Below are 64,580 nucleotides of genomic sequence, written 5' to 3' on the forward strand. Positions count from 1 at the left end.
GCTTTAACCATAAATATTTCAAAAATTTTCTTTGGATATTTTCAACTAAGCTTTTATAATATTTATAGTGGGGGTACCAAATAATTGCGGCGTATTCCAGTCGAGGACGAACTAAGCTAAAATACAAAAGCTTTATAACATCTATATTATGGAAGTCTCTTGTGCTTCTTATTACAAAGCCTAACATTTTGTACGCAGAAGCAACAGATTCTGTAACATGATCATTAAATGACAAATCTTTATCAAATAACACTCCCAGAACGCGCGTACGTATACATTGGGATAAAGTAATACAATTCCCTGTATACTTGTAATCAATTTTATGTACTTTTGTCGTTACCGACATAGATTTGCATTTGTCTATATTTAATTGTAATTTATTCGACACCAATTGTAGATTGCAAACAAATCATTTTGAAGAGTAATACAATCAGAAATTGTATAAATTGATGAGTAGATTTTTACATCCTCGGCAAACAGTAGTACAGTCGAGGATATTACTTCACATAAATCATTAATAAATATGGGAAATAATAGAGGACCCAAGTTAGAACCTTGGGGAACTCCAGAGGTAGCTATATACTTGTTGGACTGGTAGCCATTGTAAGTAACATACAAAGTTCTATTTGTTAAATATGACTTAATAAGGGCGACAAAGTGATCAGTGTACTGCACAGAAAAAATGAAACAAAAAAATTAGTTACATACGCCAAACTCGTTTTTAGTTTTCGACCTAAAATAAATTAATCAAGTTGGGTAGTAAGCGCATGCGCGGCTCATGTTTTTTAGATGGACGCACAATTTGCTTTTATAAATAATAGTAACAGCTTCTGTTAAAATTTCAGAAAAATTCGGCCACAAACATGAAAGTTGGATTACAATTTTTTTACATGTGTACATAAATAGTGGCCTGAGTAGTGTCCATGATTACCAACAAACGCAATTTTCTGTTTATCTATCAATGCATTTAATCGCTTCCTAAATCAAACTGTGGTGTAGATCAAGGCTCAAGGCCGGTTCTTCCTAGTCCAAAATGACCGCTAAAATTGAGCAAACGTTGTGTGAGCTTTGGCTAGTCAAGGATCAAAGTGTAAAACTAAGAAAAGCGAAAAAAAGGAACACAAATTTTAAAAATTTTGTGTGCTGTTGGGAGGTGTGTTCCCTGGTGATACACTTTATACCCTTGGTACAGTACTGACACCTTGTTCAGTGCAACTGTAATAAAAAAAAGAAAAAAAGATTTTCACATTTTCCATGAATTCAGACTATTTATGTGTACAAAGAAAAATATGTTAAGGTATACCTAAATATTCTTATAAATTAAAAAACGTAGCATTTCGCAGTCTGCGCATTCGCACACACTTGATATTTAAAATATGCAATATGTTTGCTTTTACTAAAGTTGACATCTCGCAGTCTGCACATGCGCACATTAATCGTCAAGATTTTTTTTGGTTGGGTTGCCAAAGCTATAAGCTACCGAATGCAAAAAGAACGAATTAAATCTCTTGAAAACTGTAGTAGTTAAGGTTGAGGTTAAGGTCTCCGACGGGCAGACAGTGGGAGAAAGTGGTCATAATAGCGTCTTCCCACATGAGTTGGAAGATGCGCTAAAAAGTTACAATTTTCTGCAATCCTACGTCATTAATTCCAACGGTCGCCAAATTGACTAATGTATCTTCCGGGTCAGTTCACAAAATTCTAAAAAAAAACAAATTATTTCCATACAAGGTACACGTTTTACAGCAATTTGGCAGAAGACAATAATTAGAATAGGAGAGTTGCCTTCTGCGAGTTAATGTCCCAAAGAATTAATAAATATCCTAATTTTGCAAAAATTCTTTGAAGAGTCAAGTACATGACAAAGGGGACATGCTGGTAAGACGAAGAAAATGTACACTTTCAACAAGATGGAGTTCCGTAACATTAGAATTTGGCTGGCTCATTAGACGTTATCTTGGTAAATGGATTGGCAGAGGAGATGCCATAGAATGGCTACCATGGTTTCCCAACTTGACTCCCCTTGATTTCTTTGTTCGGAGATATTTGAAAATGGTAATGTATAAATGTTTTGGAATAAATCTTTCTTTTTGTGAATAATAATTATAATTTTATACCTCTATATAAATAATAATTATTACTATAAAAAAATTTACAAAAAATATAGTAAGTAAAGTAAACGCTTTTTACATTTTTGAAAGTTTATAATAATGTACATACCAAAAATAAATAAATGAACTGTAATAACAGTTTAAAATAACATAAAAAGTAAGTTTATTTTCATTTACTAAGAGGCCCTTTGGATACATTCAACACTTATGGAGTAGACTGTTAGCACTGATTCTTCATAAGAGTGTTGTCAGAAGGTAACAAGAGCATGAGAACGGTGGAGGTCTAAATATGTAGTCACTGTAGGGTTAAATTTTGAAATGTATGAGGCGACCTTTTCAACAACCTATTGATAGTAATGATAGTCTTGAGTCTTCTATATTTGTATGGTCAAACTTGTATTAATAAAATACCTGGCAGTCCGTTAAATCTACTTAACCAGCACTAGTCATGGAAGCGCATATATATAAGCATAGGAAGTAAAGTTACTAGTCCAGTAAATTTAACGGAGGATAAAAATATCACACCTTCGTTTATTGTAATTAACAACATTTTGCGAATTAAATGCCTGTCTAAATAACATGCATTGATACGATACATGTCATGATATTTATGTAGTTACTACCAATAAATGAGTCCAAATTAAAATTAGAAAGTTAGGTTTGATTGAATGTAAACACTTTGGTTGCACGCCTCCCGGTTAATATTGACATATGTGACGTCAAAATTCCCCTTTAACGTAAAAATGGTGTAGGTAAATCTAAATACACCTAAAATCGATAACTGCTCATTGCTTTAAATTAAACATAATCGTATTAGAAACCACGTGTTTAAAATATTCTCAAATATGTAAATATATATGAATAAATATTCACGAGGGCAAGATTTCCTACTAACGATTTGCCCTGTGAAATCACCGAATCATGAATGAATCGAGATAACAACACTGTTACAAGTGTGGTTAGCTTATGGAGATTATAAAAAATGTACTCACTGTGGCCCACTTGAGCTTTTAAAGCCATTTTTGCAGTTTTTACTATTTATTTCACCAGCCCAATCAAATTAAATCGACGGAACCTTCTTATTAATGAAGGCCGTCAGTTTACAACCGCATGCGTAATCAGAAATTTGGCGTTAACGAAAACGTTAGAGCAAGAGAGACGAAAAGAAAGTCTGGCAAGGAACTGGGAAACTCGAAACAGAGCACGCACAGGTTGGCTTTTATGCACTGCGCATACCGGCACATAGTGACTCATTTCGCATTTGTTGAATGTGTCCGGTGTCGTTGTATCGTACGGAAGCTGGTATTTCCCATATTTAGATCATATTAAAGTAACGTGGGAATGTGCAATTTAAGGAAAATACGACCTAATTTTGGTGGTATTTATTTAAATTGCACTTATACACACTACACAAGTTGTGTAGCGGAAGCTAATTGCAATGGGTCAGAATAGCATCGCAGTCCTTTTCGAGGTATCCAATATAAATGGGTTATTTCCAAAAGACCCACAAATGTTTGTCCTTCATAGCCTTTAACTCAATTCATAATTCCCTACAATTGTCATAGAGTTTTCTGATAGCCCAATTCGTTACTCCGTGAAAGCATCTAATGATGTTTTTCTGTAGAGTTTGGCCTACTAATTAACCCCAAAAATTCGTCTGTTGATACCGATGCCCAAACGGCCCAAGAAACAAACAAGTATAAATTGTGCACATATCATATACAGGGTGAGTTTTTATTCATTTTATGTCATACTTGATTATTATTCAGTTATAATAATCCTAAATCAAGATACATTAAATGACAAATAATGCACTCCACCATGACAACCTCAATTATGCGTAGCAACGGGCGTTATTTCTGTAAATCCCATAAATATGGAAAAATGAATCTGTACGAACTTTTTATTTTCAACAACTAAATAAAACGAACTGTGTTGATGTCGCATTATCCTACTGTTATTCTTTGAAGTAAAAAGAACAATTCTGGGACTGTCCAGAGAACACCGCACCATACCCATACATTTTTCTTTCTCCTTTGCACATCAGATACTGCGGATCAGGTGCTTCTGTAAGAAAAGACTATCTGTACGCGAGTAAGGATTTTTGATTTTTTTGTACGATTTTTCTGAACTTGATTTAATTACCCTTGTACCTGCACAAATTTTTCGAAACTCTTAATCTTCTTCTTTACCATTACCTAACCCTTTACGTAGCATTGAAAATTTCGTCCAAAGCGAATTGGGAGAAAATGACTCTCAGTGTAAATCACCTTTCCGTTTAATGACTAATAAAATTACTTAAACATACCGACTCTCGGAAGTAACCCAACATAACGGTTTCGTTTATTGTTTCCACAGCATTACTCACCATCCATTTTGCAAAAGTAGCGTACTCTTTTTCATAAGAGGATTTCGATTTTTGTGACACTATGGCTTCATTCGCTTTTGCGGCTCGCGCAAGAACGTGTGCCGGTAAATGAGACGCTTCGTCTGCCATTTTTCAGACAGTTTTAGGAATGTTTGACTTTGACAAAACTATCTCCATAGTTACGACCTCGGTTACGACCATGGATAACTTAATTTTGATGATTCTCATTATCTTCTCTTTTAATCATCTGGCACCGCTAATTCTTGGAAAATCATCAAGTATGACATAAAACGTTGAAGGCACCACGGGCGTTATGAACACATTACACAATGCCCACGGTCAACGTATACCTCGGGCCAGAGGCCCTCGGGTTCTACACTGTTGACCTGGGGCGTTATTTAGTTCATAACGCCCTTGATACCTTAATAACTATTAAGCACTGGGATCTCGGAAACCATAAGACATACATATTCGGTTAAATGAGGAAAGAGTTGTCGTTTTAACAGCTTGTTTAAGATATTCTTTTGTTTTTTGAAAAAAATCAACAGTTCACTAGATATGAGCGAAAAACACATTTAGTGATTTTTCATTTAACTGTTGTAGAATCGTTATTATTAGAAATACAACAAAATGACCGAAATAAAAGTTTTAGACATTTTATTACTTAACATGATGAATATGCTAATTTATTTTTAGATCTTGCAATTTTTGAGTTATACTGCAAACTTTAATTTTTTTAAATGGTAGTTATAGTTGACTTTGCCATTTTTAAAAAGGACTAATTGTTCTCTTTATAGCAATGTAAGGCTGCTAAACGTACTTTAATAAATAAACGCCCTGCAGTACATTTTGTATTATTGAGATGTAATTTAACATATTCAAAGGCCATCTTCAAAAATTCACTATGAAAGTTAAATTAATAATCATATTTAATACCTATTAAAAGTAGATCATATCATGCCATGGAAAACAATAAATAAACAAAACACTGCTGTTGTTGAACTTGAATGAATAGGCCTCAAAGAAAACTTGGATTTAATGTTTGGAACGTAATTATTGGTTAGATTTGGAAACACGACGTAATTTAAGCTGGTTTCAATACATCGGTGCTCCGCCGCACAAAGTACTCTCTTCCGACAATCCGTTCTTGAGGTATAAGGGAATATACCCGACCACGATAAGAGGTCGAGGAGGAGGGCTATGGTTATTAGAAATTAATTCCTTTCGTTGAGTTGAGACCTTTCATTAGAGTACCATGAAGGATAAAACTAGTTCCATTTCCCCCCTCCCTCCATCCCATACTTTGAGAAGAGGACTTAAAGAAACGCAGTAGTTGGTAGAAAACAGTTCCTTTCTTTGAGACCTTTAATTAGATTACAATGAAAGTAAAATTAATTTTTAACCCCCCCCCCCCCACTCCTCAGGCCCCCGTCGCTCACTGATCTCGAAAAAGAGTCGCACGGGAAAGTTATAGTTTGCACAAACCAATTTATTTCGATGAGACCTTTCATTAGAATACCATGAAGGGTAAAACATGTGTGTACCCCCCCCCCCCCCAGTTACGCATGTTTTACTTTCAAAAACAGCATCTCAGAAAATAATTCGTGGGAGGGACCCCCTTTTAGACAATGAAATTTGATGGCCGTCTGGCACATCTTCAAGGTATAGGCTACCTACTGCAAAAAATCCAGGACTCTAGGATCATTCCCCTAGAAGTAGTTCAAAACGGTTAAGAAGTAGGTTCCGACGGACGAACGGACGGATGGGCGGGCCAAACGCAAATAGCACATTTTTTTTAATTCTTAAAAAATTCCCTAAAAATTGAATTTTTCAAAAAGTTCTTATTTTTAATTAACAGTATTTTGCAAAATGTAACAATTTAAAATATCGTTTATATGGCCATTGCTCTTAGACGAATCAGAATATTAAATCATAGCTGGTAACTTAACGAATCCAACAAGAGGTATAGTGATCTATATGCCACAAGTACCTAATAAGCCTATTGAAAATGGGTCAAATCCAATGACCTCTTGGGGTCACGTCTCTCTGTCTCTGCCAAACGCTTGAACCTGTTCGGTTGAAACTTTGCACAGCAGACTTATATGCCATATGTAGCAAGTTATTATTATTATTATTATGGTTGGTGTATCTTGTGAGAACTCAGGTCTAGCCTGGTTAACTAATCGCACGGATTAAAATCAAGTAACGATTAGTGTCTGTGTCTGGTGAAGTTATGTAGGGTCCTAAAAAAAATAAAAGAAATAAATAAATAAAATAAAAATTCACACCCTCACATTGAAAATCTAGAGATAGTATGTATTTCATACTTACCAACATAGCTATTGATGGGCACAATAGCCAACGCTATCAGGAAAGAGGAAAACAAAACAAACAAACAAAATCATTATAATAATTCCTGTAATTTTATTAAATGGAGTTTATTGTGTAAGTGTTTCTTTGGCTTTGCGTTTGGGTTGAATACGAGTGGGTTGTGATAACGTGGTGTGTTTAGGTGAAGAAGGACTTTTGTGTTTTTTAACTGTGCTAGGACGTGTAACTTTATTCGGTGGACCTGTCTTTGTGGTACATGTTGCCTTACTTGTATTTATGGTGTTTCTTTGTTCTTGAGGTTGTATTTGTGTTGTTGCTTGGGTTTTTGGTGGAGATATTACAGTATGTTGTGAGCATGTAGTTCTGTTAAGGTTTTCGCGTTTCGGTTGAATACGAGTGGGTTGTGATAATGTGGTGTGTTTCTGTGAAGAAGGAGTTTTGTGTTTTTTAACTGTGCTAGGACGTGTAACTTTATTGGGTGGACCTGTCTTTGTAGTGCATGTTGCGTTACTTGTATTTATGGTATTTCTTTGTTCTTGAGGTTGTATTTGTGTGGTTGCTTGGGTTTTTGGTGGAGATATTGCAGTATTTTGTGAGCCTGTGGCGCTGTTAAGGTTTTTGCGCTTCGGTTGTATACGAGTGGGTTGTTTCTGAGAAGAAGGACTATTGCGTTTTTTAACTGTGCCAGGACGTGTAACTTTATTGGGTGGACCTGTCTTTGTAGTGCAAGTTGCGTTACTTGTATTTATGGTGTTTCTTTGTTCTTGAGGTCAGGGCCGGCTCGTCGAAAAAATATGGGTGAGGCAAGCGCAAACTTTGCCGCCCGAATGAAAAGGGCAAACAGTTTTTTGTTTGTTAATTGGTTCTTTAATACAAGTACCACCAAACAACGAAAAAATTAAATAAAATCGTAGAAAAAAGGGCGTTTTTTGATCGCTTGTAAAAATTTTTCTATGGGACTGATTTTGTCTGTTTTTTTTATCGACGCAGAATTTTGTTTTCTTTAATTTACTCAAAAGTGTTATTCATAAAATATGGACCGTTTTCGAGTTTTAAGCGAAAAACTGAAAAAAGTCCGAATATTTTGAGGTTTTTTGGCTGCCAAAAGTTGTGCCGGGAAAAAATTTGTGTGTACTCTTCCAATACAAGTGTATCACCGCCGGCGCTAGCTTATTCGTTGTGTATCAAGTACGATAAACTAATTAAAAAAACCATGCTATCCTATTACATATTATATCGCAAATTAGTGGCCTGGCTATATTTTATAATCGCTTTCAGTCAATGGGCATTACAAAGATTTATTATTATACTACATTATTATAATAAAACATTTTTTTTTATTTTTAAATTTCAAAAATGCCGCCCCTAAGGTTATGCCGCCTGAGGCGGCCGCCTCGCCGCCTCACCCCACGAGCCGGCCCTGCTTGAGGTTGTATTTGTGTTGTTGCTTGGATTATTGGTGGAGACATTACGGTATTTTGTGAGCCTCTAGTGCTGTTAAGGTTGCTGCGTTCGGGTTGTGATAACGTGGTGTGTTTCTGAGAAGAAAGAGTATTGTGTTTTTTAGCTGTGCTAGGCCGTGTAACTTTATTGGGTGAGGGCGTCTTTGTAGTGCGTGTTGCGTTACTTGTATTTATTGCGTTTGTATGTTCAGGAAGTTGTGTTTGTGTGGTTGGTTGAGTTAAGGGTGGAGATATTACAGTATGTTGTGTGTCATGTTGTGAGTCTAAAGTGCTGTTTAGGCTTTTGCGTTTGGGTTGAATACTAATGGCTAATGGGTTGTGATAATGTGGTTTGCTTCAGAGGTGAATCTCTGATTGTAGTATATATGTTGTATCATTTGTTGTACTTGTTTGTTCGGTAAGTTGTATTTGTGTGTTTGTTTGGGTTAGAGGTGGAGATATTACAGTATGTTGTGTACCGTGTTGTGAGGGAGTGTGATTATTATTATTATTATTATTATTATTATAAACGCTTTTGGTTCAAAGTTTGTACAGTTAACATATACCGGGTGGTGCCTAGCGCGACGCAGCATAGGGATTTCAATGGTAATTTCTTATTCTTTATAGACAATTACTAGCTCCCCTTATTATTTTAGAGCAAAAGTCTAAATACGTTTTTTAGAGAATAAATACTTACTGCATCTATTCATAGGTACTATTACTTATAATTTTCCGTTTTTCAAAACCGTGGAAATCGACAAAATAAAGAGGTTCATTTTACAATAAATCATATGTGCCTTGGAATTACCTAAAAAAACAGCGATAACTTTTCATTACCTATTTGCCTTTGACATATTAAATTTATACTTGTTTATAAATTAGTTAAAGAACGGCAAATGCAATAACGTTCAAAATGTCCGTCAAAACCATCAGGAAAACGACAATACATTCAACGTTTTGGCTGCAGTAGCAGAAAATCCGAATATAAGTTTAGTACTCTGATTCCGGAAAATGATAAACAAATAGTACTTATCTGATGCAGATGCAGCATACATTCTCTAAAAAAAACATTACCCTATGCCTTTTATTGAGTCGGTTAGTTGAAACAGAACTAAATATGAAAATCGTTCGACGTCAAACAGCGATAACTTTAGATGCGATGCGCTTGTAGTTTGTTAAAAGATTCCAAAGCACCACTAATTTATAAAAATGTAATTTTTTATTTTGTCAATTTCTACGGTTTTGAAAAATGGAAAATTATAACTAAAAGTATGAACAGATGCAGTATTTTTTTCTCTAAAAAAAACGTATTTAGACTTTTGCTCTAAAATAATTAGGGGAGCTAGTAATTGACTATAAAGAAATTACCATTGAAATCCCTATGCTGCGTTGTGCTAGGCACCACGCTGTATACCACATGTAACACGTCAATTGAAAATGGGCATAGAGGAAATGAAATGGGTCAAATCCAATGACTCTGTGGGGTAACACCGAGGTGCCGCTTTTTTAAACGCTCTTTATGAGTTTATTCCATATGACTCTTAATTCAATATACCTATTCTCTGTGGTCTAGGTCAATAGTTTTTAGAGCAAAATGTATCCAAAATTATTCTTTACACATGAATTTGGGGTTGTAAAAAGTTGCATTATCTTGATGCTGAAAAAGACAAAGAGTACATCACGTGCACATTTGATAACCGCATGTGTGTGATTCAAAGATGTTAAATTATTTTCTGGGGCCACATGGATTTTGATCAAAATATGTCAAAATCGTTATTTATGCACCAAGATCGCTGGAAAAAAGACTAGGGGCATTATCTCAATGCCATACATGAATTGATGCATTTTTGGCGATCACGTGGATTTTGATCAAACATATCAAAATCGTTATTCATGCACCAAGATCGTTGGGAAAGAACTAAGAGCATAATCTCAATGCTCAAGACATAAACTTTGAGCATTATCTCGATCAATGACCAAAACATGAATTTGATCTAATTTTTGGCAACTACATGGATTTTGATCAAAACATATAAAAGCAAAATCTCAATGGTAGGCCAAATATTGTTATGTTGACGCGGTCGCGGTCGGACGTGATTATTTGAGCTCCATAAAGTTTTATTTCAAGAAAGGCAAATTAATTGAATTGAGCCGTAGTGAAAACTGTGGGTGCGAATCTCTAGATAAAGGATTGGTGTCGATTGGAATGTAATGTCAATCGAGGTGAGCTTCTAAGATAAGACTGTTTACGTTATAATAAACATTTAAAGATAGTTTTCTATTGCGAACTATTTGCGATTACCTTAAAACATTATCAATCAATGCTAATAATACGTCTTATAACATGGAAGATATCAATGATGCTGACAGTAAGCTTTATCAACTTATCCTAAAAGCTAATAAGCAGCAAACCGAAGAAATAAAAACTGAAATTAATCACATAAAAAACTCGTTAACTAAACAACTACACGAAGCTCGCGAAGAAATTGATTTTCTCAAGCTTAAATGTGAAAATTTGGAAAGAAAGGTTAGAAAAAATAATTTAGTAATATTTGGAGTTCAGTCGCAGGAGCAAGATAACGTTTTGCAAAAAACTGTTCAACTATTAAACACGAATCTTGGGTGCAACGTTACGGATGGTGATATAAACGATATATATAAACTGGGAAAATCTCAAAAGGCCCCGATACTAGTTGAGTTCACATCCCAATTGAAAAAACGGAGCATCTTCTACGATAAACAGAAGCTGGCACAGTTAAAAGAAACCGGAATATCGTTATCCGATGATCTTACCAAGGAAGATAGGGAACGAAAGAAAATACTTAGAAAACATCAAAAATCCGCGCAATTAAAGCACTTTGATGCAAAAATAAAAGGTCTGAAGCTAATAGTCAATGGTAAGGCCTATACGGCATCCGAGCTGGAAAAGAAACTTGAGCCAGTCGAGAGGGAGGACGAGAGCAAAATTGAGGACAACGAGGAAGCCATCATAACCGTACCATCTACCACCAACTTGCAGACCAATATCCAACAAGAAGGAAGAAATCCACCAACGTCCACCTCAAAGCAAACGACAGTTTGCACAAGAAGCAGCAGCAAAAAATAAATCCCTACCATTCATCACACGATAAGATACTGTTAATTACTTAAAATAAAAATTGTAAACCTATATAGTTCTTTAGAGTCTCTTTTTAGATTGTTTTGCACCATACTCAGCGTCTAAGCAAAGACTTCATTAAATGCTAATTTTATAATAGTTTAATAATAACATATTCACTTATGATAATGGATAACTTTATTAAAGAATATAATTATGAATTTATAAACGCAAAAAATATAGTTAATATGAACGATTTTAAAAACTTTGTCTCAATTAATGATTTTAAAATATTTCATATGAACATACGAAGTGTTGTAAAAAACATTGACCAACTATTTACGCTATTGGGTTGTTTAGCGGTCGAATTTGAAATAATAATCCTAACTGAAACACATCAATTACATAATCCAAATATTTTCCATATCCCAAATTATGACACTGACACTTTATATACTGCAGGTCAAGTTAATAAAAATGATGGAGTACTGGCGTTTATCAAATCCAGCTTAAATTACTCTTCAAGAAATATAGAGATAGGTCTACTCAAGTGTCTGAATTTAAAAATTAATTTGCCTAAAACGAACGTAGAGGTACTGGCTATATATAGATCACCTAGTGGATGTCCAAAGCAGTTCAATCAAGATCTACATAGCTATCTAAACCAACTAATTAAATCTCATATCAATATAATAACAGGCGATATAAATATCAATATACTAAACGACGACACGTACACAGAGCAATACAAAAATATTCTCAATTATCATGGATTTACATCATACATAAACGAATACACAAGAATTCCAAACGAGACCTGTTTAGATCATTATTGGGTATATCAAAAATTAAGCAACCAAAAATTAATGACACAATCTTTCATTTTTAGGCATTACATTACCGACCATAGTCCCATAGTATTAACTCTTGCAATCAAAAATAATAACGAACAAGCCCAGCCGGTAACGTTAAAGAAATATATTAACTATTTACGTTTAAGACAGGATCTACTTAAGGAGAGCTGGTTAGAATTTTACGACAATAAAAACGTAGACAATATGTGTGAGTACTTTGTCAACAAGCTTGTATACTATGTAAAAAAAAATACAAACATAAAATATAAACAAAAGGATGTAAAATACAAAAAACCATGGATAACACAAGGATTGTTTAAATCCATTAAAAGAAAGGAAGAGCTGTATAGACAAGTTAAAAGTAATCCCGAAGACATTAATCTGATGAGTAAATACAGGCAATATAACAACAAGCTAGCTAACTTAATAAAAAAAACCAAACAAACGTATACTACTGTAATTACATTTCCAATAGCAGTAATTCCAATTCTGGTCTTTGGCAATCCGTTAATGAGATTTGTGGCAAACGACGATCTAAATCTACTATAGAAGAAATCACACTAAATAATGGAATAAAAACTGCATGTAAGAATAAAATCGCAAACCACTTAAATCATCATTTCAGTACAGTGGGTGCAAATCTGCACAATAATATGCTTCACATTGGCGACTATAAAGATAACATTGATATAATACCTAACACAATGTACATGTACCCATCTGATGAGGTAGAAATATTGGGAATTATAAATAAATTAAACAATAACAAATCTCCAGGACCAGACCAAATTAAAAATGAAACTTTAAAACAGATCGCGGTAGAAATTGTGACCCCTTTGACGTACCTAATAAACATGTGCTTAAATATCGGACATTTTCCGAAAGTGTTTAAAAAAGCCATTGTTAAACCGCTCTATAAAAGTGGTGACAGATCTGATGTCAATAACTACCGTCCCATCTCCTTAATATCTAACCTAGCTAAGGTTTTTGAAAAAGTGATAAACAAAAGACTATGTGCATTTCTTAATAAATATAAAATATTGTCGGACCACCAATACGGATTTAGAACAGGCAGATCAACTGAAGATGCTATTTATGAAGTTACTTCAAGAATATACGAAGCTTTAGATAATAAAATTCCTATGATTGGAATTTTTTTAGACATTTCTAAAGCGTTTGACTCAGTAAGCCATAAGGAACTTCTCTTCAAGCTGGAAAAATACGGAATTAGGGGAACAGCTTACAATCTATTTAATAGCTATCTTTCGGATAGAGAACAACAAGTATTAATACAGTCTCACTACAGCGACCCTCGCACGTTATCTTCTGGTGTTCCGCAAGGCACAGTACTAGGCCCTGTCTTGTTCACTGTTTATGTAAATAGTATGCTGAAAATGGACACTTCTGGGCAAATATTCAGCTTTGCAGATGACACCGTAGTTATGTACACTTCCACATCGTGGAGAAACCTAAAACAAGAAATTGAATCTGATTTTGGTGGAATACTGCAATGGCTTCGACATAACAAATTAACGTTAAATCAACAAAAAACCACATACTTACCATTTGCATCATACGAAACTGGACTTCCTAACTTGGGACCTCTCAATGTGGGATGTGGCGTAACAATTATGGAAGCGACATCGGTTAAATATCTGGGAATCACCGTAGATCGGCACCTGAGATGGGACCACCATACCAGACACCTTGCACATAAAGTTAGAAATCTTCTACCTACCTTTCGTTATCTACGATCATCTTTACATAAACAACAACTAATCACAATCTATTATGCTCTTGTACAATCATTATTATCATATGGAATCATCGGATGGGGAGGATCATACGACTGCTATTTGAATAGAATTCACGTAATCCAAAAATGGATACTACGTATTATTTACAAAAAGAATATCCGTTTCTCTAGTGACGAATTATATAGGGAAACCCAAATCTATGATCTAAGGCAGCTATATTGCTTAAAAATACTATTACGTTCAAAACGATATAGAATTCCCATAATGACTCACGAATATACCTACAATACCAGGCGAGAAGATTACATCTTGTACCCTAGAGCCCACAAAACGATTGGTCAACGCAGTGCGAAGTATTTGGCCCCGAGGATATTCGCCACGTTACCTTTGGAATTAAAAAACCTACAGTCTTACCACATATTCAATAAGATGGTTAAAACATGGCTACATACCAAAAATAGAAAACTCTTCTCTTCAATAGTAAACAACGATTAAGGATTGCACCGGCATACAAAATATACTAACTAATAATAATAAATAAAAGTAAAGTGTCATGATTACTTAAGTCCGATTACCCGATTACGTCCAATTACCTTAAATTACATCATTTACCCTGCTTATACTTACCACCGACCGGAGTCATTATATCACATACAAGTAGATAAACTACTTCTGTGATTATTTAAATGTTTATTCATACAGTTTTTTTTTTTTAATATGGTTTATTATACATTCGATATATTTAATTTTATTGTTACATTTTATTTTATTTTGTTGTTGAATAAACATTATTATTATCGTTATTCTTGCACTGAGATCGCTGGGAACAAAATTAATAGCATTATTTTAATGCACAAGACATGAATTTGATGCATTTTTGTTAACTATATAAAATGTATTTTGTAATATTAAAATAAATTGTCATTAAAAGTGATTGTAATACTAAGGATTCTTCGATATTTCGTTGTATCGGTTTATTTGAGTCCGTCTGACCGAATTCATATATAGTATACAAAAGAGCTGCAGTTGGAACACCCGAACACGACTATCTATAGCTAGGATTGGATTGTCATATGCCCACGAAGTAATTACGGACATTTAATACTTTTTTTTCCCTTTAGTAATTAATACAATATTTTTTAACACTTAATGCATAAATCGAGGCATAAATTGAGAATTTATTCTGGTGCGTTTGCAGTTCTGCAGCACTATACTAGAGGAGCCGCCCCTGATACCTTCTAAAATACTAGAAAAGTTGCACTGCATAATATAAGTTCCTAGAGGTAAATTTGGATTTATTTTATCTACTTACTTTAATGCTGTTAATAAATTTAGGTACACTATGAAACTATGATGAAAGTAAGTATAGATGTGCTGTTCAATTTATTCTACCGAAAACTTTTGCTTTACCCCTCGTAGATTAAACGGAATGCTTCGTCAGGTTTGTCCACCGGATAATTGTTTCTTCCGAAGGTGGTGGTGGGTTTGTGAAGGTTGTGAAATTAGATAACTGTAGAAATGTTAACTTTTCGCGAATAAAAGTAATGTAAATTGATTATTTAGCTGATACAAATTTTGTTTCCTAGTTGTTGGGGTTTATCGCATTAATTATGTATTCGATTTGCAGTTCTTTGATAGACACCCATTCAATTTAATGTTTACTATATTCAAATATGAGCGACAATTAAGCATATATTATAAAAGAATGTAAATAATAATTATCAAAGTAAATACCATACAATATGGAATTAGATGAGGCAGAAATAGACTCAAGCAATAAAGAGAAGACATTTATAGACCGAATTCTGGGTGAAATGAAAAATCAATTTAATAAAACAGAAAAGAAGGCTGCACCTGAACTAATGAACCTACCTGGAAATAATGAAGTATTTACCAATGGAGATGGTAATTAACGCACATTTTTTTGGCCTACTTTTATACTTATTTTCTGCAGTTAACTCTCGCTGTATTATAATTTCTACGGATCTAACTCCCGAAGGAGAGCCATTCGAAATAATCTCGGAACAGGTATTATCGCCTTCCAAAGATGAGCTGGAGGAGAACGACAAACAAATTGAACCCAACAACGAAGACGAAACTGAATCCACCAAAGGCGATAAAGATGAACAGGAAGATAATGATAGCGAAAAGCCTCGTATAGTATTAACATTTCGTAAACCAGCCGTGGAAGATAATCTTAAACCAAAACCAAAAAATGTTGAAGGTATGTACTATTACGATCTGAGCTCACTTGACTAAATATCAACAAATGTAATTCTGCAAGTTAAAACAATTGTGTACTTAGGTACCAAGAGATTTGCCCTTGCAATTCATTTAATTCAAAGAATTTTGTTCGTCATTATCATTAATAATAAGTTTCATCCATCCCTCTCTGGGCTAATGGGATGCTAACTTGATTTATTATAAAAACTATTTTCATGTGCAACTTAGAATCGTAATTTAGTTCCTGTGCCTCGGTCTTAACGCCTATTGTATTCTCAAGCTTTGTCCTCACTCCTTTAAGGTGTTTGAACATTCCTGGGTGCACCTTCCTTCTCTCCAGGAACCTGTGTCTGGCGATGATAGGTACAGGGTGTTGCATTTAAAAAATACCAACTTCGGGTCAAATCTCAGAAAATGTGGTCCAAACATTTTTTTTACTACGCCACTGGATTCTACGTAAAAAATGTAAAGTAGACAGTTTTTACCTTGTTTCCATCTTACATGACGTGTAGTAAGATATGATAACATCCCAACAAGCCAAAGTTTGCGTTTTCACCCTGTATCTTAGAAGCAAACGTCTTCTGTCACAAAAAAGTGCCACAGGGCCGCGAAGACAGCTGAGATACACTGCAGTCCCAATCTAAATAGGATATGCGGTACACGAGGCTGTACATACTTAATTGGACGATGGTAATTGTGCACAATTTTCCTCCTATGCATGAGAGGGATAATCTCCGCTATACCTTACCGTGTATAAAAAACAGAGTGACTTTGGTTGCGGTTTTTCCACTTCAGAACTTTCAATCGGCGAATAGATTGAATTTGGTGGGAAAGCGGCATTCGTACTCAAACTTTTGAAGAGAACCTATGCAGGTTGAGCGCTGGATTTTTGTATTACAAACCTAGGTAGATTAATTTTTATACGTTAATTTCTTATCAGACATTAACAGACTTAAATTGCAGGAAAAAATAAAATTTCATCTCTTTTAATTACACAGAAAAGGCGAAAATCACATCCGCCTGTCAATTAAATTAAGCATTTACAATTGATAACAGATCAAGACCAAACAAAATTCCCAGAAATTTCTACGTTAAATAAAATAAAAATGTAAACACTATTGATGGTGGGGGCAACATACTCGCTGTAAGTCGTTATTTAAAAGATTAAGAATAGTGACCCTTCCCAAATGTTACATCCTCAAAAGCCTAGTGTTTGTCAAGAGAGAATATCAACAAAGTTTTATAACTCAAAATTCTGGTTTGCATTATTATAGCATAAAGCACAAAGAAAGTTCAAGGCTACCTCGTCACAGATTATCCAAGATTCAAAGTACCTACAAATATAAAAGCCTAAAGATGTATAACACCCTACTGAAGGAATTCAGTTGATAGCATGACAATGCCAACATTTAAATCAAAGATAAAGAAGCTGCTTCTCAAGCTGCTTATTGAGTACTGTTTTATCTCTGTTAATGATGTTTTTACTGCTTTTTAATGTTTGTGTGTCTTGCACTGTTTCTAGCGCAAAAAATACGCTATTATATTCGTTATGACTGGCTGGCTGGCTGTCCAGCTGAGATCTCAGCAATTACAATAGCTAGAGACTTCAAATTTGCACTAAAATGTAGATGTGCAGGCACTAATCTATTTTGAGTTAAATTACTCGTGGGATGGATAATTTTAAACTTTGCTAATGAAATACTGATCTGTATTACCTACCAAAATGCACTTTCATCATGCATATGCTGATTTACAACTTGTTTGTTCTACTTGTCACATACCTGTAAAATTGTTACTGGACCGCAATTACAATTACAATTTTTGTTGACAATGTAATTCTCTTCCTAAGGAGGATATCGTATACGGGGTACTTCATCAGAAGAAAGTGTGTTTTTGTCAACATTTTGATAATGCGACTGTCAATTGTTTTTCTGTTTTTAATAGACTGTATGGGACCCCCATAATTAACTGATATTCAATATAAGATTACGAAACTGGTACTCATCAAGTTTACCACAACTCACAAAAGAAATGGTCGCTACACCCCAATTAGTTTTGCTTATGCATTTATTATATAACCATTCCGCAGCATAAAAAAGGAATATTTCAGAGGTCATATTCGTACGCGATTGCTCATGTACCTATATAATACTTTGCCAGCAGATGTAAAATGTTATGTACCAGATAAATTCAAAGTTAGTGTTCGTCGACTCCTCCTAAAAACATAATAAATATGTAAAATATTTCCGTGTTAAAAACAATTAACAGCTTACTTTGTAAACCACATCTTAATTGTCAAATTCTTGTTTCTTGAGTTTTAAATGTACTGCTCCATTTTTTGTTTCACTTTTTGTGTGTATCATGACCTGTCTAGTTAAATACACTAACATAAAATAAATTAAAGGTTGAGTGGAAGAGCAGACATGGATGATATCCCTGTCTGAACCGCCATTTAGACAGGCTCTGTATAGAAATTGTCTATTAAAGTCATTTATTATTATGGTCGGTGTTTCTTGTGAGAACTCAGGTCTAGCCTGGTTAACTAATCGCACGGATTAAAATCAAGTAACGATTAGTGTCTGTGTCTGGTGAAGTTATGTAGGGTTCTAAAGAAAAATAAAAATAAAAATAAAATAAATATTCACACACTCACATTGGAAATCTAGGGATAGTATGTAATTCATACTTACCAACATAGCTATTAATGGCCACAATAGTCAACGCTATCAGGAAAGAAGAAAACATAACAAAAATATCATTATAATAATTCCTGTACTTTTATTAAATAGAGTTTATTGTGAAAGTGTTTCTTTGGCTTTGCGTTTGGGTTGTGATAACGTGGTGTGTTTCTGTGAAGAAGGAGTATTGCGTTTTTTAACTGTGCTAGGACGTGTAACTTTATTGGGTGGACCTGTCTTTGTAGTGCAAGTTGCGTTACTTGTATTTATGGTGTTTCTTTGTTCTAGAGGTTGTATTTGTGTTGTTGCTTGGGTTATTGATGGAGATATTACAGTATTTTGTGAGCTAGTGGTGCTGTTTAGGTTTTTGCGTTTGGGTTGAATACGAGTGGGTTGTGATAATGTGGTGTGTTTCTGTGAAGAATGAGTTTTGTGTTTTTTAGCTGTGCAAGGCCGTGTAACTTTATTGGGTGAGGGCGTCTTTGTAGTGCATGTTGCGTTACTTGTATTATTGCGTTTGTTTGTTCAGGAAGTTGTGTTTGTGTGGTTGGTTGAGTTAAGGGTGGAGATATTACAGTATGTTGTGTGTCATGTTGTGAGTCTAAAGTGCTGTTTAGGCTTTTGCGTTTGGGTTGAATACTAATGGGTTGTGATAATGTGGTTTGCTTCAGAGGTGAATCTCTGATTGTAGTATATGTTGTATCATTTGTTGTACTTGTTTGTTCGGTAAGTTGTATTTGTGTGTTTGTTTGGGTTAGAGGTGGAGATATTACAGTATGTTGTGTACCGTGTTGTGAGCGAGTACTGTTGTTTACATGTATACGTTGTGGATCATTTCTGTATGTAGTATCTTGTGTTATGTTTAGAAATTTACGAACAATATGGCATGTGTTGATAATTACTGCTTTTTGTAAATGTTTGTATGTGTTTTTGTCTAAACCTAGTAGTTGTAAATTGTGGTGTGTTGTCTTTGGTATAACTCCGGTAGCACTAAGAATGATGGGAACTATAACAGTAGATTTCATTCTACATTGCGTCTTAAGCTCGATAGCTATATCGGTGTATTTGCGGTGTTTTTCTGCATGTGTTTTAGTTAAGTTGTTAGTGTTGGGTATGGCAATGTCTATAATACAAATGGATTTTTGCGTTTTATCTATAAGTGTAATATCTGGTCTATTATTGTGGATAGTTTTGTCTGTGAGTAGTGTCCTGTCCCAATATAATTTGTGTGTGTTGTTTTCAAGTATGATCTGTGGCGTGTATTTGTAGTATGGTGTCTTATCTGCTATGAGATTGTGTTTAAGTGCTAATTTTTGATGTATGATTTTAGCTACCTGATCGTGTCGATGTTTGTATTCAGTTTGTGCAAGTCGTGTGCATGCCGATATTATATGTTGGATTGTTTCTGATGTTTGTGAACAGAGTCGACAAGAATCGTTTGTCACTGTTTTGTCTTTATGTATGTGTTTTTTATAGTTGCGTGTATTAATGACCTGGTCTTGTATTGCTAACATGAAACCCTCAGTCTCCGGGAAGATATCACATTCAGACAACCAAGTGTGCGTTGCTATAGAATCAACACAATCCTGACTAACCTCTTGTGGAAATCGTCCATGCAACGGCTTTTGGTTCCATGTCTGTATGTTATTTGTGATGTATGTAAGTTTGGATGGAGGTGGGAGTATATTAGTTTCGTGTAGGTTAAGTGGCGTGTAAGATTTGTCTGCATATGTTACTGTTTTGTGTAGGACTGAAGTATCTGTTTTGTTATAAAAGTATTGTCGCAAATTGTGTATTTGTGTTTGGTGCAATAGTTTTATATCTGTAAGTCCTCTACCTCCTTCCGAACGAGGAAGGTAAAGTCGTATAGTAGAGGAGTGAGGGTGATGTATATGGTGTTTTGTTAATAGTGTACTTGTGTTTCTCTGTATTTGTTCTAAATCTGTATTTGTCCAACGTATAATCCCAAAAGAGTATGTAAGCACTGGTGTGGCATAAGTGTTAATAGCCTTGATTGTATTTCTACCGTGTAATTTTGTTTTAAGTATACTGCGTACTCTTTGTAGGTATTGTGTAATAAGTGTTTGTTTTATACTCGTATGTTTAATGTGTGTGTTTTGCTGAAAACCAAGATACTTATTATTATATATATTATTATTATTATTATGCAGGTACAGTTAAACCCCAATAAATTATCCCCTAAAACTGATATCTATTCTAGGCAAAAATGCGCTTTCTTCACAAGTATCGTATATAACCCGCTATTTATTATCGTTCTGTTCCAAGTTACGTCTTTGTTGTACTTGGAAATTTATCCTTTATTAAATTATTAATTCTAAATAGTTCCAGATCTTCGATAATTTTTGTATGACACGTTCTCTCGTAAATACCTTGGGCAGGACGGAACCCACGTTGTTGAGACTTCACGCGCTGCTTTTTTTTACTTTTGTGTTTATTACATTTATTGTCTACAGTTCAGCAACGTTGCTCTTGGTTAATATCCGTATTTGAATCTGTAACAACTCGAAAACTTCGCTCGTTAATTTAAAATGTAGGTTGCTATTTGAAAAAAAAACAGAAATTAGGTATGACGTCACGGCGCTAAAAACTCAGATATAAAAAAAAGTTTTACATCCTTTATGCCTCGCAAAATCATAGTAAATCATAGTAAACATTTTGCTGACAAACAATTTGTTATTTTTTAACGTTTGTCAGCCAGGGTTGAAAAAAAACATGTTTTTTATTAAAAAAACAAAAAATATGTTTTTTTTTCTGTTTAAAACTGTATAAAATCAGTAGGAAAAATTACATGTTTAAAACACTAACGAAAATACTAACTAATAAACCCTAATCAAATTCACAAGTGAAACAAATATAATTGCAACTGACAAAAATAACTAAAAAACCTTTCTACACACACACGCGCACACACAAATTGAGCGGCTAATGTCATGCGGGTTCTTCTATAAGTGATTTATCCAATCACAGTCATTAGGTACCTTTACACCAGCCCGCTTTCATGCGAGTTTGGCATGTGCCGTCCCAATCGCAAAGGAAAGAACGTCAGTGTAGATGCGATGTAAGCGCGCAAGTTTGGAGCGTGTTTGTTCCTGTAGGTTTATCGCGCGGTAAAAGAGTGTCAGTTTCGTTTACACTAAAAGTTCTCTCGCGTACGATTCTCATTCAGAGTTGTTCAAACTGTGCACTGTGCAATATGACGCAAGACTCAAGATACTGGTCGAAAGAGTTGGTAACCAGTTTCATTGAGATGTACCAATCTTATCCATGCTTATGGAAAATAAAGTCTAAAGATTACACCAATAAAAACCTAAAAAATGATCAAAGTCCTCGTGTGAGATCGAAGGGACTTCAGCGCATTTTTGTGTGGCAGATCAGTGTTTTATTAGCCAATATTGACTCCACCATCAATAAGATCTTGCCGAAAGCTACCACGTTCACTTTGTCGGTACCATTTTCTCACTTACCGTGCACTCGCAATTCGCGTTTGAAGTTTTGACTCCACCATCATTAAAATCCTTTGGGGGTTACCATATTCCCTTTGTCGACACCCACTTCTGATCACCCGCAACAATTCGGATTTGAAGTTTCGACTCCACCATCAGTAAGATCTCGTCGGGGGTTACCACATTCCCTTTGTCGATACACAGTTCCGACGTCCCGTTCATTCGTAATTCACATTTTGGTAGATTTCGCTAAAATCACGGCATAAAATCGTATTCAACTTTTGGGTACTTCACATAGCTCGACCTTCTATTAGTGACACGAGAAAGAGAGACCGCGATTCGCGCTGTAAGAAACTTTTGGGCGCCCAAAGTCGACTACCCCTCGAAGCGCGCCGCGCAAAAGGTGGTTTATTTCGCCCCTAGGAAAAAAAAACAAAATTCCGCCACGCAGGAGTTGTGCGCGTTGACAAGATCTTCCCGACGACACCAATTTGAAAACAATCGGAGAAAAACTGTAGAAGAAGATAGATAAAAACTGAAAAATCTCCAGGTTAGTATAATACGCTCGGGGATGGCGTTCAGATGTCGTCGACTCCAAATCTTGTAGCCCCATCCCTAACGTTCTTAATTACACGGCCCCGATAGTTACATGTACACTCCTTGTCTTTTTACAAGCGTTTTTCTACGGGCGCGCATTTACTGCCAGCCAGCCAGCCAGCCGACCAGCCAGCCAGCCAGCCAAAGTGAGATTAAAAGCTACTTTTTACAAAAAAAATTTTTTGCAAAAATGCGCTAAAAATGCTGGATATAACCAATTACTTGAACTTTGCAAAGGGGTGAATCCCCAAGCTAATCGGGATTATGTGATTAAAAAATTCAAAGCTTCCGCGGGTCTTTTCGAAAGGAAATGAAAAAAGTTTTGGATTCTAAAAGGAGTGGAGCAGGAGAGGATGATGTTTATGTACCCACGCTGTGGTACTACGATTTATTATTGTTCACTGTGGATCAAGAAATGCCAACCCAGAGTATCAGCAATACTGATGAGGAAGAAGCGCTTACTGAGGAAATGACAGTGGGTGATACAGATAAAGAAAACGATCCATCTCAGGTAATTATAATGCAAATCATATACATATATTTTTCAGTATTTATTAAGCTTTTCCCTTTGCTAACATAGCATCTTGCCAATGAACTTTGCCTTCTGAATTGAAGTATTTCGTATACTTGTCACGGTTAGTTTAGCGGCCACTGTGGAATTTTTTTGTCCAGCACTTTGTAAATTGGGAAGTTTTTCACCATCATTCCTCCAGTCACCCATGTGTACTTCATGATTTACCAAATCTTCTTGATCAAATGATGTGGGCGTTACATAAGAAGTTCCGCTTTTACTCAAGTAATTGTGTAGGGCACAAATAGCCAGAACAACGTAGTTTATGCGTTGTGGATCCGTGATATGTATAGCCGTATGCAAAATGCGGAAACGTGCAGCTAACAAGCCGAAAGCGTTCTCAGACACATTTCGCGCCCGGGATAATCTATAATTGTAAATTCACTTTTCATATGAAAGATCTCTTTGTGGGAACGGTTTCAAAAAATTTTCATGTAACGAACACGGTTCATCGCCTAGAAAAACAAAATTAAGCTTTCCCTTTGTTTCATCTTGATCCGGCAAATTTAGTTGTCCTGCATTAAATAACATGTATGTAATACATAAGTAATGTTTTAATATTGCTTTATAACAAATCTTTTTTACCTTCTATTAGTTTCCTATGAAATTCAGTATATTCCAGAACACCACCATCTGAAATTCTCCCATTTTTTCCAACATCTACGTAAATGAATTGGTAATCTGAGTTTACTAGAGCCATTAAAACAATACTATAAAAATTCTTATAATTATAATATTTGGCCCCTGTGTGAGGAGGAGGTACAATCCGTATATGCTTTCCATCGAAAGCTCCCCCGCAGTTTATAAATTGCCATTTACTTTCAAATCCTTGCGCAATGTTACACCATTCTTGTTTTGTTGTGGGAAACTGTAAAAAATAATACGGTTACCTTACCTTACAGGAATCAGCGGAATCAGCCCGATCTTCCACCACTAATGCAACATTACAAGCAAACTTAAGACAGTCAAAACCATGCGCACCCAAGCAAACCGGGAAGGCAAGTGCTAAGAAAAGGCATACTGACTTCATGGATTATTGCATGAAACAGTTAGAATCCAGTAATGATGTAGATGAATACGATGCAGTAGGGATTGCGTGGGGAAAGAAATTAAAGAGAATGGATCCAAGACAAGCAATTTACGCAGAAAGTTTAATAAATAAAATAATAATGGATGGAATGTTGAAAAAGTTGACGGAAACAACAAACATTTACGATGAAAGCAGATCATCTACATCGACACCATTTCCCGAATTTTCACCTTACACTGTATCATCAGACAACTCCTCTCCACAGTTAACAGTATCGAATATCGAATCTACATCTACACGATTTCCGCAATTTTCATCCTTCACTACTGTGTCATCAGAGAACTCTGCTCAACACTGTACATTATCTAATGTCGAAGAGACGGACCCATGCACAAGAACCTATTATCAGAACGTTGCAAACTTTTTGAAGTAATTCATAGATACTATGTACGAGTATTTAAGCATTTTATTAAGTTCAGAAATATTATATCTTTCATATACTTACCTTAAGATGTGTTTTTTTGAGAACTTGCCATATAGCTTTGCAAGTTTCGGGAATGATTTGACATAATGATGATGGCGAAATTCCAGTTGTAAATTTTAAGTCTTCAAACGAACGACCTGTAGCTAAATAGCGCAAAGTTGCTGTGAGCCTTTCTTCAGCACTTATACTTTCGCGCATAATTGTGTTCTCTTTCGATATTATAGGTGAAACTAACTCTAACAAGGCATTAAAGGTTGCCGAATCCATACGCAAGTAATTTTTGAAATCGTCAGGATAATTTTCGCGCAATTCTTTAATTAGCGGCATATGACCATGTATATTCCGATCTACCATCCATTTTTTGACCCAAATTTTTTTTTTATTTCCTGGATGCGACAAATACGCCACTGCCATGCAGAGCGCCACTTTCAATTTACGTTCTCTGTTATGTCTATACATCTTCTGTAGATCAAAATAACACTAAAACGACTAAAACCGTTTAGCAAGATTTTAGAAATTCTGAAACTCCACCCGACATGTTAATCCCGCGTGAAAGTTGACGTTTTTCGATTTACACTAACAGGTTTATCCCTTCACGTTCCGGAATGCGGGAAAGCATGTCGAACTGGAACGTTTAAATTTTAAGCTATAAACTCTTGGAACGCTACACTCTTGGAGCGCCACTGGCGTGCGAGATTGGCGCGTACGCGCCATTCTCGCATGAAAGTGCGCTCGTGTAAAGGTACCTATTCTCTGGATCACTGTGAATTAAATTCCACTATTTTGTTTGGTGTCAAATTCTAACCATACACATACATAAAGTAGAAGCATTACTGTAGTAATAATAATAAAACACTTTTAATTTGTTCAGGTAATGCTGGAACGGGCCGAAGAACTCTTAGGGCAAAATTGCAAATGGTCGACGATGATAAAATGATTTTGAAACGTTCGGCCAGGAGACGAAGTAGGGATTGCAACGAATCGGTTTTGCAAAGTGCGATAGCGCGGAAGGAAAAATCGTATAACGAAGCGAATAAACCGCAAAGATTGACGCGTCAATTAAAGCCGACTCCAAAAATTTTAGAAAATTTAGCTAACGCAGCTTTAAAATTAGAAAAAACAAAATGTGATAGACCAAAGGTTTCGAAGTCTGCCGAAAAGCATAAGATCATCGATAGCGATAGTGAAGATTTGGACGAGAATGTACAAAGTGAATCTGACGTAGAGAATGAAAAAATATATAAGAAAGTGAAGCACAAACATAATAGAAGTCCAAAACATATTGCAAAACGGCTGAAGAATGAAGTATCGAAAGACTCGGATTCTGATCACAGTAGTGAATTGAATGAGAGCGGCATTAAGTATAATTGTAATACATGTGATATTAAAAATAGAAATTCTAAAACGCGTGCTTCCACAGAAGATAGTTCATCTCCATGTAGAAGATCTCATAGATTATCTTCCAGGTGTGAGACTTAATGGCGATTTTGAATAACTAAAATTTTCATTTGCATTTTATAGAAACAAGGATGACTTGAATGCAAATGATGATTCAGGAAAATCATTAGAAATAATTGGTGATAGCTGTTATTTGGAAGATAGTGATTGTCAAGGTACCGAAGCAGAATTAATTGCGTCTCGTCTTTGCCTCTGTGTTCAGAAAACTCAGCTGTTTATCTCCACTGTTGATGATGGTAATGTTCTTCACTGTAGAGAAAGTTTTTACATTTTTTTTTACAGATGTAGTGTATTGTACAGCGATAGATAATATTGGAGATCGTCTTGTTGGGTGTAGTCGTATAGTTAATGGTCACAAATATGCTTAATGCGGCCATCTCCTAGGGTTCCTTTTATCATCTTGTGCGAAGTACATTTAAACAGAATGATTCGTCACAACTGTTGTCCAAAGTGTGGACTATTTTGCACTCAGGTGAGTTGGACCAAAACCGGCAAATTGTGAAGTAAATTTTAATTTTTAGGGTCAGTTTGCTCAGTGTGAAGCTAAACATCAATATCATAGAGAATGTCAATTAACTGTGGCAGGGAACGATTACTGTCCTCACTGCGGAATTGCCACTCCAGATGCAGATGTACTTATTACAATGCATTCTTCCAGAAAACCAATATTTTTACCTCTACAAAAATCTCATTAGTAAGAAATCATTCATTACTTCTTATCATATAAGTTTGCACATGAGCTAACTATTATTCAATTGTAACAGAACTCCAATTATACACTGTGTCCATATTGGGCCGACTTTTTTATTAGTGAGCTAACTGTGTGGTTTACATTGTTGGGAATTGACTGTCCTAGTATGGTTTGGTTTTTCTACAGGGTATTAGACCACAGTATTACAAGTGTGGTGTTATCACTTTTTTTTAGTTTATACTATAGGTAGGTATACTTAATTGGGTGTTCAAGTTGTTTGCAACAATACATTAGTGTGATTACACAGTTGTTTGGTGTCTTTCTATGTGCTCCTTTTTAATCTAATATTTATTTATTTCAAGAAATTATAATATAGGAGAATGTATTATAAAAATAAAAAAAAGACAATCAGCAACCTATGTTCTTGACTCGACACTACAGAAAGTTACATTGTTTTCAATTAGTGCTGAACTAGTGCAATTTTTATGTTTCATTGATCGATTTGATTAGATAATGAATTATAAAAGTGCAGCACAAGTTTTATCATTCCAAAACGCTATTAGTGGCATTCAAAGATGCAATGAACTGAATTGAAAAAACATTAAAAATTGAACTACATTGGTTATGGCAACATATGTTACAAAATTATATGTCTCTGGTGACACCTACAGGGTGGCGCACATAAAACCGGCCTCTTCAGGGAAATGAGGAAAAGGTAGGAAGAACAATAAATAAAAATAATAAAGAACCCAAAAAGGCTCAAAACAACAAAAAAGTTTAATTAGTTTACAGTATCAGTTTACAAAATATTCTTCTCCAACATTGAAACAAATTTTTGCAAGACGAATCGTACGTACTATGGAAAATATTTGTCAATACACATTGAGGGATGTTAGAACTCTCTTCACGTATGTTGTTTCTTGATGTCTCAAGCATACACATGGTCAAAAGTCGGGAGAGCAGGACAGTCACAAACCCTTGGTGATGGTCCTTTCTTCTGTAAAGTCAGTATTTATATGGACCAATGCCAAATCATCGGTATTTACAGTTTCGTAGACGAATATTGGACCGATTATACTGTTGCCAGAAAGAGCTCACCAAACACTAATTTTTAAATTGTGTAATGGCTCTTTGAGAGGTGTGGGTTCTCTGTAGACCATTGTCTGGAATTTTGGAATTAATGTGAAACCAAGCTTCGGCCGTGGAAAACGGATCAACATTTTCCGCAGTGACAATTTGTAATGTACGAGGGCTATCCAGAAAGTAACAGACGTTATGACATAAAAAGAAAGTCTACGAAACAACTTTTATTATATACATTTGGAAGCTACACTCTTAGGCTATTTTTCAACATAGTCCCCATTCATATTGAGGCACTTATCATAGCGTTGTACAAGTGATTTCAACTTTGTATACATCCGCCGCCTGAGACTTGAACCACTGGTTAATGTCAGCTTGAAGTTCGGCATTATTGTCCAAGTGCTGTGTCGCTAGCGAGGTCTTCATCATTGGGAAGAGGTCGAAGTCGCTTGGCGCTAGATTCGAGCTGTACGGTTGACTGTGTACGGGCGGGCGTTGTCGTCGAAAAACAAAACTTCCACCTCTTCCGAGGGACGAAGACCTGGCTCGCAACGCAGCGGTTCAATAGGGTCGCCGAACTTCATGTCAGAGTTACTCGATACAGGTTAAAATTTCAGGCGGCGGATTATAGAAAGTTGGAATCAAAACACTTGTGCCACGCTATGATAAGTGCCTCAATTTGAATCGCGCGTGAGTTGATAAATAGTCCAATAGTGTAGCTCCTAAACGTATATAATAAAAGATTTTCTTTACAATTTTACAATTTTTTTATTTCAAAACGTCTGTTATTTTTTGGACAACCCTCGTATACGCTTACCCTTGTCCGCTTCTTTTATGTATTGGGGGGGGGGGGAGTCTAGGCAGGTTGTAGTTCCGGTACCTCAATTGCTAGAAATCAAGCACTGTTCTTACATATAATACATATAATAGGATAGTCGATAACTGGTGTCATATAAGTCAAAATTTTTCTGGACGTGCTTATGTAAAATGTTGGACGGAGTTGTAACGCCCCCCCCCCCTCCCTTGAGTGCGCACCTCGTACTTTAAACGTCTGCTGTGATTATTTCTATTGTTTTGTTGCGTCGAATAGATTTTGTTTTGTTTTTTTAATTCATCACAGACTACTTGATTAAAATATAAAAACCGTTGATCTAACTGGTATCTTATTTTCAATTAAAAATTCTATTAAGTAATTTAAAAATCCAATATGGCGCCTATATAACTTTAGAAAGTTGGTAAATGATACTCAAAAGTAGCCATCTTGAATATTTTTTTGACATCAACTCTAAATTGAGCGTATCAAAAACAGTAACTTTTACATAAAACTTTTTTTTATATCTTGTATACTTTCGATGATTTAAGTCTTAAGACATTAAAGAAATGACCATTTTAGTTTTTTTTTTAATTTACGTCCAACTTATTCGACATTTTGGTCAAGCAAATTTTAAATAATTATCAAAAACTGCAGAACATTGTCCATTTAATCAATTCTCTATCTTTAATAATAAAAAAGTTATACCAATAGTATGTAGTTTCTTCGAAATGTGTATAGCGAGTATTACACAAAACTTTTTGAAGCTAACTTTAAATCCAACGGCATAATGTGCCTGCATTACATTGAGCGTTTTGTCCATAAGCAAAACGCGCAGTATAATACCTGCTTATTACTTACCTTTCAACATGGGATTCGATCGGTGGGGTTTCTTTTTGAACTTTGGGTTTTTAAATGTGGTTGTAAGCTACACGTGTGTATTTATTATCAAATAAATATAACATCTTAACAATGATATGAAACTTTGAACAAGCTCCATCAAGCAATAGGACGAAAACTTCCAGTGAAGCTCTCACATGGGGTCATTATGCATGACAATGCTCGGCCTCATGTTGCCAAAGTAGTGAAAGAAAATCTACAACAAAAGAAATAAAAAAAGTGCCTGACATCAAATAAAATAACTAAAATAACATAGTGATAATTGCATGGTATTTTCACTCAAGAAAAACTCACTGTATATCAGAATCTTCGATGCTATTTTTAAATAATTTTAAGTTCTGGTTAGAGTTTCGGATGGTCCCTCAAGAGTTCAGAAATTTGTTCGCGGAACTGAACCGCCAACTGTCGCGACTAAAATAAACTACTTGCCAAACAAGCGAAAGTTACGGGTCTGGTACACCATCTATCAACTTCGGGTTTTTTCTGGATGATAGTTTAGATACTGCAATTGATAGTTTATCATTTATAGCCAGACTACTTTTCGATTCATCAAATCCTTGAAATAGAAATCATATTTGGTCAATTCAAATCATTCAATTTCATGTAGGTACTAATATGGATTTTTTCTGATTCTCAACGTTTTAATATGAACAGTTAATGGAATATTTAATAGGTTGTTAAAAGCGTTGTTGTATAGGTAATAATTTCAAATCGTAACGTATGCAACATAATTTTCTTGTTTTAGCCCATCCGCCAAAATGAGTTTTCATTACGTGAAAAAAGAAGATACCAGTGATGTAAAGTTATCACCAAATCATTCGTCAGATTTCGTTGATGTTGTTCCAAGCAAAAATTCTTTAACCTCCGAACCCTGTGATATGAATATCTTAATAGATAATATTAAGAATGGTGACCATGAAAAATTGAGTGCAATCCTAGGACAACAAAATCTTAAATTAAGCACTACATTTGAAGAATTTCAAAATGGAACTGCTTTACATTATGCTGCTGAAATTGGTAACTTAACTGCAGTGCATTTGCTTGTGTTAGCAGGTGCCGATTTAGATGTATTCAACAAAGAACAGCATACCCCTATTGTATGTTCAATTCTTGCATTTAAACATAACGTAGTGAAATACTTAATTAAAGCCGGAGCTAGTTTAGATTTAAAAGTAAGTAGTCATTATGAATTTTACGGCAGTAATATCTACGCCATTTTTATTTTTCAGGGAATGGATGGCATGACTGCATTGCATTTGGCCGCAAAAGCGGGAAACCTTCCTGCTTGTAAATTACTATTGGAATCGTTACCTATAAATTTAAATTTTGTGAACATTCCGGACGATGGAGGCTGGACGCCCTTGGTATGGGCTTGCGAACATGGCCACTTTGAAATAGCAAAATTTCTTATCCACAATTCGGCCGATCCCTTACTGCGTGATGTTGAACAAAACATAGCCCTACACTGGGCCGCGTTCAGTGGCAGCTCAGATATTGCCGAATTACTGTTAAATTGCAAAAGTGACGTAAATGCTGTAAACGCTTATGGCGATACACCCTTGTAAGTAAATAGGTTTATAATTAAAGTAATGGAAGTAATTAATTACAGGCATATTGGGGCTCGACAGAACAGGTATGATTGTGTTCTGATACTTCTCGCTAGAGGGAGCCGTGTACATTTATTAAATAAAGCGGGCGAATCTGCTTTGGACTGTTGTCACCTTGGAACTGAATGTTATAATATAGTATCTTTAAATGTTCATCTGCATTCTCTCACGTTATCTGAAGATAGACCTACTCGAATTATTTTATGCAAGTGAGTTATACGATACTTATATATTTGTTTTTTTTTAAAACATGTAGTTAACGTACTCATTTGAAGTAGATGGTTTACTGATTTATGTATATGGCTGTTGTGTTTTAGTAGTAATTAATTGTATAAGATTTAGTTTCAAAAGCGGCTGGTAGAGAGAGTAACACGTTAAACATGTTAAACGTTTCCAAATTACCCTTTTAATCATTGATTGCGCCGTGTTAAATGCGGTCATTGCTTTTGAAGTAGTAACTGATAATAAAAAACTTAACTATTGCCATCATGTGACACGCTTTGTTCTATTATATACCTACTTTAACTAAGAAGTTAGCAGACAGATGCACATTATTTTCAAACTTTGTCTTGCAAAAAAAACTTTTTTTTACACACACAGGTATGGGACACGCTAAATTAGCAGTAAGTGAGAATAATGTGATGACAGCTATGTGTATTTGTGGTTTTTTATCATTTCATATTGCCGTTAATTTTTAAATTCATTTCTTTCTGCTTTATACAGGATGAGTTTTTTTCATTTTAAGCATTGGGATGCGTAAGACATAGAGATTCGGTTAAATGATGAAAGAGTGGTCGTTTTAAGAGCTTATTCAAGATAGGCTTTTGTTTTTTGAAAAATATGCACAGTTTACTAGATATGAGCGGAAAACAGATTTTTTCTTTTAAATGTTGTGGAATCGTTATTATTAGAAATACAACAAAATGACTCAAATAAAAGTTTTAGACATTTTAATGCTTAACATGGTGAACATATTAATTTCCTTCTCGATGTTACAGTTTTTGAGTTATAATACAAACTTTCATTTTTTTTTAAATGGTAGTCGTAGTTGACTTTGTCATTTTTAAAAAGGACAAATTTTTCTCTTCATAACGATATAAGGCTTGCTAAATGTACTTTAATAAATAAACGCGCTGCAGGAATTTTTGTATAATTGAGAGGTAAATAAATAGAGTTTTCCGTGGAAAACAATATCTACTGAGATAATGGGCGATCAAAAATAAGTGGCAGTCGAGTCGTCTTTGGAAGTTCACGTTAAGTACGATTTCCCATGTAAACAAAAATTCCAAAGGTGACTTGCAGGAACTCATTTTTGCTCGCATAGTAGGTAATAGCATTGAATATCCAAGGAGTTGGATATTCAATGGTAATAGTTTCACTGGGAGACATTTAACATATTTCAAGGCCACGTTCGAAAATTAACTATGAAAGTGAAATTAAAAATTATATTCAATACACTATGAAAAGTAGATCACATCATGCAATGGAAAACAATAAACAAACAAAATACTGCCGTTCATTGTTTTAGGTGAAAGATGACAGTTCTGTAAATACAATTTGGATTAAAAATGTTTTCTAATCGCAATAAACTTAATATGGTCAAATGTTTTATTGTTTGTAATTAAAATAGTGTTTTCACTGCTGAATTTTTCTGTTCACTAACATATAGCTCTGTCTCTGGAGCCAAGATGAATCATACAAGTTACATGCTTTAGATAACAGATATTGATCAATTGAAATCTTGTATACAGTGTGTAACAGTTTCTAGCGCTGAATTTACATTATGGAGTTCATGATTCCCAACATTATAAACCTCTCGAGTACAACTATTATTTCACATTAGTTTAGGAAATCAAAGGACTCTTTATATGTGACGTGATTACGTCCCCAGCACGAACTTATAAATTAAGATGGACTGCTGATCAAACAGTTGCATAGAGGTAGAAATGGCTCTAGCATGGGCACCGCCATGATGTGCACATTTTAGTTATTTTCTAGGGGAATTTTTCTAGTACTGAAGGTTTGAGACTATTGCAGCCTTGGAAAATGACATGTGTCACAGTAATTTATTTAGAAAACGTGAGGTTAATGTTGGGTTAATGCTTGTTTATTAGTTGATTTGAATTTCGCGCCAAGTGAGTGCACATCATGGCGGCCCCCATGTAGGTGTCATTTGTTAATTCAGCATTAGCAGTCCATCTTAATTTATAAGTTCATGGTCCCCAGGTACGATCATGAAATTGATAAAAATGGATAGAGGACACCTTTATTAAGCGTTTTCAACAAGAAATTTGCGGGAGAAGCCTACATTTTCCACAATCTTACATAATTTCGTCAAAATGTGAGGTTACTTATATTTCATGATTACTTTTAATAATAATAATAATAATAATAATCTTTATTCTTCTCCTATAAACGTAATGACATGCAAAAAACAAATTCGAAAACAAAAAAGACAGAAGAATCACAAGGCGAAGTTCAGATATACAAAGACAAATCTTCGTATCCTGTTCTACCATTTAAACCTTGACAGAACAAACAAAACTTATAAATTTAATACCTATCCTAATGAAAAATTGCCTTAATCTATCTTATTCGGTGATCGTTGAAAATATACTAATTCATAGTTTAAATAAAGGAAAGAAACAACTAAAAAACAACTTAATAGTAGCACACATGTTTAGATATTAGAAGAAACCTGTTGTAATTTAAGTCGGTAAGATTGTAAGCAACATTCCAACTTCAATTTATTAAAAGGTTATCATTTTTTCACGATTTAATAAACGTTAAAAAATGATGTACATCTATACATATGTTCGTGTAATCTAATTATACCATAATAACAGTAAGTAGTTCTCTACATGTTTTGCATAATTCATGTGCACATAAAGATGTAGATGTTGAGGGGTGGGGTGGCCGATTCTAGTCACCGGCTGATATAGAAAAGGCGTTCGAAGTTAATCGGCGGTCGCTATCAAAGAGGCGGTCTATGGAAGATGCGATAGTTGTCCGAACCCCTTTTGACTGATAAGGTTTCCCTTCTCGGTGGTCGATACGGAATAGGTGATCCTTGCCAGATGCGAAATGTAATCCTTTCTACGACATTCTTTTTTCGTAAGGCATTCAAGTTTAGACAATATACGCTTCCAAAAGTGGTTTTATTGCATATCCATATGTGACACTGTCACTTATTTTATGTATAAGTTAAGCTAAACCTAAGTCTTCTAACAGTTCCAGACGATATTATAACATTACGAACCGCCGCTAACTCATTTTTTAACACATTACTAGTGATTCTTTGATTTCTAACAGCGGACGGTCATCCCTTTGATTGGTACATCATTTTCACTTAACACACTTACAACTTCTCTTGCACAAATATATTTAAAAAAATCTGATAACATTAGGCGATGAATTGATTTTTGATCTTGATCAAAATCCTACTCACTATTTTATAATTGTTCAATAATGAATTTTTTTAGCAATTACGTAAATCTGTATTCTTTTACTTTAAAAAATGACACCGTTTAGAGACGTTAATAGAATAATGCGATTGTTTCAGTGATATCACTCGCGGGCGAGAAAAGAATCCAATACAGTGTGTTAATAAGGTCGATAATGAGCCGAAACCTAGCGATTTTGTCTACGTTTCCTCAAATTGTATTACGTCAGATGATATTGTGATCGATCGCAAAGTTAACACAATGCATTTTTGTAATTGTATTAACAAATGTTCTTCTTTCAATTGTGTTTGTTGCAACAATTCGTTGCAATGCTGGTATAATATCGAGGGAAAGCTTGTGACAAATTTTAATTATCTGGGTATGTATCATCTGATTGTTGTTCTACCACTTTTAATTTTTTGTAGATCCACCAATGATATTCGAATGCAATCAGTTATGTAGTTGCAATGCGTTAACGTGCAATAATCGTGTGGTACAGTATGGTGTTACTCAAAGGTTTCAACTGTACAAGACGGAAAGTATGGGATGGGGTATTCGGACCATATGCAATATACCTAAGGGGACATTTGTCTGTGAATATATTGGAGAAATTATTACGGATGTAGAAGCCGATCAAAGAGAAGATGATAGTTATGTTTTTGATTTAGATAGTCGAGTAAGGACCATGATTGTTCTGATTTGTTACTTGTAAAGTAATCATTTACTTCAGGATTCCGAATCATTTTGTATAGATGCGGGACGTTACGGCAATTTTGCCAGATTTATTAATCACAGCTGTGATGCCAATCTGGTACCGTTAAGAGTATTTTTTGAACATCAAGATTTACGATTTCCACATATTGCATTTTTTGCTATCAGAGATATAAGTGCAGAAGAAGAACTTAGGTAAGTGTTGTTCTAATTACCACGTATCTACAACAATTGCTTTGTTTAGTTTTGACTATGGAGAAAAATTTTGGATAGTCAAATACAAGTCGTTTACATGTAAGTGTGGAGTTCCAAGTTGCAAGTATTCTAAGAATGTAATTGCTACTACTGTGGAAAATTACAACAAGCGACTGCAAGATAGTGTATAGAAAATGTAGATGATTAATTTATGACGGTATATATAGTGCTTAGTAGAAGCCAGTGTAAAATAAGAGAGGTGTATGGACTCTCTTGCTTTCGTGTATGCACAAGATGAATCCAGGGCATAGTAAAGGCAATCTAAGGGAGTTGGGCTCAGTCTATAACTTTTCTACTAGTTCTTATGATGCTTTGTTACGAAAATCGCGGTCGCAAGCATTGCATGATCGTTACTTTTGTAAGAAAGCACCTAAAGACTACAACAGCAGAAGTGTGATATACTGAGACCAAACTTGCACAATTTAACCAGTAGTTCATACACCTTTCTTATTTTACACCATGGTAGAAACTTAAAATCAATTGACTGATAATTTTAATTTTTTATTTATTATATTACAAATAGGTGTTGTTAATTTTGGTAGTATAGGTACTCGTTTTTAGTATCCATACAAGTCGTAATATTTCTTAAAATTACACTGCTTATAATGTTACGGTTTTGCTTGAAACACTACAAACCTATCTAATATACGAGTGCTTAAAAATGGCATTTAGGTGAGGATGAAAGGCCTCAAAATAATAATGAAAAAACTAAACAAATCAGTGGAAAACATTGTTGATGCGTTTTGAACGTTTAGGAGGGTTTAGAAAAGAAGAAAGGTTTTCCATAACCTTACCAACGATTCCAGACCTCCAGAGGACGTTGCTAGAACATTATATTGCTTAGAGCATTTTCATCCTTTCTAGAGCTTTCCAGCCTCGATCCAGCGAACTTTGTAGACTTTGCAGGACATTCTGTGCTCTTTGGAGAGCTTCTTATGTGCCGTCAGAGTTTTCGACGCTTGTATGGTGCTAGGGAGTGCGTTAGATTTTTTTGAAACATTTAAAAGGCTCTGGAAAACATAAGAAACGCTTTGTACAGCAATCAAAGGCTCGCAGAGTATTTCGGGCATTTGCTATAGCTTTATAAAGACTTCCAAAAACCTTCCCTTGCCTCTAAAGAGCTGTTTAGACCAGCGGTTCTCCAAGTTTTTTTTTGCGTACCACTCATGATATTGTAGATCCGCCGCGTACCACTGAGCTGTTAAATATTCTAATAAATCTTTTAAAATTTTACCAAGTAAACTAATAAAAAATTCGAATTGTTTATAAAAATATTGTTTATTAGAAAGTTGTTAGTTAGTTAATGCGAACAGTGGTGCTGCATGCTCGAAACGAGTGCGGAAATGTTCGGTTGAGTTGTACTTAATTTAATTTAACACCAACATAGCAGAAAATGCGCTCTCACAAAAATAGGTGGTACTAAATTGAATCAAAAATAATAATGCTTTTCTGGACAGCGATGGAATTCATTTTTAACTTTTAGCCAAAATTCACATAGTTGTAGTTTAGTAAATTCAGCTTTCAAACCCTCATCGCAAACTCTATCTATGGCTGCTTGCATACCACTCTGAGAAGCTTCACGTACCATAGTTTGAGAACCTCTGGTTTAGACCCTTGCCAAAAATTGTTACACACATAAATTATAATCAGAACTTTGGATGGAAAACGTTTAAAACAATAAGCGTTCCCGGAAACTATTTACTTCTCAATTTGGATCATCCCAGAAATTTAAAACCCACATTTTTGTCAAAGTATTTCTTGTGAACTGGGCCAATTTCAGATGGGTAGTTCATAGACATACTTATTCTCATGTCTATGGAGTAGCTGCAATTTTTAAATAGACAGGCCAATAAGTTACCTTTTCTTGCTGTTCATTTTTATACAGGCGGAATTCAGGAAGAAATTCATTTTTAAGGGAGATTGCAAGTAAGTATAATGCAACTACTGTTTTAGTTTAATGCTGGTCTAAAGTACTATAAGTAGTGGGCATGGGCATTATCATTCATAAAACTGGACGTGATGAAAACCAAAGGGAAATTGGTACATTAATTACCTGTAGTGCAGTTGTTACGTGAGAATCGTAAGTAGGTGAGTTATCGTACATTGCACTAACAATTAAGACACAAATCCCTTGTTCCATGCCCAGTTGTAGACTTGTAGTAGTAGTACTGTACTACTATGCATATAGAGTGATATTTATTAAGAAATAGACAGAGAATTAGGTGTATTGTTATTCCCTATATGTCTACATTTTAAATGACAAAATATCTTCTGAAGGGCACCTAATTTTATGCAATGAAAATAACTTCTTAAAACAAAAATCGAGCTCTCATATTAATTAATTTGAATATTGTGACTTTGGCTTCCATATTTTTATTTTCGTTCGTGTGCAATCTATTCAACTGAAGGAAAAAGTTGATATTGTGAATTGGTATAGTGCCAGTAACAGTTTAAGGAACGTAAAAGATTTATTTTCTGTGAAGCCAAAGCAACAATATTCAAATTAATTAACATACCTAACAGCCATTTTGGATGTATAAAATTAAGCGCCCGTCAGAAGAGATTTTATCCCATACTCATTCCCCTTTCCGTTAGGGACCCGTCTGTAAACTACATGAGGCTCTCAGGTTTGAGGAACAGGCAATCCAAGTTCAACCATTGCTACCTGTCCGGAAGAGTGACTTCATACCTCTTTGATCCTAGTAAGACAGCCCGGATCACATTCCTTCTTGTGAAGAGGGGATCGAACTTGCGGGTTTTCTCCCAGATCCGCCCGTGCTCGAGGCTGCTTTGATCCTTCCATTCGTCCCAAGCCTTCTGAATCTCTGTCCCCACAGCTGTAAAAGCTCTAGTAGTCCCAGAAGTGCCTCCATGGCCAAAGTTGGCGTGGTTTTCATGGCTCCAGTGACTCCTTGACAGGTGAGTCTCTGAACCTTACCTACATGTTTCCTGTATGTTGCGCTAGACATGGCAGGCTACTATACAAGTGCACCGTTCCGTATTATTGGCCTTATCACTACAGTGTAAAGCCTAATATACTAGTCGTGGATTCAAGCCTCATGTACAGCCAAAAGCCCTTTTCTACATGCCCATATAGACATACAGTGGTCTTTTTGCTTATTCGCTCACCAGGGCTACTGCATCATATGTCCAAGAACCCTCTGCATGAGCGCGGTGAACGGCACTCGAGAATTAACATCTTTCACTCAACGGTTAAAATATCCCTTTATCGTCTTGTATAATAAATAATTATTTAGTGATTTATAGCCTTTATACGGCGTATTATTAACTGGCACTTACAGTTGGCCTTGCATTATGGTAAATCGGTAAGCGCGGCGCGCTCTCTGCTCTGTCCCTCAAAAACGGTGTATAAAAAATTATTTGGGGAATTTTTATAATAAATGCAAATGGCGTTAAAACCATAGGTAAGTAATGAGACTTGGGACAACTTTCAGAATGCCAAAATAAAGGTTTATACAAGTTTATAGCAATTATTATCTCTCATTCCGAGCCGCGGACTATACCTAATTAAAATTATCAAGAAACATTTTAGGTACCTAATTCATGCAACATTTTTATTAAGTAACATTTTTTAAACAATCATATTTAATATGTAAGATAAAAACAATAAACTTATAAAAAGTGGAGACATATATAAGATTGAATGTTATTTAAAATGATACATTGTAAAATTTTGGGGGAAATAGTCAAGCTGCAAGTTCGCTGGTGTCAGTAAATGAACCCGAATGCGCGCGCAATTACTTGCATGAGCATACGCTGTGCTAGCATGGTATAAATGCATTGTGCCAATCAACTTGCGTACTATTAAACTCGTACAAGTGAGTTGACACTTTCCTACTTTAAAGTATGCTAGTACATTGTTTTGCATAAAAAGATGGTGACAACAAAACTATGACCTGAAAACAGTTTTATTCACTAGCAGCTAGTTTACTAGGGCCAGCATAGGTACTTCAATCGTGTCAATACGGCTTTACCTTCACAATCAGAGAAACCCTACATAGCAACAAGTTTTTAAATTGGACAATGGTTGAGTTGAGCAATTAACTATTTTTGATAATAATGTTATGCAACCCATTCAAAGGCATGGTTGCACACAGATAAATCTAATAACCCTTAACTTATCGCTTAACTAAATTAATATCAATCAATTAATTAATGGCAACAAATTTAAATTTGAAATATAAAAGATTTTATGCACCGTCAGAGTAAATGTTATTCTTCTAGAAAGAAAAAGGTACAAAAGGATTATTCCGAAAGTAAGTAGTCAAAATTGCAGATGAGATGTAGTAATGTTACAGAAATATGCAAACGTCATACAACCACTCTTTATATGCATAGCAGTTCTTTCAAGTTGGACAAATACCTATATCTCAAGAACACTTTGAGAGAAGATTAATTTACTTAATCCCCTACCACCATACATTTTGTTTGATGTCGGTAAGTAATGAAATATAAACTCATCCCAATTGCAAATTTGCGAATAATACTTTAATTACCCATTAAAACACTGCATATATCTATCGTGATCGGAGAGTGCAAAAAATTAGGTGTTATATCAATAACATTTAAATGCAAGTCAGTCAAAAATGTCCTAAACTTTGCAAATTACTCGACAGTGTAATCATCAAGAGGGTTAAACTCACGCAAATGACTTTCATTGTGTGCTTTAACATACCCCCACAACTTCATTGCTTGATCACAATTCTTTTCAATATATTGAACTTCTGAAAAATTCAAGTCCATTCGCCAATGGAATGGTACACTTTTCGAATCACGAAATGTACTGTACATTCCGCCGTATGTTTGTTTTGTATGCGAGTCCAAGAACGCCCTTACAGTGGGATGAAAGTGAAGTTGAAAAAATTGGAAAATATCCTTCGTGTGCCGGTAGGGATCAATGGAGAGATTTTCGTATCGAATTACTCTGCAATTTTAAAAAAGAGATTACACACTCTGCCTCTCGAATATTTGATTGAGAACCTAAATCGTGTAGGATATTCATTTTTGAATCTTATCGCTGTTTTATATTCCGCTACAAGACCTTCACAGAACAAATTCGGTTGCTCACAGTCAGGAAAGCCGAGACACCAAGTTGTGTGTTTCCGGGACTGCAACGTACCTCGTGGATCTCGAACCAGTAGAAGGATGCGTACATTTAAACTGAAATGATAGATACAATAATATTAGTCCAAGAGCCAGCGCCAAAAAGTCTCTGAATTTCGCACCCGCGCGCTCGCCATCGCAGGTGGCGGCTTGCTTTTTCTTTAGTGACACCATTTAGTTTGCTACAAAAAGTTTACGGTTTTAAATAAAAAGTATAGACAAGAGTTAGGGAAAAATATAATTCAATATAATAAACATAAGCATCATAATAAGCATTTCCAATGCTAAAATCAAGAACTTTTTAATAATTTATTGTATTTATGCTGACTGACGGGCGTTGTCCCACACAATCGCTGACTGACCAGTTCCATCCCCGGCCATCATAAAAACTATTTGTATAATTTTCAGCCTTAGTAAATTCATTTAATTACTTGGCATGTATGTACGACATCTTCGGTAGCGTCCCGGAGGCGCCTGTTTTCACTTTCACTTGACTGACTGCAGTATGTTCATGCACATAACCATTGTAATGCACTATGAAAAACCAGCCTTAGTAAATTCAGAGACTTTTTTTGGCGCTGGCTAAAACTAAACTGTCATTAGCTGTCAATTTCAAAGATCCAAGCACAGCTTACTAATAGTAGGTAAGTAAGCTGTGATCCAAGCGTGATATCGTTTGACTTATATTAATATTTTTCAAATCTTGTGCAGTTCTATATTTTTTTATCCTATACAAGGAGAAACTTATATTTTCTCGCCTGTGTGAGGACGCGAAAGAAGACAATTGCACGCATGGAGCGAGAAAATTCAATTTTGTCGGCTAGGCGAGAAAAAAAATACGTCTTATGTAAGCTAGATGGCGCGGTTGTAATAAAATGTCTAAAGTCACTGACTTTAAAAATGTCAAAGAAGTTATTTCTTTTTAATTAAATAAGAAACATAAAATCGTCAACACTGATTTAATAATTAAATTTACCCTATGTTCACTTTATTTTACTGAATTCAAGAGTTTATTTAATTACCGCGAACCTATACCGATCAATGTTTTGTGAATTTGAATACTTTCCCAATATCACGTGACCAATTCAAACGTTTCAAACTTGTCATAATCTCCCATTTACTTTCAATAACGAGCATCTGTGTCAATACATTTAACACCAAGATGTACGTCTCTTGTAAAAGTAATGTCCCTCGGATACCTACCACTGTAGCATAGGCAACCAACATCCCAGCCGACTAGTTCAAGTTGGATTTGCGGGTGTGGGAGGTAGGTAGGTATCTAATGCGGTTCGTTTTCAGCAGGTATTCCCACTTTGCCAAACTAAAAATAAGTTAGTAGAATGAAAATGAATGGCATTTATTAGCTCAAAAGATCTGCGCTGCTTTAATCTATCCTTGGTTTAATACAATAGAAATTTTTACATTTCTTTCAATTGGTTTGGTGCGTTTTAAATTTGGAAATAGTTTAGCTAAAATAATGACCTTTTACTTTTAATTTTTTCGAGTAGATTTTCTTCTAACAAAATAAATGTGATGATTTTGTCGTTTTATACTGACATTGAAATTGATGTCTCATTATTAATTACTCGGGCCTCCTAATGGAATGCGATTATCTGCACTGGAAGCGCGACAATGCCGTTCCTTTTGTAACTACCACCTCCCACTCCTTTCAAACCCCGGAATGACACCCGCGGAAAAATTCAGCTGTTTTAATTATTTTTCCCTAATTTCTAATCATTTCACCTGCATGAAAAAGCCGGTTTAACTGGTAACTAATTTTTTTGTCAAAAATATACCTATAACCTGGACTAAATATCCTTATAATATGCCTACCTACTCAAAAATATGCAACGTAAAAGCTCTCCTAAACTAAATTCGATATTAAATCAACCACGACCAAGTATCACAAATGCATATCATTTAATTTCTGATGCTAGTTACAAAAGAAAGGTATTGTTGCACAGTGCACTTGTAGGGCAATTAATCGCATTCCATGAGGAGACCTACTCGCAAGTAATTATTAATGACACTGGAATTTCAATGTCATTAAAGGACAAGAATATCACCTTTATTTCGTTAGAAGAAAACCTACTCAAAAAATTAAAAAGTGAAAGGCCATTATTTTGTCTTAATAGTCTCTAGCTAAACTATTTGCAAATTTAAAACGCACCAAACCAATTGTAAGAAATGTAAAAATGTTTACTGCACCAAGCCAAGGATATGCAGCGCAGATCCTTTGAGCTAATAAATCGATGGCATTCACTTTTATTCTACTAACTAGTATTTAGTTTGGCTAAATGGGAATATCTGCTGAAAATGAACCGCATTAGATAGCTACCTCGCACACCCGCAAATCCAACTTGGACTAGGCGGCTGGGATGTTGGTTGCCTATGCTACAGTGGTAGGTATCCGAGGGACATTACTTTTACAAGAGACTGTACTTTGCACTGTAAGTAGAACACCGCTTATCCGCAATAAGTAGCATTTTAACATACGAGACTACCCCGAAGCATTGAATAAAAAATTTTTTATTCAATGCCCGAAGCATTGAATAAAAAATTTTTTTATTCAATGCCTCAATTTTTTATTCAATGCCCGAAGTTAAAATGTGTCACAAATGTGTCCAGTGTGACTGTACGGAATGAATAAATCTATTTATAAAACACATTTTTTTAAAATACTAGATCATCAAGGATTTAAAGTGTGCCCATTGCGCGTTCGTCACCAAGCATAAATCCAGTCTTAAAAGCATCTAACATTTGACAAGACATGGATCCTGCCAAGGATTTAAAATGTAACTGGTGTGATTTTGTCCCTGAAAACACACATTCAATTTTAAAACACATTTGTTAATATACAAAACCAGTAATAATTTCAAATGCGCCTGGTATTAATTACAACCCCTTAAATCCCGTTATTAAGGATCCTCAGATCCTTTATAGTTTTGTATTGTCGTCCGTCCGTCCGTCCGTGTGCGCTCTAACTCTTTTTAAAAGTGGCCGATTGTCTTGGTATACGGGTACGTTGGACATTAAGAACGGACGCTATTGATTTTCAGGAAGCTGGTTCAACAGGAACAAAAGTTATACGACTTCGAGTGAATCGGGAACAGGAAAAACTGCGAACTCAATATAATAAAAATTAACATATTTCATTCCCTAGGTCATGTATCGAGTTCGGACTTTCGCTAGATTATTCCCTATGACTCTTAGATGTGTAACAATTCAATATAACTCTTCTCTGTGGTCTCGGTCAAAAGTTTTAGAGCAAAATGTACCCAAAATTATTCTTTACACATGAATTTAGAGTTGTAAAAGCTTTCAAACGCATTATCTTGATGCTGAAAGAGTTGATAACGTGCACGTTTGATAACCGCATGTGTGTGATTCAAAAATGTTAAATTATTTTTCTGAGGCCACATGGATTTTGATCAAAATATGTCAAAATCGTTAATTATGCACCAAGATCGTTGGGAAAAAGACTACGCGCATTATCTCAATGCCCAAGACATGAATTTGATGCATTTTTGGCGACCACGTGGATTTTGATCAAAACATGTCAAAATCGTTATTTATGCACCAAGATCGTTGGGAAAAGACTAGGCGCATTATCTCAATGCCCAAGACATGAATTTGATGAATTTTTGGCGAAAACGTGGATTTTGATCAAAACATGTCAAAATCGGTATTTATGCACCAAGATCGTTGGGAAAAAGATCAAGAGCATTATCTCAATGATCTAAACATGAATTTGATCTATTTTTATGGACCACATGGATTTTGATCAAAACATGTCAAAATCGTTATTTATGCACCAAGATCGTTGGGAAAAAACCAAGAGCATTATCTCAAAGCCCAAGACATGAATTTGATGCATTTTTGTTAACTATAAAATGTATTTTGTAAGATTAAAATAAATTGTCGTTAAAAGTGATTGTAATACTGAGGATCCTTCGATATTTCGTTGTATCGGTTTATTTTCTAAGGAAATAATCACGCGCCAGTGAAATGCCGGAAATGTCAACTCAGTTCGCAAATGATTGGTATTCTCCACTTGCACTCTGGGGGTCAATTTTTGAGCGCTCGCAAATGGGAAACGTATACGGAACAATACGAATAGTATAGTTTGTTTCAAATTTTGACAGCACGTTTCTTTGCGCGCTCTTAAAATATCCTTCGCTTTTTTGCGAGCGGTAGATAGCTGCGTAATTTGATATTCGAATGCGTTTTGCTTTGAATATAAAGTATAGTGACCAGTTGATCGTCAATTTTAAAAATTTTATCGAAAATAGAAGAATTGATAAACGTTTTGGCCATTCAAGATTTTAGATTTTTTACGTAATTTGGTTTTCCGGGAACTATAGGGTGCATAGACTGCACGCATGTGCCCATTTTTCCTCCGAAAATTGAGGATCCGGAGCATCCTGAATATTTATATATAAACCGAAATGGTTACCACTCTATTAATGTGCAGTCGGTAAGTTTAAAGAATGGAAGATGAGTGGATAACGTTGCAAAAATGTTGTTAGATATGTGACAGCAGCCTCAACATTCTAAATGTGAACGCAAGGTATCCGGGAAGTAGGTACTAACGATGCATATAGATATACCTATATCAGAAAAAACTCGTTGTTGATCCATTCTCTAAATGGGGTGATGAACCATATAGGAAATAGACGACTCAATTCCTCAAAGGGGAAGGTTTTGAGGTTTTGAGGCATTGAGTTTTCCTATTTATGGAATCAATCAAATGTCCATGGTCTTATGCAGCAATTACATCGATTAGTATTGGGTGTGTGACACATTTATTAATAAATGTAGTTCCTTACACTTTGGGGAAATACTTATTCTTTACAGGAGATTCGGGATATCCCCTTCGCTCTTGGTTGTTAACACCTTTTAATAATGTGGAACCAAACACTCCAGAAAGCCGTTACAATAATCTCCACAAAACAACAAAGGCAACAATAGAGATGTAATGGTTTGTTAAAGAAGCAATTTCGTTTTTTATTAAAGCATCGATTTCTTCATTATACCTATACTCCAGTCGACGCGCCGCTTCGCTCTAGTGAGCGGTACCCTTTATTTTTCACATATTCCACCAGCATAGTTTTTTGCTTTTCGGAATCATTTGCACCTCTCTTTTTTAAACTGTCCATTATAATAACGAGGTACAATTATATACACCTCTTTAACCATAGAACAGATGGAATGAGAATAAATACGAAATTAGATTTAATTTTGCGAAATGTCAATTTTAATTCAGGTGTTGTCAAATCTATCAATCGCAATATATGATCGCATCTTTACGATGATCGTAAGTAAAGTTGCGAATAATAGAAACTGTCACTCAAAAATTGATTGTTTTCTTGACATTCGTAACTACGTACACGTAACTTTGCGTATTCGCAAAAAAACGATCGCATCTCAAAAATTGACCCCCTGCTCTGTTGCACCGTGACTCCCTTCGGTGCTCCGCACTGTGCAATCGCAAGCGCGCTAGAATTTGAATTTGCGTTGAACTGTATTATAAGGGAAAGGGGTAAATCTACGAGTAAAAAATATACTCGTAGGCCCACTTAGATTGCACCGTATCGTAAAATTTTTTTCGCGTAGTCAGCAGGAAACGTGGAAATAAACAAAACAAACGCGTGCACGTTGACGCGTTAAAGCAAATCCAAATTCAAGCGCTTGCGGTCGGACGTTGTTGAGGGATTAATTTTAAATGTAAGTATATAGGATAAAAAATATTGTGTGCACCACAGCACGAAAGTTGTTTTCCGGGCCTCAGGAAGTGGCCAGCCTCGGCTGCGCCTCGTCTGGCCATATCTTCCTTCGCCCCGGAAAACATCCACTTTCCCGCCTTGGTACACAAAGTACTATTCTGGACGTGTAATGAAGGATATTTTTCATTATACCTCTCTGAAAATAATTATTTACATTGAAGCCGAAATCCAATTTGACAACAAATTTTGTTGCTTGTCTTATGATGACACACATACATTATTTGCGAAACAAAACGAAACAAAATTTAAGGGTTTTATTAGATGAACAGCAACAGCAAAGAACAAATTAACTAAACAAAATCGAATATAAAATGAAGAAAAAGGTTAACTATTAGGCATTGCCATAGAAATGAACGTTTATGGTACAATTTTGGTTATTAGATATGTTTAGTCCTTGTGTTTTGTCTTTTTGCCCAATTGAAAAGTTGTTTTCGGTCGCTGAAAGAATTGGCATTGCTGATGTAATGTACGCCTGAGAACTTTCTTGGGGAATACGGCTCGTGGTTCCGATCTCCACAATTTCCGATATAGTTCGAACGTCCGAATCTCTCGATGTACTGCATTCGTTAGGACGATTAAACAATCTAGAGGATATATCAATTTTTCTGTTTAATGACTCATCTATGTACCCTTCGGCTACTGCTGATGAACGCCAACCTCCATGTCGCTTAAGAGTTAACAAATCAGCTCCACCTTCTACTAACATCGACGCTGAAGATCGTCTTAAGCCGTGTCCCGTATATTCAGTGGGATTTTTTAAATTCAAATATTCTGCAATTTGCCGTGTAGTTCCACTAATAGTATGGTACCCAACGTTCTGCTTATAACATTTACCATTACGATACGCAATAAAAAACTTCTGGCTTGCAATATCTTTAGGACGTAATGCCACATATTTTCGAACTAGTTTACAGGGCTGGAATGAACACCCTTCTTCAGTTATGGTGAAGCTTCTAGACCTATGAGTTTTTCCGTCCCGAAGGAAAACCACTAAAAAACGCCCATTATCTTCAACATCGTCAATAGTCAAGCGAATTAAATCGTCTCGTCTGCAAGCTCCGAAAATTCCGAACACTAGAATAACCTTAGTAAGTAACCATTTTACATCTGCAGCTTCATTCAAAAATTGAGTAACTTGCTCCCTTGTTAGAACTTTTGATTTTTTTGGAATGTAGCCGACGGTCTGAGGTTTCAAAAAGGCGATGGTTTTACAGAATTTGCTAGCGTCCACATTTTCTTTTATTGCAAGACAACTCTTGATCATTGAAAACCTACTCCATAACGTACTTGGTTTCATAGATTTTCCCTTTTTCGATAAATATACCAGCAAAACATCATCCACAACTTTTATCACGTTTTCTTCCACGCACCACTTACGAAATTCTTCATATTCCTTTTCGTATCTTTCCTTTGATTTTGCTGGTAATAATTGGGAACTGGCTTCTGCAGCTTCTCTTAGTATATTAGCGGGAATTTCGACTTCTTCAAAATCCATTTTAACATAATGGTAGGTATAAATAAGAATCGGTTGACAATTACGTATGTCAAAGTTAAGTTGCGGTATGCATGGAAACGCATATGACTCGTAGATGGGGCTAGTTATGGCAGACTTGATTATTCGTAGCGCACCGGAAAAAAGTTTTCCTGTGCGCCCGCACGGGAATACCCTACCTTCGGTGCGCGTGGCATACATAAAAGGACAGCACTTTCAGAGAGGTATAATGAAATAGTACTTTCCCGTGTTTGCATGAAACGTCATGCGCCCACGGGAAAAGCTTCCTTTCTGGACTGGTAATGAAATATACTATTGGAGTAGCCGGCAGGATGCTCGAAACTGGTCTAAGGAAATTCCGATCTTTGCCACAGATGAAAAATTCACCTCAACCCAGGTTCGAACACCCGACCTCCCGGCTATGTAGCCCAATGTTCGGTCCACACAGACGGAAAAAATATAAAATATATACAGGGTGCCCAATATGTATGGAACATAGTATATATCTCGGTAATTATCGAATGTATAAAAAATTTTTCTATAGGTATGAAAGTTGTTTTAACATTTTATTTCCCATAATAAGGTAGCATTTAGCTGTTTTTATTTCAGAAAACAAATGAGTAACGAAAAACAATTAATTTTTTTTAAATGGCAGTGCACCTTAACATTAGGCTCATTTGATAGAGGTTTTTTTCTCTTTTCGATGATGTAACATGTTAGCACCCTAACAAAAGAAAATTGTTCAAAAAAACAATTCAATAACATTAATCTAGATATTCTACATCAAAATAAAACAAATGAACTATTGGATACGGTGTGTTTGAACCTTAGACCATATAGTACATGGACTGCTATTAGCCCTATACTTTCAATACAAAATGGGTGGTCACGGATAGAGGGCACTGTAGTCGTGGGTATGTCATAGATATATAAATACATAGATACAGCCATACCCCAACATAGTTCAAAAGGACGTACCATCTATTACCATCACTTTCGGCACATTAATTACGTATAGCGCTATCCTTTATAGAGGTACCCTGAGCATGGAAGACAAGATTCGCATTATTTATTATAACTGTCAATCAAATTGTTAGCACAAATCACACAGAAAATTATCAGATTTGAGACTTTACAACATAAATAAACCGCCTTTTTATTTATTTAAATCGCATAGCAGCAAGAAATGTTACATTTAAAATGGAAGATGTTACTTATAAAGCTGGCAAATGAAGAATTTGAAAAAATTACAGCTGACAACTGGAAGAAAGTGTGTGAACATGTGGAAAGTGATTAATTTAAAAGAGAAGTTATATTTGGTTGATGTTGCTGAACTTTATAATACCTAAGTGTTAATAATGACAGTGATGATTCGAATTTGTCAATTTCATCTGACGATGATTCGGATTGTGAGCTTTTACAAACGTAATGAATGTTCACTAAATGAGTATTATCACCAATTGGATATCATTGTTGTATTTATTTTAAATAAATGTACACGTGTAGCTTACTTACTACAATTAGCACTATAATTTCAAAAAGAAACCCCACCGAATGGTCACATATGCCGAAAGGTAGGCAAGACGCGTAGCGACCAAAATTTGATATTGCACGCACACACAGTCTAAAAACTCGTTTTCCTAAGAATATTGGACGGATCCTTCTTTGTGATCATGATACAAACGCACTGCATCAACATCATATAGGCCAAAATAATAATTGGAAACGAATTCTCTTCCTGTCGCAACAATTTCCTTTACCATTACGCCTAAAACCATGCAATTAAAATTAAAATGTTGAACATAAACTTTACTTACTTACGGTTTATTTGATATTCTGCAAGCCAGCAATGAATTCAATGCAGCACATCATGCCAAACAGGGTAAACATTATCCCAAATTTGAATGGCGTAGTTCGATGTAATAAAACTATTTCAGGAATAACAATTATTATTAACGCGTCTATCATTATGGCAAGCACTAATGTTATTCGTATTCAATTGATAACGCAATAATTACATAATATTTAGTGAAAAAACCGCCCATCATGTTTAGGGCGAATATTTTTAGTTAGATTGGATTTCGCGCTATCGTGAAATGTGTCAACTGTCACATGACTTATGGGACGCGCTAAGTTTGTTTTAAGCGTCCGATTCGCGTACGACATAGTGGTTAATGCAATAAAAAGAGATAGAACATGTTTCATCTTGGTTAGAAAGTAATGGAGAGATGTACAAATTTCTTTGATATGTTTTTTAAAAACCGAGGTACGTTTGTTAAGGATGGCTGTATCTAGGTATTTATATATCTATGGGGTATGTGAATCTCAGGGTAAACTAAAGTCGTATGAACACCACTCGCATCGCGTAAAGAGTAGCTTTTATGGTAACCGCGTAGTACAGGAAGCTTTAAATACACTTGATTATCTTCTATACGTCCACAAATAAGAATAGGTTTGCTTTTTTTTGCCATATCTAAGCGAATAATTAATTGACGTTTGTTAATTTATAGGTTGACAGTCTCACATCGTATCTAATCGGACAACTTCGGACAGGCTCGTTTACCCTGAAACTCACATACCCAGGCGATGTCCTTGACCATATTTTCGTTACAATTAGCAGTCCATGTACTATATGGTCTAAGGTTTGAACTGTTATATACGTAATTAATCAATTTTATGTGTTTATTAAACGCTTCAGATTTTTGCTTTCAATCAATTCAAGATTTATTTGCTGCAAAGTAAAGCACTGAATTTCTATACAAGACAACCTACATGTAGTCAGTAATAACTTATGTACTTACGATTCGTCCTTTAACAGTTCTTCGGTTAGTTCAAGGCGCAGTCGTACCACTTTTATGGACTGAAATGGAAACAATTTACAAAATTCGCTTAGGAACATCGGATCCCAGCAATACTTTGGGTACAGATCACACACATCCCATAATCTCTTGTTGTGAATAAATAAGCAAACAGAGGTTTGTCGAAAAGCTAGGTAATTACCAAAATCTGTATAATCACAATTTAACAATTTTTTTAAGTTCTTTACAGCCGTATCTCCATATGGTGGTCCTCCAATTTGAACAATTCCATAATTTAACAACGGTTCGTAATGATAAAAATTTCCAGGTACGGCGTTAATAATGTCGCCTAAAAATGTCGAGCCCGATCTCCACGTTGCTATAATAATATTTCTTAAGGGCCTTCCTCCCGTTGACAGGGTGAAATTTTGTAATTTCCAATTATTCGGAAAGGGATAATCAGATGTTGCCTGTTCAATAAAAGCACCCTGCTGCTTGATAACATCCTTGACTGTTGCGATGTGGTTGTAATTGTGTTGTGGGGTGCATATTCCTCGTGTATAGCATTTGAGTGGATTTGTGAATGTTTTGGATAAACTGACATGAGATCGTTCATTGAAAAACAATAGTAAGAGGAAGAAAGCTGCTGCACCTGCAACTACTGAAAACCCCAGGAGCCTTACTCTTGACATTTATTAATTAGAATTTGAAATGTATCAGGTTTTTCAATTCACTGCTATCCTTTCACCATGAAGAATGATTTTATGTGAACACTGTATTAATTTTTATTGCTATTTTGGCTGTATACTTTTGTGGCACGTATAAGTACAGTTCAGATCTTTAGTGCTTTGTGGACATCTACTGATGAGCGCATTACAAATAACAGTTTTTGTTCAGACAACCCCTACCATTGTGAATTTGATGTCTACGCTACCTATGCATATTGCGCGTCTATTTCTTGCCGTAATAACTCAGCATGCGTCGCTGGTCACTTCTCTGTCAGAGGTGTGGGCAAGATTATATTCCTGTTTTGGTGGAATACTAGCTCAGTGGTGGGTTAGGATTTTATCTATCGTTCGAAGCTACTCGCTAAGTGCAGGCAGATGCCTCCTCATGGAAGCTCGCATGTTTATGTCAACGGTACAACAGAATTTTCAAAAGTTTGGCTGGTAGGTACGTATTAAAATAAGTGCTAGATAATTATTAAAAGGTAAATAATCCAAGGTAATGGAATTTACTTATTAGTCTGGTGTATACTGTGTAAGTATAAATAATAAGAAACTTTGATAGATAAACCTTATCATCCAACTTGAATTAAGTATAGGATTTTATAATGATTTTACGCTTTCAAGGAACCGAATCCCCAGTTACCGTTAATTTCTTCAGCGACCATTTATTTTAACCTTGAAAAATACATATATAGTCACCAAAAATGCATCGCAATAATGCTTTTGGGCTATTTGCCAACAATCTTGGTGAATGAATAACGATATTGACATGTTTTGATCAAAATATGGTGGAAAAAATGCATCACAACACAAGTCTTGGGCATTGAGATATTGGCCCGTATGAATAAAAGTAAGCAAATGCTTATATGCTTATATACTTGCAAAATTCAAAGTAAATACTCGTAACTGCCCCTTCATACTGGTCTGTAGCATGGTTTAGCAGCGGTGCACTGCGTCCTGTCCTGCTTAGAAGCGCTGCTAAGTCGCCCAGTGCGAAGGAGCCCTTACGAGTATTTACTTTGAATTTTGCAAGTATAAGCATTTGCTTACTTTTATCCATACGGGCCAATGCTCTTAATCTTGTTCCTCCAGTGCAAGAAGTACGATTTTGACATGGTTTGATCAAAATACATGTGGCAAAAATAGAAATTTAACATCTTTGAATCATACACACGCGGTTAGCAAATGTGCATGTGATGTACTCTTTCGGCATGAAGGTAATGCGTTTGAAAGCTTTTACAACGAAGTCACCAGATTCACCCCAATCGGAACGAATGGCCCCACTGCAGTTAGCAAACAACAAGATTAACCTGAACGTCCTCCTGATCTATGCACATCTGATTTTTACAATATGCTTGTCTTAACTAGAACCATCTGCGGTTAAAATTTCAAAACAAGATAAAAAGCCATTATGCAAACATACATGATGAGAGCGTATATTGACAGTTATAGTGTTCACGGACGGCAGACGAACACCATTGACTCCCTCATAAAGCTTGCATCGCTTTGCTCTACCGCTTAATAATTCAGAAAAAACTCGTGGTTGTGATTGATCCATGCTCTAAATGGGGGTGATGAACCATAAAGGAAATAAACGACTCAATTCCTCCAAACCTTCCCCATGGATATTTAATTGTTGACAGACGGATATAGGTAATTGTGAAATGTTACGACATGTTTCGATTGTTAATCATCTTCAGGTAACAAACTAAAATATTTATTTAAATATTTAAGTTAAACTGTTGACTAGATAGCTATTGAAAACACTTACTTATGAGTACGGTGTGAGAAAAATTACATTATTGAAAAGTTGTTGAAGCCTTGACGATACATATTGAAGTTTTGGCGATACATTGAAATAGGTTTTTGTGCAGTGAATTTAGAATATTGAAACAATTGGATAAATCATTATCGTCACCTTCAAAAACAACGAATAAGTATATCATCGACATAGCGTCTGTAGAAGTTGAATTTATTGATGATAGTTTTGTTCTTGAACAAGACGTTTGATTGTAAGTGGGAGAGGAAGATTTCAGCCAGGAGGGGTGAAAGATTATTCCCCATGGGGAGACCTGATATTTGTGTGTATTGGACTAAATTAAAGACAAAAAAGTTTTGTTGGAGACAAAGGTCTAGGCAACTTAATAGGAAACTAACGGTGTTATCTGAAGCGTTGGAATTGGATAGGAGGCTTGAAATAATTGTTCTACAGTCTTTAAACGGGATGCTAGGAACGAGATTAATAATATCGAAGGAAACTAGACGTTGGGAAGGCTTAATCTCTTTTACAGATAACTCTTGAGCAAATGAAGTCGAATTAGTTATTGCAAATTGTGAAAAATCAGACAACAAGGATTTGAGGGTGTAATTAAGCCAGCTGGAGAGTTTGGAAACGGGAGTATTAGTGAATGATACTATAGGTCTCATAGGGGTGTTAGGTTTATGAATTTTCGGAAGAGCATAAAGGCGGGGGGTAACCGGATTCATAGGGAGGAAGAAATTGTAATTTAGGTTGAATTGGGATTTTATAAAGTCTCTGTGGAAATAGATGAACTTTCTGAAATTTAAGTTGAAGCTGTTAAGGTTACTCTTTGAGATAGCAAAATCTTCACCCTTGAGAAATTCCTCGACTTTAGAAAATAGTGGTCTTTGTGTACAATAACGAGAGCATTGCATTTGTCGGCCTTAGTTAGACTGAGGTTTTGGTCCTTAAGCTTGGTTCTAATTGAATTTATTTATTGATGTTATGAAGACAAGTAGATCTCAAAGCAGTAATGTCACATTGAGGGTGGTCATTTTGAACTTTTTGGATTATACATTCAAGATCGATTTTGAAATCCATCATAATTGTTTTACGGTTGACTGTGAAGGGATTGTGTTTTAGGCCAAGATTAAGGATCCCAAGCTCTTGCGTATCGAACTTAGCATTACTTAAACGTTTTGATGGAAGTTGAAGTTGTGTTTTGGGTCAAAGGAACGATTATTTGTAGCAGGTTTGAGTAAACAGAGGGTTTTAATTTTGTTGTTTAATTTTTGAAAAATTTTCGACCCAAAATTCTCAACTTCATCTTTCACGAAACCGATGCCAAAGTCTAGTTCTAAATTGTGTAACAACCTGTGAAATTCTTGGTGGGCTTGAACAAGTGTAGATTTATTGAATCCCGAATCTGGTAAGTACCAGTAGTTGATTTCATTTCTTAGCCATGATATTCCTTCAATGTATCGTCAAAACTTCAATATGTATCATCATAAGGCTTCAACAACTTTTCAATAATGTAATTTTTCTCACACCGTACTCATAAGTAAGTGTTTTCAATAGCTATCTAGTCAACGGTTTAACTTTAAATATTTTAGTTTGTTACCTGAAGATGATTAACAATCGAAACATGTCGTAACATTTCACAATTATATCTGTCTGTCAACAATTAAATATCCAGATTTCCTTTATCGCTTAATAATTATTGTAAATAAACGAAACGAAGGACAGGCTAAACTCAGCTATTGAGTACTACCGAAGAGCGAAGACAAATGCGTTAGCACGATTTACCGTAAGAAATAAGATTTGGGCATTACCTACGTACCTACCGTAACCGTTCTAACGCAACCTCAAAGCGAATTATAGAGTTCACGCGCAACATGTAGGGTTTAATTCCAAACGTTATATGCGGGTACGGAACCGGAATGTAAGAGAGTTAGCATTGCGCGTGCGCAAAACAATATTTTGAAAACTATTACCATGAAATTATTGAAACAAAAATTCGATTTTTACGTAAATACTAAATTATAATTTATTTATTTTTTTCCGGTTTCCGAATTGAAAGGTAATAAATGAGGACCAGGACATGAGCAGACGCTGAATTTTTCGGAGAGAAAATATTTCGATATAAAGAAATTAGCATTGAATTTTGAAATCCGTATGATGAATAACCCGGTTCTACGCCCTGTATATATTTACCATGGTTATGGTTCCTTCTCCAAATAGAGTAAGCAGAAAATTTGAATAAAGTTCTTTACTTTAATCAAATTGTATATATTTAAATACCTTCGTAAATAAAAAAGTTTACAATTCGGTTCATAAGTGGTCGAGATATTAAAAGAGCACTGTGAATGTTGAATCGATTAGACTCACCTTTTAGCATTTTTGTTTTTGACGTATTGTATGGCTAGAGCTATGCCCATATTGAATTTAAATCAATTCGGTTCATAACTAACGGAGATGTCAAAAGGGCCTTGTTTATTTTCCGGCCTATATTGCCAATTCACGAACGCCGATCTCCAATTTTGGTATAAAATCTACCTGCAACATTTCATCGTAATCGGTCCACTCGTTTTCGAGATATCGTGCTAACGGACTAACGGACGGACGGACAGACACGGCAAAATTATAAACTCGCTAGGAGTTCGTTAATCAGGGTCATAGCATGCTCGTAATGCTATTAATGTATTAGATGACGTGTGTGCAACATGCTTTATATCTTATAACTGTCTCACACTGTCGCATTTCAAATCTCCTCTCGCTTCCTCACCCTAGTCTAGCCCCTAAACATTCGAGCGTTTCTAATAAACGTTGCATGTAAATTTCGAAAGTAGCATCCTGTAAGTGTTTTCAACACCAAAATGCTGGAAGATGCATAAAACCAATGTAGGGCTGCGGGATTTTTTTGCATGCATAGTAGTACCACAGGTTTACATTTGTGACAGTACCTATCTACCGTTATATCTTAAAATGATAGTATTAGAAGTGTGGTACTTTAGTACTTACCTACACACGATCAATTAAGGTTTTTATCATGCGAACGACAAAAAACGCATCAATAAACTCTTTTATTTCAAAATTGTAGATAAACAAATAAAAGCAAGTACTTAGTGTAAACTAAAAACTAATAACATTTTGCTGTATGAGTTATTGAGCATGGTATAATATTTACAGGGAATCGTTTTGCCGTTATATTTATGTACTACTAATTATTTATAATCTAGTAATAAGAAAATTTTAATTACCTACATTAATTTTTATTATTAATTAAATTATTAATATTACCCTAATTTTACCCATTTCCGCATTTAGCTATAAAAATCACTTAAAATATTATGTAAAGCTTCAATGATTATGCATTGCTTAATTGATTTATGTATGGAAGCCCAATATGCGATTAAAGAGCATTAATTTAAAATAACAATAATACCATACCTAATAGATTGTATCACACATTTACACAAAAATAACAATACAATTACAATAGGTCACAACCCAACTCTGATTATTTACGAGTAAATTTCTTCCGAGGATCATAATATACGCTTACATTTTATAAAAATGCAGGGGCGTAACCGGGGCCCATGAGCTTGCGGGGAAGAGGGAGGCGGCTCATGCGGGCCCCCGCCTGGTCACAAAAATGAGAAACAGATAACAATCTTATGGACAATTGTGAAAAATTTTTACAGGAGACAAAATCTTTCGGTACAAGTTGCGGATTGCTCTTCACCTTTAAAACGAAAAGGTTTGGAAAAGTGAAAGCATTATTTTGAGGATTTAGCGCAAGATCAACGTATTTCTGACCCCGGAGAAAGATATCTTCGAAGCACAATGTCGGAAGCACGGTTATCGGCTCTACGTGAGCGACAACACGCGGCCGGCGCGGTCATCGCGGTTATATCAAAGCACGATAGTATTGGTATGTCCTACCTACCAATCACCGCGCGGCCCGCACTACTCAAGCGTTTTTGAGGCGGCACAGCAGGTCAAAATATTTTTTGCGTGAACAGTGTTTGCTTGATTCGCGCGACATGCGTCGCTCGTGCGCGTTGCGCACTCGCGCCGTCACACTTCGCGCTCATCTGCAAAATATCTGTTCCCGCACTAATAATGTAAATAACTATATTATATTTCCGCGTCTGCCGCTTCAGTCGAACAACATGTGCCTGCACTACTACTACTACTACTACTACTACTACTACTACTACTACTATGTTCGGTTGTTTACGTAAGACGCTCTGGTCGCGTTTGCCGTTACTCCGCAACTGCAGCGTTGACCGCGTCGGCCGCGTGTTGCCGCTCACGTAGGACACTGCGTAAAAATGCGATTGCACATCAAATAGATCTCGATAAAATTGTAGATTATTTGACGACAATAATGCACGAAGGACATTACTAATAGAGTCATTAAAAATTGTATTCGAATAATGATGATGATATGTTAGTTAGGTATACTAAATGTAGCTATTTAACAAACATGGTTGGTAATTTTTCAGAAAGGGCCCCCGTTTATAATTTTGAAGGGGGTGGGGGCAACAAAGTTTGTTACGCCACTGACAAAATAATAGGTATGTATTAGCATAATACCTAAGCACTAAAATATTGAATGAATGTGTCAATTATCTCACTACAAATACATTACACGTGCTTATAAGAACAATAGGTTCACGGTGTGAAGGCACAATCTACACTGTTATGCATCTATTTGATATCACGCCAATGCCTTGCCTACCTACATTATGTATCTAAATAAAATACACAATGTCGAATAACTAAATTTGTCTATTTAGACGATCGAAACATTTACTATTATTGCTAATGTAACTGTTCAATACAGAAAGGAAGGAACCCGAGAAGGAACCATAGAATCAAAAGTACAAAATAACGATCGCGGTATAATCCATTAATTTTTTAATTAGGACCAGTTTCATAAGCTCGCAAAGTCGACTTTAATAACATTAATGTTGCTGTTGAAGACAAAGACAAACTATTGGTATTAAATATTAATATCATTAATGTTTATAATTTTTCAGTCAATATTATTTTCCACTGGAAATGGAAGGGTTCGTCCATAACAGCCGTCTTAATTTTGACATAAAGTTGACCTTAAGTTAAACTTAAAGGAGACTTTTGCGTGATTATGAAACTGGCCCTTAGAGGAGTAAACAGCTAAACACCCCCACAAAAAGTATATCTAGACGTGTTGGGCTTGGTTTACGAATTTGCTACTTTTGTATAGAGAAGTTTCTATTTTGGAATGTGATTGTAAATTAAATAACACTGATAATGAGATTGAGTAATGACATTCAAGCAATAATCATATTTAATTTTAATTTTAATTTAATTTTATCCCTCTCTTGTTTTGGGCCCTCAACAGGCATGCGCCCAATTACAGAGTGACCCGCATAATGCTATTTAGAGTGCCTCTGCAGAAGAATTTGAGTAGTTCAATTGAAATCGTTCTAAGTAACCTACTCTCCCTATTTATAATTTTCTAAAAGTAGTATAAACCAACAATACTAATAGAGATTCATATGAAATTGACAAATTGTATTACAGAGAAAGGTCAAAGGGGCTAGTGCTAGTTTCTGAAAGTTTAGTAGGCAAGTAAGCTGTGTGGTGGCAATCGGCCAAGTTGCCAAGCAAGCTTGTGCACTTTTCTATTAAGTAACATCATAAATTTTTATAAAATCACTAGATTTTCCACCGCGACTTCGTACGCTCGATATTCATGACAACGGAAACCCAGCGTACAGAATGTCAAAATGTAAACACATCGGTATGGTACGACGCAAAGTGACTCCGGACATATGTCGATCACGATCAGTACGCGAAGTAGCAGAGTGTGAGATCAACGAAAAAAGAAAAAAATCTTCTAATCCGATCGTGCCCAATTGTGAATCAAACACACGTACAGAAGAATTTATATATAAAGATAAAACCTTCAGTCTTACATGACCATGTATACCGTAGTAAGTAAGAAGAAATACCTGTACATATACTGTGCCCAAGAATTCGCCTTCTGCTGGAGGGTACAATGACTCCCAAGGCTAAGGGTTCTTAGTTCTAACGTGAATTTCCAAAATTTTGATGAATGTTAATTTAGAAAAATTGAAGGTTCCTACTTTTTATATCGTTAGTAGAAACAAATTTTGAATGTTTACTCCAGAGCATAAACTAATCAAGTGATCAACCTCTCAAAAAGAACACTTTGAGACCCTGTAATTTTTTTCAGTTCTAATTAATAATCTAAACTAAACATCGTACATTGATTTGAACTTTGTAAGTAATGAATTATAAACTTACATCCCAATAATTGCAAATTTGCGAATAATACTTAAGTAATGAATTATAAACTTACATCCCAATAATTGCAAATTTGCGAATAATACTTTAATGATCTATTAAAATTATCGTGATTGGAGAGTACAAAAAATTAGGTATGGTATCAATAATTTAAATATATTCTAAATATCACTCAAAAATGTCCTAAACTTTGCAAATTACTCGACAGTGTAAACATCAAGGGGGTTAAACTCACGCAAATGACTCTCATTGTGTGCTTTAACATACCCCCACAACTTCATCGCTTGATCACAATTCTTTTCAATATACTGAACTTCTGAAAAATTCAATTCCGTTCGCCAATGGAATGGTGCACTTTTCGAATCGCGAAATGTACTGGACGTTCCGCCGGAATTATGTTTCGTGTGCGAGTTCAGGAACGCCTCTACAGACGGATGCATGTAAAGTTGAAAAAATTGGAAAAGATCCTTCACGTGCCGGTAGGGATCAATGGATAGATCTTCATATCGAATTACCCTACAATTTTAATAACGAGATTACAGTTTCCCTCTAGAGTATTTCATTAAAAACCTAAATCGTGTAGGATATTCATTTTGGAATCTTATCGCTGTTTTATAATCCGCTACAATATCTTCACATAACAAATTCGGTTGATCACAGTCAGGAGCTCCCGGACACCAATCTCTGTGTTTCCGGGACTGCAAAGTACCTCGCGGATCTCGAATCAGTAGAAGGACGCGTACATTTAAACTGGAACGATAGATAAAATAAAAATACTGTTATGAAGGTACTATACGAATATTTGTTAAATTTTTTATAGGATTTGCAAATAATGTAAATACGTTCTCGCTAAATCTTTGAATATAAAATTTTATATTTTATTTTATTTTAAATTCTCAAAGTCCTCGTGTGAGATCGAAGGGACTTCACCGCATTTTTGTGTGTCAGATCAGTGTTTTATTAGCCAGTATTGACCCCACCATCAATAAGATCTTGTCGAAGACCACCACATTCTCTTTGTCGGTACTCGGTACTCATTTCCGACGTCCCGTTCACCCATAATTCGAGTTTGAAGTTTTGACTCCACCATCAGTAAGATCTCGTCGGGCTCGGGGGTTACCATATTCACTTTGTCGGTGCCCACTTCCGACGCCCCTTTCATCCGCAATTCGCGTTTGAAGTTTTGACTCCACCATCAGTAAGATCTTATCGGGGGCTACCACATTCTCTTTGTCGGTACACAGTTCCGGTGTTCCGTTCAATCGCAATTCGCATTCTGGTGGACTACGCTAAAAACCCGGCACAAAATATACTACTCAATTTTTCGGTATTTCTCATACCTCGAGCTTCTATTGGCGATAAGAGAAAGAGACCGCGTTTGGAGCTCTAAGAAACTTTTGGGCGCCCAAAGTGGACTACTCCTCGCGAAGCATGCAAAAGTGGTTCATTTCGCCCCTAAGAAAAAAAAACAAAATTCCGCTACGTAGAAGTAGTGCGCGTTGACAAGATCTTTTCGATGACACCTATTTGAAAATAATCCGAGAAAAACTGAACAATCTCCAGGTTAGCATAACATTCTCGGGGATGCTGCCCAGATGTCGCCGACCCCACATCTTGTAGTCCCGTCCCGGCCCCGATAGGTACATGTACACTACACTCCTCTTTTTACAAGCGTTCAAGTCTGCTACTATAAGGGCAGCTTTTTTAGCACACAAAGCTAGAGAGAGAGCGCTTACCGACGCCATCCTGATATCCTATGAACAAGTATGCGCTCTGACTCTGAGGGCTGCCAAGCAACCCTGAAAACACCCCTGTTAGTATAAGATGTTCACAAACCAGAACTCCCAATTGGCCAAACAAAGCTAAACAAAATAAAAACCTACTGGGAAACCTGTACTAAGGTAAACCTAAGTAAGTCATTATAAAAAAGAAATTAGACGCCAGAGAAGCTTGGACGTGCTTTTACGGTTCGGGTGAATACTCCTCCTCTGTATCGCGGTTACAAAAAAAAAACCTGCTCTCAACTCTAGGCTGGTGCTTGAATGTCACCGTTGAGTAGAGCAAGTAGGTAATAACCATATTCTTTGTGAGTGACCCGTACTCGTCCAAATGAAAGATTTCAAGTTGGAGGCATCCTGCCAAAACAGGGCCAAGTTTACCGTGGGGTGACTTCATTGACGATGGCAGCGAATGACTCATTGAAGCGGCAAAAGGGAGGGAGGTATAGTTTTGACGATGCACAACAAAATTGTCATCATCTGGATATAGCTTCACAATCCCGTAGCTATTACCACTTAAGCCCTTGGAAGTATATCTAATCATATGTGTAAACAAAAGTTATCCTCGTTAAATATTCGGGACAAACACACGTTTTTGGCCGTATATGCATTATGATACATAGTTGTATAGCCTTCTGTTTTATTTTTTCTCAAATATTTGATTTTTATCTTATCTTAAGTTAAGATTTTATGGCAAGAAAGATTTCCCAAGCGTTTATGGAATTTTCAGAAATTTTAGGAGATACTGAAATGTAATTATATTGTACAATTTTACTTGAACATTATAGAGCTTTAAGATAGAAAAGAAATTCGAAAGTGGCACTTTGTAAATCGCGACAAAAGTGACTACTTCTTTCTCTCTCATAATCCTTCGTTCCCTTCTTTTTACCGCGATCTTACAGGAAATAAAAGCTCGCGCTTGAGGGGTTCGAACCCGTGTCATCATAATCCAAAGGCGGCGACCTTGAATATTAAATATCGCTTATAAAGCGACAAACTAGTACGAACAATAGTTTTAGATTCATGTTATATATTTACTCCGAGGCTATTAAATACGCTTTAAATGTGTATATCAATCAGTCAATTTCAAAGACACATCGACAATTTTAATACCATATTTAATTTCAAATGAACAGAATTGATATAGCGTTTATTCTTGGAGACTGTTACCGGAATTGGTTCCTTGGCGTCACAAGAGTACGCTGAGAGTTACCCTGGCAGAACACATCCAGATCTACACGCTTTTCAAAAGGCGTTTGATAAATTAAATTTACAACAACTGAACAACTAATTTCACGCACACTAATACGATTGTCAACAGCTGCCCCGAGAACTTGCAATTCAAATTTTTCAGGGCAGGCTAAAAGCCTGCCTTAGCGTACTCCTAGCTACGACCCTGTCGGTAGAGCGCGGAGATAATAGTATATTATATATCGAAGAACTAAAGTGTGTGTTTTAATTCCGAGGGTGCACCTGAGGGATTAGGACGCACTTTAGTCCGGTAGTATATACGCTATTTTTGTACTCCGGTAATCACAGATACAGCAAGTTTAATGATAAAGTTCAAATTTGAAATAAGAACATTTGTTTGATTGCAGAATCAATTACACGCCCAACACAACACCAACACATGAGAAACCCCAATAATGTTATACAGTGAGTTTTTTTTTAAATGCGAACAAAGGAGTTTGCATGCAATGTAATTTCCCTATGTTCTCGATTTAAAAAAAAAACACATCAATCTATGAGATGTGCGCGGTTCACATTCGCAAATCGCGCAACTTGTGTGACTATGAACAGCAACTCATAATCGTTATGATGAAGAGCACTCGGTAAGATTTTTTTAAAGAAAGCCATGTGAGGCCATAGCAACTTTAGGATACATTTTTCTTAAACTTACGAAAACTTGACTTCACATGACACGCACTGACATCAGAATTCATTGTGAACGAACCTTCAATTATTTGTAGGTCATGTACACCTGGTATTCTATCTATTCAATACATAAATGAAGAAAATAAGAAAATAAACAACGCAAACAATTACAATAAATGTTCGAAGTGTCCTCCTTGACATTCTAAGCAATAACCTAACCGATTTCGTAATTAATTTGGACGGCGGAATTTTTAAAAATGTGACAGCTGTCAATTGAATCTACTACTCATTTGAACTACTCAATAGATTGATGTGTTTTTTTTTTAATGGAACATAGGGCAATTACATTGCATACAAACTCCTATGTTCGCATTTAAAAAAAATTCACTGTATGTACTAAGTAATAATGTTATACCTCACCATGTCAAATTATGACCGTATAAATAGTAAATGTCAGTTTATGTTTTTTTTTCAAAACGACAGCGTAGATATGACGAACAAGCCATGAGGAAACAACTGAGAATTCATTTCCTTCCCAGTTCCCAAATAAAAACTTGTCATGAATTTGTCAACATAATCATATGTGAGTCACTTCATTCATAACAAGTTAATTTATCTTATTCCAGGCGACCCGCATTCAGCTGAAGCAATAGCCCACAGCCGTCTCCGAGCAAATTAGCGTCGCATACATGACCTTCATCATTTACTAGAATTTCCACCAGTAAAGCCGCCTCGTATACATGTTTTTCAGTAACTATTGGCTGGAATGTGTACTAGACGTCGTCTAGTATAAAAACAGTCACGTTAATAACGCAGGTAGCCGCTCACTGCAAAACATGTGTGTTTCATCGCATGGGCTAGCCGCTAGATAAAGATGAAAATAGAATAGCATAACTTCTGTACACCTCACAGGCGACCAGTTTTGCAGTGGGCGGCTACCAATTTTATTTTGATTTTTTTTACCACCTGCACGT

At 35.7% G+C, this 64,580-nt stretch overlaps 4 protein-coding genes across 4 annotated transcripts; 2 read left to right on the forward strand and 2 right to left on the reverse strand.

The window, feature by feature from the left end:
- Positions 1 to 15,426: 15,426 nt before the first annotated feature.
- Positions 15,427 to 36,583, forward strand: LOC116182989 (histone-lysine N-methyltransferase EHMT1-like). The gene is given in 15 exon segments (XM_031503579.1): positions 15,427 to 15,501; positions 15,588 to 15,865; positions 15,915 to 16,184; positions 25,879 to 26,473; positions 26,529 to 26,701; positions 26,748 to 26,810; positions 26,813 to 26,937; positions 26,987 to 27,159; positions 30,693 to 31,119; positions 31,177 to 31,508; positions 31,557 to 31,763; positions 35,117 to 35,376; positions 35,423 to 35,673; positions 35,728 to 35,903; positions 35,953 to 36,583. Coding segments are annotated over 14 exon segments (3,357 nt in total). The 5' UTR covers positions 15,427 to 15,501; positions 15,588 to 15,702; the 3' UTR covers positions 36,095 to 36,583.
- Positions 23,218 to 25,035, forward strand: LOC116182990. The gene is made up of 2 exons (XM_031503580.1): positions 23,218 to 23,433; positions 24,396 to 25,035. The coding sequence occupies exons 1-2, from the start codon at positions 23,233 to 23,235 to the stop codon at positions 24,954 to 24,956; spliced, it is 762 nt and encodes a 253-aa protein (XP_031359440.1). The 5' UTR covers positions 23,218 to 23,232; the 3' UTR covers positions 24,957 to 25,035.
- On the reverse strand, positions 23,433 to 25,334 carry LOC116182992. The gene is made up of 2 exons (XM_031503581.1): positions 25,029 to 25,334; positions 23,433 to 24,361 (listed from the first exon to the last, which is right to left on the reverse strand). The coding sequence occupies exons 1-2, from the start codon at positions 25,332 to 25,334 to the stop codon at positions 24,059 to 24,061; spliced, it is 609 nt and encodes a 202-aa protein (XP_031359441.1). The 3' UTR covers positions 23,433 to 24,058.
- Positions 36,584 to 39,665: 3,082 nt separating the features above from the next.
- On the reverse strand, positions 39,666 to 51,855 carry LOC116182993 (carbohydrate sulfotransferase 5-like). Its single transcript, XM_031503582.1, has 3 exons — positions 51,167 to 51,855; positions 40,965 to 41,144; positions 39,666 to 40,908 (listed from the first exon to the last, which is right to left on the reverse strand). The coding sequence occupies exons 1-3, from the start codon at positions 51,853 to 51,855 to the stop codon at positions 40,590 to 40,592; spliced, it is 1,188 nt and encodes a 395-aa protein (XP_031359442.1). The 3' UTR covers positions 39,666 to 40,589.
- Positions 51,856 to 64,580: the final 12,725 nt, after the last annotated feature.

Source organism: Photinus pyralis, unplaced genomic scaffold (genome assembly GCF_008802855.1).
Source record: "Photinus pyralis isolate 1611_PpyrPB1 unplaced genomic scaffold, Ppyr1.3 Ppyr1.4_unclustered_Scaffold8300, whole genome shotgun sequence".
Classification (NCBI taxonomy): Eukaryota; Metazoa; Arthropoda; class Insecta; order Coleoptera; family Lampyridae; genus Photinus; species Photinus pyralis.

Coding starts and splice junctions, on each gene's coding strand:
- LOC116182990 (XM_031503580.1), top strand. CDS start 23,233: ATGAAAAAAGTTTTGGATTCTAAAAGGAGTGGAGCAGGAGAGGATGAT. Junction 23,434..24,395: donor AAGAAAACGATCCATCTCAG/GTAATTATAATG, acceptor CTTACCTTACAG/GAATCAGCGGAATCAGCCCG.
- LOC116182992 (XM_031503581.1), bottom strand. CDS start 25,334: ATGCCGCTAATTAAAGAATTGCGCGAAAATTATCCTGACGATTTCAAA. Junction 24,362..25,028: donor TCAAAAAAACACATCTTAAG/GTAAGTATATGA, acceptor TATTTTTTACAG/TTTCCCACAACAAAACAAGA.
- LOC116182993 (XM_031503582.1), bottom strand. CDS start 51,855: ATGTCAAGAGTAAGGCTCCTGGGGTTTTCAGTAGTTGCAGGTGCAGCA. Junction 41,145..51,166: donor GAACTGTTAAAGGACGAATC/GTAAGTACATAA, acceptor CTATCATTTCAG/TTTAAATGTACGCATCCTTC. Junction 40,909..40,964: donor GAATATCCTACACGATTTAG/GTTCTCAATCAA, acceptor TTAAAATTGCAG/AGTAATTCGATACGAAAATC.